This window comes from Stegodyphus dumicola, chromosome 7 (assembly GCF_044657685.1).
Source record: "Stegodyphus dumicola isolate Sdum_Otavi_A_Nest chromosome 7, ASM4465768v1".
Lineage (NCBI taxonomy): Eukaryota > Metazoa > Arthropoda > Arachnida > Araneae > Eresidae > Stegodyphus > Stegodyphus dumicola.
The window spans coordinates 158,061,385-158,133,473 of record NC_140774.1 but is presented as its reverse complement, the minus strand read 5'-3'; the positions used below and the strand labels follow the sequence as shown (position 1 = coordinate 158,133,473).

The 72,089-nt window shown below is 33.0% G+C and overlaps 3 protein-coding genes across 3 annotated transcripts in view; all 3 read left to right on the top strand.

Moving 5' to 3' along the window:
* Positions 1-372, top strand: part of LOC118186432 (uncharacterized) — a 12,271-nt gene extending 11,899 nt beyond the window's left edge. The window contains exon 1 of the mRNA XM_085820973.1: positions 1-372. This exon is cut by the window's left edge and continues 11,899 nt beyond it. Within this exon, the coding sequence (XP_085677099.1) occupies positions 1-222 (222 nt within the window). The 3' untranslated portion in view covers positions 223-372.
* Positions 373-11,815: 11,443 nt separating this feature from the next.
* On the top strand, positions 11,816-30,309 carry LOC118186425 (protein D3-like). Its single transcript, XM_035356512.2, has 4 exons — positions 11,816-11,999; positions 20,509-20,635; positions 22,900-23,034; positions 29,787-30,309. The coding sequence occupies exons 1-4, from the start codon at positions 11,826-11,828 to the stop codon at positions 30,044-30,046; spliced, it is 696 nt and encodes a 231-aa protein (XP_035212403.1). The 5' UTR covers positions 11,816-11,825; the 3' UTR covers positions 30,047-30,309.
* A 17,854-nt stretch (positions 30,310-48,163) lies between these two features.
* Positions 48,164-58,892, top strand: LOC118186426 (protein D3-like). The gene is made up of 4 exons (XM_035356513.2): positions 48,164-48,427; positions 51,375-51,501; positions 56,290-56,424; positions 58,423-58,892. The coding sequence occupies exons 1-4, from the start codon at positions 48,284-48,286 to the stop codon at positions 58,674-58,676; spliced, it is 660 nt and encodes a 219-aa protein (XP_035212404.1). The 5' UTR covers positions 48,164-48,283; the 3' UTR covers positions 58,677-58,892.
* The last annotated feature ends 13,197 nt before the right edge of the window (positions 58,893-72,089 follow it).

Sequence of the window (72,089 nt, the reverse complement as noted above, 5' to 3'; positions counted from 1 at the left end):
GGCGTTGATATGAATGCGTTTGGTTCAAGACTTGTTGCTAACATTTCAAATATGCTTAATAGTGGAGCGTCGTCTTCGGAAGCTGTGGTGGAAACCCTGATTGAGACTATTGCTGCCCTTTTGCAAGTTGCCAGCTCTGCTCAAATTCGCTCGGTAAATACCTCTTCGACTTCCTTTGTTGTAGGGAATTTAGCTAGAGCTTTGTCTTCCGTATCTGGTTGAAACGCTTCCGCATTTCTGTATGCTTTATAATGAGATATTTAGCCTATTTTTTCCTTTAAATTGTATTTAAAGTAAAATTTAATCCTGTAATCCTTAAATTTCCTGTAATCCGTAATTGTTGTGAACTAAATAAAATTTTTCTTGCATCTATTTCAGAATTTTTTGTTTAATCAAAAAATGTTTCATTGCTGCATTTATTCGTGTAATTTCATTAAATTTATATTTTAAATTTCTAGCTTTGCCCAAAATATAACCGAAATGAAAGATATCGTAATCAAAGTTTAACAGATATATACACCAATACTTTCGATAACTTACCAATTTAAAAATATATTTTCTGGGAACGTACGGCAGACACATACAACCTTTCTGATGGACAATTATTTAAATAAAATTACACTCCATATATAATATTATTTAATTATTATTATGCATTTTAGGTAAATAATTTACATTTCTATGTAGCTGGGAGGTCATGATAGTAACTGCATCATCCACTTATTTAAAAATTATTCTAAAGAAAAATGTTAATGTTTAAGAGATCTATGAGTCACTTGGATTCTTATTTATTGTTTATACATTAAATGCCTTTATTAAACATCATTACAGATTATAACTCCACCGCAATCTTCCTTTCCCTTGGTGTTAACCGTGCGAGTATGATTATTAATCCAACAGATGTAATCTGCATCCTATATTACAGGATAAAAATAAGAAATTTGTATGGCGAATTGAAAGAGAAAAACGAAACAGAAAAAAGTAACTTAAAAGTAATAAGTTCGAGCGCAAACTTTGCTCACATACTTGATAATGTGACAACAATTAGTTGAGAAATGCAGGAAAATATAGTGTATACACGATACACATAAGCACACATACAGTGTCCATAAAATAATATGAAAGATTGAAGATATATATATGTCATATATAACCAAGTAAAGCATACGAGTTTGAAATACAAAACACTACGATACTAATAAAAAATGTTACATAATTAACTAATCAGGAAGTTTGATAACAATGTATGCTGAAAATGGTTACAGGTTATGTTAACATCAAAAGGCAAAATATGCAAGTTGCGATAATTCAAGTAATTAAAATACAACAAGCATGGCACATGGTTTAAATTTGTATGGATGGAATTATAAGATACAATTTTATGGTAAATATACTATAAAGTGCGGAAAGAATATTGTAAGGTATTTCTCTCTCGCCTTCCTAGCGTGCCTTAGTGGTGTAGTGGGTCTGCACGCTGGGCCGGTACCCAGAGGTTTGTGATTCGATTCCCGGCGAAGGTGTTTGCTAATTTTTCATCTTACCTTCTTCTAAAAAATAATGTCTCTACAGTGACGCCCGAACTAACAGGGGGGTGGGTGATGATTCTCCTCACTCAGGATTTGGCGATTGGGTCCCCTAAAAACCCCAGTCGCTCTTTAAAAGGGGGAGTATATAAGATATTTCTCTCGCCTTTCCGTGCTCGGCTTCGCACGCTCGGCGGGTTTCCAGAGGTCCGTGGTTCGATTTCCGGCAATGGTGTTGCTCATTTTTCATTTCTCCTGCTTCCAAAAAAGTGCCTAATGGCTCTAAAATACGCAGGTACTTGTATTTTTATGATGCATCATAAAAATAGAGACATAATTTAAAGGTTTATTAAGTTATAAAATGTGCAACAACAGATCACAGGTGACAGCAGGTCCGGACACCCGGGCGTCTTTAATAGACTCATTGGGAAACGTGCGAATCCCGCAACTATCTGAAGCGACACTCCGAAAACAATACAAGGGCAAAGTATTAGATTTTTCTCTATGCGAAATTAAACATTCTGCTAGTTACATCGCATGTTAACACACTGCTGCACATACTCGTTACACTCTGCATTTTATAATAGGTATTGCATTTATCATTGCACTGTACTTAAGACACATTTACAAAATTCATTGCCACACTTAATACATTAAATATTCTATGCTACATATTATGCTGAACATTACTCTTGCCAATTCAACATAGATTCTTAATAATGTAATTGATTATATAACTTGATTATATGGTTCATAACTTGGTTATATACGACATAGTTTTTGATGCAACAGGCTTAAATAAAGAGTAAAGTTACACATTACAATCAAATTACACAATGCAGAAATACACGTTGGTTACTTTATGCTGCACTTTTACGATACAAAATACAGATAACAGATTTAAGGACACAGTACAGCCCACATTACTCTTGATTAAATAAAATTATGTAGAAAGTTCACTGTGGCAGAAATTTTGCTGTATTCTTTAAACATACCAAAAATAACTTTGTAATTAAACATTCTACTGGCAACAACAGCATGCATGCCATGTATGTGATATAATACAAAACTATCGGATATGTATACCACCCATACAAACAATAAGTATGCGAACATCAACGACGCATATACTAAACATATATGTGGGTGGGGAGTTGAAGATGATATCCTTAAGAATATAACACTTCCACACGTCCGCACCACAAAATATTTAATGAATAATAATCGAAAAGCTATAGATTTGAATTAAATAACAGTACCGTTGCGCGTTGTCGCGCTCGATAAGATACAAATACAGTTCTGCATGACTTTAAGTATTTAAATAGCTACACAGCGTCTACTCGCGCTTGCTATTTTAACAGAGTTCGTTTGTTACCACCTTCGCGTGGAATCAACATCTGTCTATCTTTCACCTCGCTCTCGCTGTCGGTGCATAGGTGATCCCTCTGGTGGCTGTAATGAACTAACTGATACCACAGCTATATGCATAATATGTAGGACGTATAGTATTGTTGCGTGCGTACGGGTTCGTTATGAAATGAATGCACAAGTCCGATGAAAAATGAACAAAAATTTATTATTATCACAACAAAAATGCTTAAATTTTCTCAAATTATCATGCAGTATTACAATAGCTCACAGTAGTTATCTTTTAACTACTCAAATGTACAATAGAACGTAATTCAAAACAGCTAAAGAACGCTAATCCGCGAATTCGCTACTATCAACAAGAGCAGTTTTCTAAACAACAACAAACTAAGCAACTACTACAAACTGAGATGTTTTCCTCCTTTTATAAGATTTTAAAATCACGCGCTAGAATTTTTCAGTACTTTCTCGAAATCAAAAAGAGATATTTATTTATTTAATGCACGCGCTCTTGTATTTTTAATTTTTCCGGCTTAGCTTTCTTTTAATATTCGTCACGCGCTGCACTGCGCGAGAAATAAAACCATTTAATTTATAATTGAACTAACATTAGCTTTTTAAATACCAAATTCGTAACAGTATGTTACCAAAAGGAGATGTTGAACTGATGTCCCCCAAAAAACAAGTGCAACTCAATTTCTCACTAGCCATGGGCCTTTTCAAATATATTTTCACAGGTTTGGCCTCAGAAACACAAAAATGTGTGAATGTGGTAGTGAAACGAATTCTGTCCTCCACTAAACCTGGAACATAAAAAAGCAAGCATATTTTCTTGGCCGTTATAGGGTATCGAATACGTTCAGGGCATTTCTTAACTGCACTTCTATGATCTCAAGAAATTTGAACCCAACACAATTCAATAGTATTTAATTTATGCACTGTAGACAATACTGTGCACAATACAAAGGTGTGCCAATATTGTTGAAAGGGAAAAATATGCAACTTTCAACTTCTCCGCATATTGGTATTATTCCATAGACATATAGTACATTTTCATATTTAAAGATGACCGTCTGGAACTGAAAATTGAATTCATATGCATATAAACACTAAATTGTAGTGCATTTCAAGTATGTAGGACAATAGTTTTATTCTTATTTATATTCATGCTGGTTGTTATTAGATTAAAGCGGGTTTTTTTTTCCTTAGTCCAAAGGGGCTTTGTTCCTGAGGGACTATTGTTTTCGTTTTGCGATTTTGCGTCGAATCATTTTGAATGCCCGTTTCACTTTTCAAAGTGTTGCCACCAAATATCATTGCCCTGAATTATATTTAAAGAAATTAAATAATGAAGAATCTGCATAAATGTGTGTATGTTTCTCCCACTCTGATAAAACAACAGTACCTAGAGCCATCCAATTTTTAATGGCGTAATTCTGCTGCGAATGGCGTAATTCTGCATCCAATTTTGAATGGCGTAATTCTGGCATATGGATGCCCAAATTTGAAATTTGGAATTTGTTTTATTATTGATTTCATATTTTGTAAAACGTTAACATATTTTTGATTAACAAACTCAAGGATTTCAAAGCGAGCAATGGCAACGCTGTACAGAAAAACCATTTTTATCTCCAGCGCGCGAGACTTTGCATCGGAAATTCTAAAGATATGCTCAATTGAAAATTATTTTGAGATATTGCTCTTGAACTGAATTTTATCGTTTAAGTGCGAAGACATGATATTTAGTAAATAAAGGTAACACACAAAATGTTTTAAAAAAACGCCCCTTTGGGCGTAATTTAAAATCTGAAACCTTTCAGATTTTCTTTTTTTAATATATTTTTTTTAATTCTCTTGTATTCCCAGGAATTGTGGTAATATGTTCTTCAGTATTTAATTTAGATGCATAAATATGGTTTGAACTGCCAATCCACCTCTTCTTAAAGTTTGGCCTTTAGCAAATACACTCCGTACAGATAGCTAAAAATCTTGTGCTCAGAAAGTATCGCCATGGCGCACTACTACTAATACTTTATACACACACAATATATATATCTATATCTATACATATGTGTATATTTAAATAAATTTTGATATATATATATATATATATACATATATGTAAGATATAACAAATTACGATGGCTGTTTTAGGAAATAATTGGCGACCTCAAAATTAACGATTCTAGATTTTATGCTCTTTTCCTAAATTCATCTGTTCTCATAAATTCGAGATCGTTCCAAGTTAGATACCAACCTAAAATTAACCAATCACAGCTTAGCAATATACCTAGTGTAAATAGCTAATAACTGAGTCTCATTCTCTTTCGCCTCTTCGCCTGCCTGCTGACAACATGTCGCTCAGCCTCTGTTAGCTATTCGCCATTAATTAAAATGTAATTGCATATCTAAAATTATGGGGCGCGTTTAGCACAACTAGTCTATTAACAGTTATGTGTTAAGAAATTCGCCATTCAAGAATAAATGATGTTTAACTATCAAGCTGGTCGTGTTTCTTCTATAATTCCATCCGATCATCCACTACACCATAATGCCCAGTTATCTAAGCAGCAGTTCTTTCGGCCATGACTAAACGTGAATTGTTTTTTTTATCTCCCGCCAAAAGTACAACATATATATATATATATAATTGAAATTGAAAAGCTAATAAGTATTGTTCTGTAAGACCTATTTGGTCTTAAAAATGTTTTTCGCAATATGCTGCAAAAATTATGAAATAATAGGAAGAAATATTGTAGTGAGCTCGCCAATAAGTTACCAGGAGCTGTGGCTCCAAGAAATAGTTCAACGCAGTATTTTTTTAAAATAATAACATTGAAGGGTGAAAAATTAGCCTACACGCGAAATAAAATGCAGAATATAAAAACTGTTAAAATCAATCGTTGGAAACATGGGAATGACAAAAAATACAGTAAAAACCTATCGATGTGATAAGTGAAAAGTTAACACATATAAAAAACTGATCGACGGAACAAGTTAAAACAAAATTAAAACATATGAAAAACATAAAATTACAAAAATTATAAAAATTACAAAGCGGAAAATGGTAAATTAGCTTAATTAGACCTCCAACCTGGCTTTTCAAGGGAAATTTCAGTTTGGACGTCGAATCAAGCTAACACCATTACGCGTTTCGCCGAAACAGACAATTGAAGCTCTTGTGTGACGAAAAATGTTTTAAATAATATGAATTAACTTATTGGCGAGCTCACTACAATATTTCTTCCTATTATATATATATATATATATAGTATGTTCTTCAGTCTAAGGAACTTTTTTTTAATCTGTGCAATCAAGAATGTCATATGTATCCAAGATATTTTTTTGCATTCCTTATCTAGATGTAACTCTATAACCTTTTTTAATTTAGACTCAATAAATGCCGTTATGGCTTCCGCAGAGCGGACATCATACTGCAAGGGCTTGTTCCAGGCCGGTAGTTCTCCTTAGCAGTATATATATATATCTGTTCGTCAGTATTTATATATGATTATGGATATATATATATAGAGAGAGAGAGAGAGAGTCATATATCCATATTCATATTATTTAGTCATAAATAATTTATAAAAATGCAAAACATGATTATGTACATTAAAAATGTCTTTACAAATTATGATGACCAATAAATACGGGCTGTATACAATAACAGCATAAGCTATATATGATGATGTATAGCGTTGATACATTAGTCTGGCTACCTGGAGACTTTTCTAGTATGCTATTTATAAAAAAAAAATGATCGAAGGTGTTGATAATGAAAAACAGTTGCAATTTACACAATAAATATTCCTAAAGTTTTAGCCAATTTGAATCAACTTCGATTAGCAGAAACAAATTCTTATTCACCTTAAGCTTTCTTATATCGACAGGCATCAATGCACTGAACAGAAAATTATTTCTGCCCTTACTAGTGAAATTGATATCTAAGGAGTGGCTGTTTTTTAAACAGTTAAAATAATGTGGAAAAGAAGAACAGAGATTTTATATTTTGAACTGAATGTAAAAGAATTTTTTCTTTGGACAAATATTTTTCTAACTTAATTCTACGAATATTTTTATACATAAGTAAATGAAATGAAGGATGTGACACTTTCTTATAATAAGTGAGAAATTCTTTTATGTTTAAATATGTGCGAAAAAGCAAAGCAACAACAAGCAAGAATTTAATTCGTTTGTGCTATTATATTACACATTTTCAAAACAGGACAAATTTTATTATTCTAAAGAAAATTATTTGTGAGAAAAATACAGTTTTGTATCAAAAGCTATTGAAATGCACATTTTCTCCCGTATGCCAGGGTCATTTTTATAAAAGAATAACCACCAAATTTCTTCAATAAGATTTTCACACCAATTATTTTCTACAGGATGTTTAAATAATCTCGAAAAACATAGTTTCCCAAACGTTTTGAGCTCGCCACTCCTTTCTTGAAGAATTCGACCTCCTCAGCAATTCCTTCGATATTCTTGCAGTCATAAAAAATTCAATGTTTTGCAATGATTTATTGATTAAAACTCACCCCGCAATACAGAAAGAGAATGAAAATATGGAAAACTCTCCAAAGCGTAATAAGGAATTGGCATGCACAATTTCTTGCCACAACATGCGCTGTGGTGTATATTGCTACATGCTTTTAAAATTTTAAACTGACAGTCCATAACTAACAATTTGCATAGTCCATTACAAATGAAAGAGACTTCGTCACATTTTGGATTAGTCTAAACGTATGAAGAGTTGATGCATATCAAGGGATGACTGATGTGACTTAGTAGAATTCCGGTAAAGCTGCGTGACTGTAATGTGTCAAGTAAATATTTTAAGATTTTTTTCAGAATGGTTAGGTAGCCAAATTTTCCAAGCCACTTGTTAACATCACCTAACTGCTCCTTGGGCCAGTAATGTTTCACCAGATCTCTGCAGAACTCACTAATGAGCTGTAATGTTCCTTTAGGAAAACTATGGTTTCGGACAGATATTTACAACTCTTTTCCTGCATCAACTTCTTTAAAAAGAACCGTTTTCTTTATCGACCCTTCTTACGTTTCACTGTATAATACAAATAATTCTAATACAAATAACTGCACATAAATAACTTAAAAGATAGCAATTAGACTAAGAATATGAAACAAATTTTGAAAAAAAAGTGGTTTATCACACTTATGTTTTATTATTTTTTGTGTTATCATCGTTTTTAGTTTTACAAATATAGAAGAGTTTTCAGAAACAAAACAAAATCACAGATTCTACCTGCACAAAAGTTCGATATTAGTTTATGGGATAACTGCGTTCGATTTATTGATGCAATTTTTTTTAATATTTGGCATAAAATTGCTTAACTTAATTCTTAAATCCTCTCGTTCAAAAACAGTCAACCTGTTTCTTGCTTTCCGTAGTAAATTATTGACTTGCATTTTAATGCGTATTGCACTTATTGCATAAAATATTTATATATTTTTAAAAAATATATAAGATATTTCTCGCGCCTTCTTAGCATACCTTCGTGGTGTAGTGGTCAGCACACTCGGCGCGTATTCGACAGGTCCATTGTTCCAGTCCTGCCGAGAGCATTGCTCATTTTTCACGTCTTCCTGCTTCAGAATAACTTAATGAAACTAGTGTTGCCCGGCGACTGGGTAGTTTCATAGTAGGCGACTTCCCTGCATGTAAATAACTATGTACATAGATTATTTTAAAGTACCCCTGTGTGGTGCAGTTAAGTGAAGATTTAATGCAACCAGTGCCTTCATTTTTTGATATTTATGCTACGCCTTTTTAATGTAGATATAGTATTTTAGACATTAATTTTCATGTAGCGTGTATGTAATGTATGTGTAATGTATCTAAGATGTTTTCATGTAATGTATGTGTAATGTATCTATGATATCTGTGTTTGTATCTTATAATTCAGCATGTCTCCACATATGATTGTCTTATGCATTATTATCTAACTGTTTTCTATGCCTTACTTACCCCTGCACATATATAACCTTGTACCATAGAATACTTTAATATGTGGCTGTGTAGCGCAATAAGTGAAGCTTAATGCACAGCGTCTGAGTCTGTGATATCCATGCAATGTCTGTCCAATGTAAACATAGTATCCAAGTCATTAATGTTTACGTAACAAAAGTTTAATGTATTTAGGATATTGGGTGTTAATAATTGTTAAGTAACTTTTTCCATGTTTTACCCCTGCATGTAAATAACTATGTACCATAGAATATTTTAACGCGCCCCTGTGTGGAGTAGTAAGTGAAATTTTAATGCAACTAGTGCCTCAGTCCTTGATATTTAGGTAATGTTTGATTAATGTAGGTATAATAGTATGTTAGTTATTGATTTTTATGTAACATATGTTTAATGTATCTATGATATCTGTGTTGGTATGTTATATTTCAGCATATCTCCACATATAATTGTTTTATGTATTATCATCTTACTGTTTCCATATCCTACCCCTGCATGCATATAACCTTGTACAGTAGAACATTTTATCTTACGCCAGTCAGGCGCAATAAGTGAAATCTAATGCACCTAGCGTCCGAGTCCTTGATATTTATATTGACACTGGTGGACGTGGCAATACACCAATTAACCATATGGTAAAGGTGTGGTGCCCACGTTCTCCGTCGCATGTCGCATAGTAGGCGACTGGGTCCCCTAATCCTCAGTAGCTCCTTAAAAGGGGGAATATATACTTCTTCCGATTTCTTAGCACGCTTTCGTGGTGTAGAGTTCGGCACACTCGGCGTGTATTCGAGAGGTCCATGGTTCGAGTCCCGGCGAGGGCATTGCTCATTTTTCACGTATTCCTGCTTCAAAATAGCCTAATGACTCTACAAATGTTATTGATTTTTAAAATATATTAAATAATTTTTGTGTATTTTCTTCCTTATACATATTTTATTTCTTCCTTACTACATAATTTAGCTTTATATCAAGAAATAATTATAAATTTCATTAATGAATTTTTTTGTAATTTATCTATTATTTTTCTTATTTGATCTTGATTATCCCGATCAAGATTGTGCACATTCCGGCTATCGAGCCTAGTCGGGCTATTGATCCCTAATCGAACTTTTGATCAGCATTAACCCCTTTACGTCTTCATCAACCCTTAGGGGTCAGTATCAAATCCGTTGGGAGCCCCTGCTTTGGAATAATCTTCTATCAAATATTCCTCATGAAGCTATGCAATAATTAGCGGGATATATTCTTCGTTGATTTTATAGTTCACCCTGTTTAGCAACGTTTGTTTTCAAAATATAAATCGAACCTATTAAAAATTCCTCAGAAATAGAAAAATTTAAATTGATAGAAAAATTTATCTTCATAAGAAGTGTGAGGTTAAATCATCATTATTCTCAGACACATTGTAGAAGCATACAAATTTGAGAACTAAGATGATAATATCCTACTTCATTTTCTGAGGTTTTACCACTGACTAAATGATAAGACAGCTGAACACTGGTATTTTGAGCCGGGTTCATATCCGACGTGAAGAATAGTTGCATGATAGTTTTCTATGCGTAAATATGAATATGAGTATGTTTTTCTTATAAAGTCTTCATAAAAGCGTCTTTCTTCTTAAGCAAACAGCCCTACTGTGCTCTTCCATACTCCAATATATTGGTATTACAGGTACTACCATTATAGGTAACCAAATATAAAATATCTAGTTTTCAGTTAACCTTACGTACGCTTGTCTCGCGTTTTGCTCTGAAGTGTTGTGAGGATCTTATTATTACCGAGATAAATTTGCATAGGCTAGAATTCAATAAGTTTAATGCCCGAAATCCGTAGTAGAGTCACAGATGCTAACCCATGTTTTTTCGCTCTCAAAAAATACTTGAAGTCTAACTTCATTAGCAGAAAAACGAAGGTTTTAATTTACAAAAGCTTTAATCAGACACATTCTTACATACTCTGCTGATACCTGGGCAGTGACAGGAAAAGCTAAAAGTATTATTTCTGTCTTTGAAAGAAAACTTTTGAGAAGTATTTTTGGTGGCATAAAATGTAACAATATCTGGAGAAGAAGAACTAACTCTGAACTCTATAAATCCTTTAAAGAAATAGATATAGTAATATATATAAGGATTCAGAGAATTAAATGGGCAGGACACCTGTGCAGAATGAATGAAAATCGAATAACTAAAATCATCTTCTCGGCCAGAACACGAAAAAGAGGAATACCTAAACTTAGGTGACTCGACTGTTTGGAAAAAGACATAAGAATATTAAAAATAACCAACTGGATGTCTATTGCCAGGGATAGAAGAGCTTGGAATTCGATTCTGAGGAAAGCAAGGGCCCATCCTGGGCTGTCTGGCCATTGAAGAAGAAGAATTCAATAAGTTTCAGAATTTACTACTGAAAATATAACGTAAGAAACCGAAAACCAATATATAACTTTTTTCACTTAAAGTAACAATAAATTACATCCAACCTTTACGTTCATATGTTTATATTGCTGCAGGTTATTTGTTCCACATACTACGCTGTTTGTATTATTTACGTTATTACGTCCACATATTAATTATAAAATAGCTTCTTGTTTGACAAATTTAAACAGCACTTGCAGCCCATTTGTGACTTCATTGAATCAGTTTATAATACCTGAATTCGATCAATAAATTACCAATGAACAGCTGTGTAGACATAACTGCAAAAAGTAAACAATATAACAAAATTTGAATTCCAGTAGTGTACTGTTATTGTAAAAACCAGCTGCTACTTGGTAAGCCATCTGCTGCTTCTTTCATTGTTACAATATTTTTTTAAATCTTCTTTACTTATGAACTTTCTAGTACGTCTTATTTTCTGTCTCATATCAATGTGAGTAAATAAATAAATACATTCTTAATATTCAAGTATTCCTATATAAAGAATCTCGTTAATCCATTCCCATGAGACAATCGAGATTTCGCAAAATATCTAAAATGCATTTCATAGTAGGAAACTGCTTCTTCGGATTAATTTTTTTATCTGGAGCGCTTGGAAGTCCAAAATGTGAGACGGAGCTCAAGAAGATGGCTATTATTCCAGATTTAGCAAAGAAAGTTGCTTCAACTGACCTCCAGGTGAGATGTTTATTCACATCATAGTTTTACAAAGTTGGCATTACCGCCCACTACTAAAGCAGAGATGATCTAGGGAAGACGTTATTCCTCTGCGGGGCAGTAAAGTAAGTGGGATATAAAAATACGTTGAGAAAATTTGGTTGCTGAATACTTTGGTTGCCGAAACTTTGGTTGCTGAAACAAGCATTTTCATCCCTTTGATTATACAAATGTTACATTCACGCATCACAAGAATAGTACCAAATTATTTCAGTCGATCTTTCACACCTGTTATTTCAGGTTTCACGTAGATTCAGTTTCCTAAAGGAACAAAGTTAAAGATCATAAGCCTATTACTTTAAAATATGCCTATAAGTTCATACTTGCGCGCTTAAGTAGCATGTTCTTTCACTTTTATGCCAATGCACATGCCATGGCAAAAATATGTGATTCTTCTTTTTGATTCATTGTTACAAATGGTTTAATAATTCTTTAACGGTTACCACTGTGTTTCCGTGTTGCGAGATGAATTTTAGTTAATAATTTGCTGAAATGCAAATGCAACAAGTAGCCAAAAATTTTAAGCACTTTCAATGACTGCCTACAGAATACATTCAATATATGTTTGACAGTTCATTTTTACAAGAGCAGAAGACACAAACAAACTCTCAGGAACCTCGGAAAGAGGCGGGAAGCCCCCCCAAAAAAGAAAAATTGAGAAAATATGATTTACAGGAATATCTGCAAAACTTGTTTTGTGGATAGCTACGAAATCACATGATTAAACTAGGACAATTTTTGACAATCTTCTCTCTTTCTGTATATATATATGTAAGATAAAAATATATGAATCAAAATTATAGATTAAACTATAAACATTAATTCTTCCTCTCTATTCTAAAATCGTAATAACTTCTTTGCATTGCGTCATTTCTAGATCACTCTATGATCGGCGCAGCTCTGATGACGTTACCATTGGGAACTGAAACTGTCCTTGTAAACCAAAACTTTTCTCTTCGCGTGCTTCCATCTTGCATAACTACGCACTTCAGCTTTTGCTCTCTGCTGTGCTAAGATGTAATTTCGCTGGCTTGCTTTCTATCTCAACAATATCAAAAATGTAAATCTTCTGTGGAAAGGCACGACTAGAGTGCCAAGTGATTGTGGCCACAAATATCAATTGGAAATAAAAAAGGAATTAAAGCTGCCTCGACTGCCAAGTTCTTTAAATACTACGCAATCTAAATTCTTCTTCAATATGGATCTAAGCACGCATCTACAGTGTTCCGTTTTTTTCCCTTTGCTCTTATTATGACAATTAAATAAAATTATGCTAAAATTAGAGCCCCATTAACTAATTTACTTAAGAAAGATATGATATTCATTTTAAACCTAGTAATTTTAAAATTGGTGATTTAGTAATGTATGAAGAATTTCATTACCCTAATACACGTAAATTATCTCCTCCATTCTCAGGACCTTATAAAATTTTAAAACAATATTCTGAAGTTACTTATGAAATAGATAAACCTAATCCTTTAACTAAAAAGAAATCAGAAATTGTTCATTCAACTAGATTAAGACCTTTTAATCCAGCAAGTGAGTTTAAGTTAACTGTCCGAAATAGTAGAATTCCTATCTCTGTTCAAAATTAAAATTATTTTTTTTTTAAATTCTCTTTTAAACATTTTCCTGATTATGACCTTTAATACCTGATATAGACTTAAACCCTAACTATGACAAGTTATTTTCCCGACTATGACAAATTATTCTCCCGATCTTGACCTTTTATATCTTTCACATAATTTGAATTATTTTGTAGCAAAAATTTTCTTCTAATTGTAGGATAATATTTGTTTCTAATTTACAACATTATAAAAAAGACTTTAACTTGATTATACAAGTTATCCGTATTATAATTTTGATTTTATATGATCTTTTATTTTTCTAACACCACTTTGAGGTAATGTACAATGCCAAAAACCAGTTACCTTCTATTAGGCAACGGAGGTTTTTCGATATTTGTACCTAGCACCCCCCAACCATCAGCAAGTAATCACGCTGATCTGTTGGCGAGGACATGCCATAGTTTTAAAGTCAAAGTGTTCATGTTCTAATAATTGTATTATTTATATTGAATTGTTTTTTGAATAAGTATAATATTTTGTATTGAAGTGTAAAACATGTCAATCTTTACGATGAGAGGAAAAAATGCATCATATTTGTGAACTATCAACATACATCATATTTGTGGACTATCTGGCATTTAGAGATTTTACCAGATATTTTCATTCTATTCTAACTCTTTTTATGAAAAGGACTTTCAAAAAAAAAAAAAAAAAAAAAAAAAAAAAGGACATTTTTAACAAAATTGAGGACTTTTGTAATTATAACTTATTTATTTATCAGTATTCCGTATTTATTATGTTATAGTCTTAAAATTAGTCATATATTGTATATTTATTTATAACTCATTGTTTTAATGTTCAAAATTTCATATGCTATAAAGTCAAAATTTTATATGAGAAAGTCATGAACTATGATAGGCCATAGTTAAAGCTTGTACGCTATGTTCTGGATGTTTTCATGTCTTTTCTCATCCTTTTGCTTCACTCCTGTACTAATGCTTTTCTCACCCCGGCCTCTCTTTTTGACGGGGGGGGGGGAGATGTAAAAAAAAAAAATACGATGGCTTTGCTCTTTGCGAACCAGCAACCTTTAATTAATTTTCTGCAATTCAGGATCGTCCCCTAACCCAGTACCTGCTAGAACATTCACGCCTATTACATAACCTCCTCATATAAATGCTGCGTCATAAGTTTTCTACATTTTTCTAGAAGCTACTCTGTTACATAACCATTCATATAAATGCTGAGTCATAAGTTCTCCTAGACAGATACTTATTGCTTAAAACAAATTTTCCAAATTCAGGTCCCTAAAAAGATTTTAAGTGATAGGAACGCTGCTTTTACATCTTCAAAATTTAAGCACTTTTTAAGGAATCATAATGTAAAACAATTGCTAACTACTGCAAGTAGACCCCAAACTAATGGTAAAACTGAACGTGTTAATCAAACTATTTTAACTAGATTAAAATATAAAATAAATTCTTATCACGGTAATATAGCATGGACAAAATTATCACCCCAAGTAACTGAAGAGTATAATAATACCCCTCATTCTGTAACAAAATTCCTTCCATCATATTTAATGTATGGAAAATTACCTTATGATTCCTTAATTCAAAATCAAGAATTGTATCCGTCAATAGAAGAAGCCAGAAAAATAGCTCAAAAGAGATCTGATGATTATCATAATGTAAATAAAGAAAGAAGTTATTACGATTTTAGAATAGAGAGGAAGAATTAATGTTTATAGTTTAATCTATAATTTTGATTCATATATTTTTATCTTACATATATATATATATATATATATATATATATATATATATATATATGTCATAATAAGAGCAAAGGAAAAACCGAACACTGTAGATGCGTGATTAGACCCATACTGAAGAAGATTTTGATTGGTAGGTTGCTAACTTGGTAACATCTAAAGAACTTGGCAGTCGAGGCAGTTTTAATTCCACTTTTATTTGCAATTGATATTTGTGGCCACAATCACTTTGCACGTTAGTCGTGCCTTTCCACAGAAGATTTACATTTTTGATATTGCTGGGATAGAAAGCAAGCCAGCGAAATTACATCTTAGCACAGTAGAGAGCAAAAGCTGAAGTGCGTAGTTATGCAAGATGGAGGCACGCGAAGAGAAAAGTTTTGGTTTACAAGGACAGTTTCAGTTCCCAATGATTACGTCATCAGAGCTGCGCCGATCATAGAGTGATCTAGAAATGACGCAATGCAAAGAAGTTATTACGATTTTAGAATAGAGAGGAAGAATTAATGTTTAATTATAGTTTAATCTATAATTTTGATTCATATATTTTTATCTTACATATATATATATATAATGTTGTATGATCTTAAATTCATTTAGTGCGAAATTAAGTTATGCTACTTGTTAGCATAAATTTAGGTATTTTGCATAATGAAACTCGAAAGGCATACGAAACGAACGTGCGCCAAGGTATATATTGGCGAGAGAAAGTAAAGCTCGTGTGCAATGCAGAATATTTGATTTTCACCCTAGCTACTTGTACCTGGCCAAAGGTCTAATCCAGTAGTATTTTCTTCTCTTTCAGGTACGATGGCAAAGTATATTCCTGTTTATTTTTCTTATTGCATAATATAGGTAAGCCTGGTGATATTTAGTACTGATGATGATTCTCTGTAAGTTATTCTTTTGAATACTTCAATTTTAATGTCTGTGAAGATTATTACTTTATTGTTATGCTTAAGTTAAGTAGAATTATCCTATTTTATTAAAATAAAGATTTCGTAGTTAATCTTTTGACTTATGATTCTTTAATTCTGTGCTTGAGGAAATGTACTCATTACGCCTTCAGTGCTAATGCACAACCAACACTACTACTTGCGCAATTGCTGCAAAGTAAGTTAATAATAATTTATTCACTAAATAATATTGATTATATTATCTCCTAAGATTAATTATAGTAGTAACAAATAAGAGCTCCACAGCATACGTCCCTCAAAAATTCCTAGTCCTTCCCTCACCATAAATTACTTCACACAAGTCTTACCGACTGATATAATTCAAAGCCCCAGCTGCCGCTAAAGAATTTTCTGAAAACAACCCTTCTGAGTCAGACGCGAAGAAAACACTTTGCCCACTCCCAACTAGAAGAACGTAAGTTAATTAATGCTTTTTCTGGCCTTTATATCTTAATGTACATTCCCTTTTCTTATTATATACATTTTTATCTTTTATTTGTTTTTACAAAGATTGCATTATTTTCTTATATTTTGTAATTTTCTACTGTTTATTTAAACTATGAATTATATTTCATAATGACAATTTCCAATGTTTAATTTTTACAAATAATATCGAACTCAAATGCATAAACACGAGGGTGTCGGGGAATGCTTACTCGAGCGATATCACATTTACTGCAGAAATTGCTTTTCACTCAAAATTGAATTAGCTAAAATACTTAATCGGAATGAGTTCTTTGGATCTCTACATTGGTTCTTAATCCCTTCTATTCAAGGAAATGTTTGGCCTGACTTGAATTGCCGGTTTGGCATCATCTTTATTGCTCAAGTAAAGGACGAAACACCTTCGTATTTATTTCTTAATTATTGTTTATTGAACGGGAGTTGGTTTGTTCCCCTTGAAAAGTCAACTAATTTCCGATCAATGACAGTGATTACTTGCATTTAATTTAATTCTTGCTTTTAATTTATTCCTTTTACAATTGTTATTCCTGATTTAATTACAGTCCCCGTTAAACATTTTTAACAATTTCCGTTCAAGTTATTTAAAAACATCTTTCGAAATATAACTTGCTAAGTATAGATTTACTCTATTCAGATCATACTACTATAATTAATCTTAGGAGATAATACAATCAATATTTTAGTAAATAAATTATATATATATATATGTATATATATATATATATATATATATATATATATATATATACATATATATATATATATATATATATATATATGTATATATATATATATATATATATATAATGTTGTATGATCTTAAATTCATTTAGTGCAAAATTAAGCTATTTTCTACTATTTGCGGAATTGCTGCAAAGTAAGTTAATAATAATTTATTTACTAAATAATATTGATTATATTATCTCCTAAGAATAATTATAGTAGAATTATATTATCTCCTAAGATTAATTATAATGAATCCACACTTAGTAAGTTCTATTTCGAAAGATGTTTTTAAGTAACTTGAATGTAAATTGTTAAAAATGTTTAACGGGGACTGGAATAAAATTATGAATAAGAATTGTAAAGGGAATAAATTAAAAGCAAGAATTAAATTAAAGGCAAGTAATCACTGTCATTGATCGGAAATTAGTTGACTTTTCAAGGAGAACAAACCAACTCCCGTTCAATGAACAATAATTAAGAAATAAATACGAAGGTGTTTCGTCCTTTACTCGATCAATAAGGCGATGCCAAACCGGCAATTGAAGTCAGGCCAAACGTTTCCGTGAATAGGAACAATGCAGAGATCCAAAGAACTCATTCAACTCATTCATGCAAATTAAACTAAGAACAGTCAATAAATTGAAACGCTGAGCAGCAATCTATGACTACACAATTAATTACTAAGTTAGAAGCTGGCTCAATAAAATTACCAGGGTGTTAGATTTAAAGTATCAGAGAGTATGTAAAGTACCAGCAGAAGACCTCAGAGCCGAGTAATTACAACTGTTAGAGATGACTAGGGCGTGATACTAACCACGTAATGCGAAATGCCAGAAACTTTCTCTAGATCCAAAAACATCAGGTTAAATACTCATATAAATAATTTGCATTCTGGTGAGAAGTACGAAAAGCAGAAATTATAGTACAGACCGAAATCATAGTAACTGATCAATTAACATAAGATACTCAACAACTGCATTCGCGTCACTGGACCCAAAATATTGCATATTGTCATCGAAAACTGCATTCATCGAATTCGTTTGTGTCCACTAAGTTGAGCTGGTCACATAAATGATGTTTTATTCAAAATATGATGCCACAAATTGTATTTCGAAATAATCTAAAATATTTGATTGTATTTGAAATAAAATCAATTTTATTTCATTTTAAAATCATGTCATTCTTATTGAAAGCCACTTTATATAATGGGTAAAGATAAAATTTTATCAAAAAAAAAAAAAAAAAAGACTTCTTGGAGCTAAAACATTTTTTTTACGTCTGTACCCATAACTCTCTATAGGGGATGATGATTTTTTTTTTTAATATTTTAGAGCACAGTTTCCGAAACCTCTTTTAATTCTTTTAATTCCGCATTCTTAAGTTTTTCTGCTCTGCATCCTCTTCGAAGTACCCCATCCTTTCAAAAATGATTTTTAGGTTTGCTCTAAATGTGATCTGCACACATTGATTAATTCAGTATTCAAATTTTCAAACGTTTGTTACACTGGTACACTGCATCGTATCGTTAATTAAAGCATTTTCATGCAATTCGGAAATATAAATTAATTACTAAGGAAATATAAATTACTTACTTAAATTAATAAATTAACATTATAATAATTAATAACATTATAATTATAATTATTTAACAAAACATCCACAGGTTCCTGCCTCAGCACAGGCATTAGCAAATATCGAAACAGTGTCATACTTGCGTAGTGGACATCACACACGAACATAAATTTGAAACTCATGGTCATGCTTTTAGTATTTTAGATTGATAGTTTGAATGCTTTTTTCGTATAAATAATGAATCTTACATTCACATAATTTGCACCAACATGTATGAAAAGTGATGATTTGATGTATAATTTTTGCAAAAATTTGAGACTGTAATGATTATATAATACATTCAATTTCTAAATGTTAGTTGAAAAATATTTAAGCATGTTATTACCCGATTTACTACTAAACATATTCTTACTGAACTCCAGATCAACAATGTCTCCTAGATCACTTCTGATACCACTAGTAGACATAGCGTTGAGATTGAGAAACTTTATCCTAGAGCTGTGATCTCAAACTCCATATGCATGCGGGCCGCATGCGCGACCTGAAAGCAGGTGGCTGGCCGTATGTAAGATCTGAAAGCAGTTGACGGTCAGGTTTTTCTTAAAAAAATCTCAAACTAAATTTCAGATAACTTGCAAGATATTTCTCCCGCTTTATTAGCATGCCTTCGTAGTGTAGTGGTCAGCACGCTCGACGAGTTTTCGAGAAGTTCGTGGTTTGAGTTCCGGCGAAGGCGTTGCTCATTTTTCAAAAGTAATAACTAATGTTATATCTGTTTTTCAATAATAAGGTTGAAAAGATAAACAACCAAAAAAGGTTGCCGGTGCAACGAAACAGAATAACATGACTGACCTGTAGTGCCCACTGAGAGGTGAAGCAGACGGAATAATAATAAATAATAATCACTACTGCTTCCAAAATGCCTAATGTCTCTACAAACTAACTAAATTTTAACAAAATTTCACACTTCACGTGCTAAATATTTATCAAAACAAGCATCAATAACTAATAATATTGACGCAAAGGAAAAAAGTCAAATTTGTCGTGCTTATTTTATACCTGTAAGAAATTTCTGATGCTTACATTTCGTAGTTCAAATATACTAGCAGCTAAATATTAAATTTTTGGATTAATATGTTGAATTAGCCACTAAATTAACTTATTTTTAACATAAAATAAACAAATTAGGAAAATTATGTCTCCTAGATCACCTCTGATACCACTAGTAGGCTATAGCGTTGAGATTGAAAAACTTTATCCTAGAGCTGTGACCTCAAACACCATCTGCAATAATAAGGTTTTGATTAAATTTTGATAATACGAAACTTGATATATGTAAAACATTATTTCGATTTATTTAATAATTTTAGCATTAAAATATGTGAAACATTGCTGTTTCGGTTTTGCAGGTAGTTTTTGACAAGCATGAAAAAGTGGAATGCGGTAATAAAATCGCTTTGGAATCTGCACTTTCTCCGCCAGTCGTTACATTTGATGTCCAAGGAGAATGTCCATATGTTACTTTACTTTTATTCGGTAAAATGTTTCTTTTAGTTTTACACATTTAAGTACTTTAACATTAAGTACTTTAACATTAAGTACTTTAACATTTAAGTACATTACATTCAAGTTTCTTTTAGTTTTACACATTTATTTTTATGTTTAGTTTAAACATCATAGTTTTACAGTATTAGAGTAATTCGATAATCATCTGTAATATCGAATTACTCTTACTTATTTAATACTGGTTGCGATCACAATTACATTATCAGAATTGTTGTTCAAGGCCAGTCTTATTTAGTACTTGTTAGGAAATTTCATATGTGAGCTTCGATTTAAGAGTATTTTTTTAAAACTGAGCAGCTAAATCAAAACTGAATTAATCGCTCGTGATCCATTATTAAAATAATAAAAAAATCTTCCATACGTCGGTAAATAAACGGATGTACTATAATTATCGCTAGATATCAAATAAATTATCTGAAACATACCGTACAATAAAAATATAACTCGGGCAAAAATAAAATAACAGAGTTTTTTAAATGAGCTTACATTGCATTTACAATAAAATTATAAAATCAAACTGTCATTAAAAATCAAATCTGTGTAATCTCGTCAGCGTAAAATCATTAAATTCTAAACTGCCCAAATTAATTACTGAACAAAAACGAAGATAATCATCTCCGTGCCGCCCAAACGGTATAGTAGTTAGGAAAGCCTGACTGCGATACCTAAGGGCTCGGTGACCGCCTATTAGGTGCCTCCGCAATAAAATGGCCACTACTTCTGGCCTTAGCCGTTATAGGCAAGTGTCCGTCATTGAAAAAAAATAATAATCGTTTCAGTTAATTATAATATGTAATACCTAACCTGCATTTGGTGAGTTCATACCTAAATAATATTTTAAGATAAATCTTTTTGGAGCGCGTAAAAGTAAAACTTCTACCACATAAAAATTAGATTTTTTTAGTTTTTAATTACCATTTAACAAAGAGCTGCAACTATCACGAATTCGTTTGGGAACTTTTCTGTACATTGACCAGGCCATTTTATACTGATAGTTTGAACAACAGAAAACTGACTTTTTTTTATTTTACAGTCACGTAAATATACACATGCCTCATCGATTGTTACCACAAATTTTCATTTATCAGCAACTAGCTGTTTTCATATAATTTTATACAATTCGTTTTTCTTTCCTCTATAATTTGGTAAAAAAAAAAAAGATTTAAATATCTTTTTTAACTTTAAATCTTTATGATTGATTTTAATCATAGGACCATAAGAGATTCCTAGTTCCGATGCAATGGATCTTTGAATCGGTGGATTTTCTGTCAGGATCAGAGACATTTTTTGTATTTATTCGCATTTGAGCAGTCTCGTGATGTGGTTTTACGGACATTTGTTTTATTTATATTTTCAGCTAGACGCCTTTTAAGTTTAATATATTAACAAATGCAACCAAGACTAAACAAAAAAATCTGAAATGTTTCAGATTTTAAATTACGCCCAAAGGAGCATTTTTTAACGTTTTGTGTATTACCTTTATTTATTAAATATCATGTTCTTTGCACGTAAACCATAAAATTGAGTTCAACAGCAATGTAGTAAAATAATTTTAAAATGAGCATATCTTTAGAATTTCCGATACACAGTTCCGTGTGCTAGAGATAAAAAGCCCCCCCCCCAGTAGAGTGATGCTGTTTCTTGCTTTTAAATCGTTGAGTTTGTTAATCAAAAATTCGTTAAAGTTTTAAAAAATATGAAATCGATAATAAAACAAATTTCGAATTTGGGCTTTCAGATGACCATATTCGCAGTAGGAATATGTCATTCAAAATTGGATGGCTCTAGGTTATCACAATGCGAGAAACATACATACATTTGTGCAGATTCTCCCTTATTTAATTTCTTCAAATATAATACAGGCCGATAGTATTTGGTGGCAACGATTTGAAAAGTGATACGCCATTTATAAGATTCCGACGCAAAAAAGCAAAACGAAAACAATATTCCTTCAAGGACAAAGCCCATTTGCACTAAAAATATCTTTCTCTGAAATGCAATAACCTCAATTTTTACACGGCTTTACAATTTGTTCATAACGAATACTCTCTCCCGTATTGTGTAGTTACTTATATAACCTTCGAGCTATCTACCAGTTTAGAAGCCAAATCTCTTATTCTGGATTACAATCAAAACGAAAACAGTACAGATGATCATATTGAAAATGCCAAACATTTATCTCAATACAGTAACTAGAAAATGTAAATTCTCTTATGTTTCTTCATTTATTGCAGATCCCGATTCCTGGCTAAATCCGACATTTGCACACTGGCTTATTCACAACATTCCTGCAAGAATAATGGCTAACGGTTACTACGGACAAGCTGGAACTGTGGGTGCAAGTTATTACTTACCCACCATACCACATCGTAAGTTTTTCTTCCCTTAAAAAGACCTAGAAAGTTGAATGTTTAAAAACCGTTTTCTTTAAATAAAAATGCTATATTGTGGAATTAATAATGGGATAAGTAAAGACATTGAAACTTTCAGGTTTTTCTGTCTTTGATTATTTCCAAAATTAATACGAAATTGCTGACAAAACGAGTCGAAAAATGCATTAGACCAGCGCTTCTCAACCTTTTGACTTACGCGTATCCTCTAAACAAAAATTGGAAATCTTTAGTACCACCATTACAAAAGACTACTATCACCACCACTCTTGAACAAAGTTCGAGTGCTAGAGAAAAAACTCAATCAGTATGTTGGGGGTTTTAATTTTTGAATTTAATAGTTAAAAACACTTTGCTTAACTCTTAACACTTTGCTTCTTTGCGTACCACCTGTTTTCCTTTCGCGGACCATCAGTGGTACGCGTACCACCGGTTGAGAACCCCTGCATTAGACAATTTTTATTTAGAAGTATTCTACTTTATATCGTGTACTTCTAAACACATGTGCTAGTACATAAACATAATAAAGAAAATCAGTGGAAATGTAATACAGTGGAACTTCAATTAACCATCGAATCTCAGAACTGTCATTATGATAGATAACAGAGAATTCTTACGCTATCACCACCACCACTATACTCTGCTACTTTACAAGTGAAACTTGAAGGTCGTATGAACCCTCACCTTGTATAATCTTGTTCTTTGTATAAAATGTAGATCTTACTGAAGACGTGACAGCGAATTCTAGCTATGTCTTGAAAAATAGATGGCTGCCTACGAAGGTAATAACAATTTTTTTTTAATTTTAAATAAACTGAACAAAACATGCTCATAAACTAACCACCACTTGTGGCTGAATAACTTAAACAGAAAATAATATTTACAATCAGAATGAAGCAAATTTTAACTGCATGCCTAGCTCCTACTTTAATCTAAATCAGATCTAGTTCAATATCAATATAATCTAAAACAAGTGGCTAACAGAAATATTCAGCTACAGAACTACTTGCAAACACGCGGCATAAATCTCGCTCATGGCATAACTCGTTCTCGACGTAACCCGCTCTACACGTAACAAACTCCTCTTCTACCAACTTTTCAGTTCTGCTACTTAACACGTTGAACCCGGCGACGAATTTGCTGTCCTTTCCGTTCAGCCGGTAAACAACTGCCGGCTGGTTTCGGTTAAGCCGGTTATCCTGGTAACAAAATCGGCTTAATCCAGATTGGTATCAAAATGTTACCAAAAATTTACGTAATGTAATATGTGTAAAGCTATCATTTCATTCACATTTCATTGAGACTACATTTATTTTTTAGCTTTAATACAGTCGGTCCCGCGAACCGCCGCCAGCCAAACGAAAATTCCAGTGCTGACCCCCAGAAACCGACGCTGGCCACACGGAAAGTTCACTGCCGGTCCCCAGCAACCGACGCCGGCCGCACGGGAAGTTCACTGCCGGTCCACAGGAACCGACGCCGGGCTCAACGTGTTAAATAGTATTTCCGAACTCATTGAGATTTAGCATATACGTCATTTAAATTTGAATTTTGGTAAGAAATTGAAATCAGAAGGGAAAGGAAAATTTCTAAAATAAAAATATTTGATTAGTGCAAAATAAGATCCTTACAACCTTATGATCGTGATATTAGTCGTCTTCAGTGCACAGAGGGGATAACGGAATTAGCAGAAAGAGCATAAAATATACTTTCTGCCACGAAAACCCAGTGTTTATATTTAAATGACATATTTTCACATTTCTGAGCAAGCTCATTCATAAGATTAAGGTAAAACTAGGAACAATTATTCGGGATGAGTTACAATTGTCATTTTGTCTATGAATACAAATATGAGCGTTACTCAGCGATTCGTGGGATGAAGATACAAACGAAATTCAATGTTAATTAAGTGATACTCGTTATTCTAGAATATATCCATTTAAAAATCATTACGAATCGTTCTTGTAGCGCGTTCATTTTTACCATGTATTTATATGTACAAGCAGAAGGTCAAAGCAATTTACACAGCCTGGATTCGTTAAAAGTTCTTTGTTATTTTCACTGTCTTAAATTGTAGATTTTGCAAACAATATACAATGGAAACTCGACTACCTTTAGCGACTGCTGACGAAGATTGTCGAATCTTCTAATTTTCTAAGAAAAATCCTCTAATCCCTTCTGTGCGGTGATTGGCGATAAACATTACGATCCAGAGTCGTAGCTAGGGATTTCAGCGCCCAGGGACAACTGAAAATTTCGCACCCCTTACTGCTTGCCAAGAATGGAAAACATTTAATTCTAAAATGTCGTAACATCAGTTTGGCGCCCCTTGGATTCTGCGCCCGGGGACAGATGCCCCCTTTCTCCCCTCTAGCTACGCCCCTGTTACGATCACAAATAAGAAGAGGGTTCATATGACCTTGAAGTAACTTTTTTAAAATAACAGTGTATAGTGGTGGTGGCAGTGTAAGGGATTTCTATTATCTGTCAAGATGGTAGCATCGAGACTGACATCACTATTAATTACCGGGGTTTGACATCATGACTGACATCGCGATCCATCAAGATAGTAGTACTAAGATTGGCAGGTAATTTCAGTTTTATTGTATTGCATTTCCAATGGTTTCCTTCATTCTTTGGTTTACAAATATGTTTATTCAAAGATAAAGTGCGACCGCGGTTGGTTTCTAAACGTGTAATGCCAGTCCAAATCAAAGGAATGAAAATCTGTATGAAGTGAATGCTAACTGAAAGTAGTGTTGTATTATCTGTGAAGAAATACGTTAATCTTCATTTGTTTCACAGACATGTTAAGCTACTAATTAAGTGAACACTTTTTAGATGTAGTAGATTAGACGTCAAAAGACATCTTCCACTAATTTATGAAAATACATTAAAATTCAAGCAGTAATGATAATTATTTTGTTTTAATTTGAATTTTATAATTATTGTTTTAAAAATTTGTGTCCCAGTCGGAAGTTTTCTTTCATGTCATAATTTCTGATCTTATCATCTATCAGCGGTATTAAAATTCACCTCATACGCATAATCTTCATAAAATGAAATAAAAAACTTGATAAAATAATGAAGCACTCAAAATCTTTCAATACATAAGCAAAAACTTTGTGCATAAAAAATTATAATCTAAATGCATGAATGTCGAGTATAAATGTTGCATTCTTTCATCGATACGTATGCAGCAAACTGAATCATATAATCCACCACTTTTAAGGGGACTCGTACACCTTAAACCCCTTATGATCTTCGAATATGTGACTGTTGCAAGAATTGTGATATTTTATTTATTTTAAAGGCAATTACTTCCAACTTTTTACAGCTGACTACATAATATAGCTGCTTTGGAAAATAGTAACCAGAAAGTTTGTGTTGCCACAAATATTTTTGTAATTTAATCCTCTTTGTGACAAAATATTTTGCCATGTTTCCATCTTGCGCGCATGATATTTTAAAAATGGCTAATGGCACATACTTGAAATTGGATGGAATTCTTTATATGGGCACTATTTTCTAACTGAACTAACAATCTGATGAATATTTTAATATTAAAAATTTTATCAACGAAAAAATTAAAAATTTTGTTAATAAAATACATTTTATAAATTTAACTCAAAATAAAATAAAAATTTAACATGAAATTTTTAGAATTTCAGGTTCACAGTAGTTTCCAAATGTTATAAAAGCTATATATTAAATATGGAATTAAATTATGAAACAGAATGTTTTAAACTGTGCGTGCAAGTTGGAAATATGACGAAAAATGTTGTCACAAAGCGGATTAAATTATAAAAATATTTGTGGCAACACAAACTTTCTGATTACTATTTCAGAAAGCAGCTATATTATGTAGTCGGCTGTAAAATGTTGGTAGTAATTGCTTTTAAAATAAATAAGTTATCCCAATTCTTGCAACAGTCACCTATTCGAACATCTTATGGGTTTTAAAGTGTAAGTAATTTTTTTAATTCATAATACATAGGCGGATAAGGAGTCATGGAACAGCTTAGCTTCCTATAATAACTTCTAGAATCATTAGATTATTTTAAAGCAGGAGAAGTGAAAAATGTGCAGTGCCCTAGCCGGGACTCACTCGAACCTTCGACAACTTGAAAACTCATCAAATGTGTTTTCAGTTATTCCACGAAGGCATGCGAAAGGAGGAAGAAAATACCTTATATACTCCCTCTTTTAAAAGGCGACTGGGGATAAGGGTACCCCAAATCTTAGTGGAGACGAAGTATCGTCCACCACCTTTTTAGTTCTAGCGCCATTGTGGATTGATCAAGGTTTTTGATGCTGGAGACGTGAAAAATGTGCATTGCTCTGGCCGGGACTCGAACGCTGGACTTCTCGAATACGTTTCGAGTATGCTTATAATTACACCACGAAGGCATGCGGAAAGAAGGGAGAAAATATCTTACCTTATTGTACTTTATAAACTTTTATTTTATTACCCTTTATGCTGTTTCCTGGTGTGCGTAGTTTGCACATCCAGCCAGAAATGAAAGATGTATGGTTCAAATCCCAGTGAAGACAAAATTGAGGTTTTTTTTTTTTTTTTTTTTTTTTTTTTTTTTTTTTTTTTTTTTTTTTTTTTTTTTTTTTTTTCTTGGGGGGGAAGGGGGTTAAAAAGATTAATGGTCTCTAGAGTAGCGCTGAAATTAAAGTGTCATCTGGATCTGTAAGAGAGTGTCTTGCGTGTTTCTCTCCCCCTCTCGCCCCTTAAGTGGGGGAGAATATAAAGGAATTACAAAGTTTCTCCAGTATTTGCTGTCATAGTGTAAGTGGTTATCACGTTCATCTAGCAAATGGAAAATCAGTGATTACAGCGTTTGCAATATTTCGTTTTCCATATCCTGCATCAGAAAATTCTGATATCCTTTAAAACCTTCTCAAGGAAAACAGTCCAAGAATTCTGTGAGGTATAGATTGTAGGATGGATAACAAATATGTTTTCAGTGTGTCCCACAAATCTTCATATTACTCGTATTAAGGAACTTCAGAAGCTAATTATGATTTTTTAGAGCCATTATACTCTTTTTCGATCCATTTCTTCGCGATCAGTGTTTGGTGACACATCACACTTTGTTGTTGAAATACTATTTTGTCAGGATGCTTGAAAATCATGAAGTGATGCAGATGATTTTTAGGCCAGTAAAGTAACAGGAGAAGAGAATTTTAGTTCATTGCTCAAAAATGATAACGAGTGTGATGTAAGTGAAGATGAAGTGCCCGATGATTAAAATATGCATGTGAATTATTCATCTAGCTTGATGACCTAAAACTTTCATGAAAAAACAATGATCTTGCTCTTATATGCAATACAAAAACAACGGGATTTGTTCTTCCAAAGACGAGAAAAAGACAATATTTAAACAACATGGCGTCCAAAGTGTAAAGATAGACTTTGTTTGAATTATCTTCCCAAAATATATACATACTAAGAAATTATGAAAATAACCATTATTTCATATTTTATTTGAAAAAGATTTCAATTTGTTGGTTCCACCTACCGAAGAGTCCAAAAATCGACTGATTCATCTGCAAGTGATTCCACATCTCCGAAACTGAGATTTAAAACCTCAATTTCAGTCTTTCTCTTGCTCATGCTGAAAAATACCACCGTGATCTGTATATGTGTTTGTATAACGAGTTCCCAAGATCCACTAGAATACACGTGTCCCATAGGTTCATAATAGCTTTTTTATTTATTCTTATTAGTAATTTATTTATTATTAATAGTAATTATTAGTAATACTAAGTATTTTTATTTGTTACAATAATATTTTTTGTTCATTTCAGTTGACAAAACGGTCGTAGTAATAAATAAAAATATTTACAAAAATATGAGGAGTAATCTTCTTTTTCTTCTAAAGTGCAATAATTGGAGAACTACGCACACATAACAGCGAAAGTATAGGTAATAAGATGCAATAATGACAATAAAATTAGTCGAAATAGCAATGTAATATAATTATGTAAAATAGAAATATAACATGGAACTTATTTAATCCACTGAAATAAGAGAAGTTATGCCTGGGGCGTATATGACCCTTTGAGAACGAAAGACATAAATTAATTACTTCCATGCCCTCTTAATTTGAGAATTATAGATAACATTAATTTTCCAAAATATATAATCTTCCTTCTTTTTACGTCTTGCGAGATAAAACTTGTTTAAAAATCATTCCTTAAAAGAACCCATTTAGTCAAACTGTGCCCTGATATTTACAGTGATCACGCCTGTCAAAGACAGCTAAGTAAAAGTGGAAACTAAATATTTTCTTCTCCTGCAACCGCAACCCTTTATTTATCGTTAAGCCATTCTCTTCTCCAGTACTTGGTATGCTTCCCATAACTTCCCATAACTTTGAAAAGTATTGAAACACATTAGTTTATTTGCCTCTTCACCAAAGATAGTCCTGGTACCTGTAATCCAAGACATTCTGAAAATAATTAAATTGATTGTCTCACCGGGGCTTCATGACCAATAGGCTAACAACCCTAGTGAATCAGCTGCCCCGTTGTCAGTGGTAGGGTAAGATCCATAAAGTCTTGAAGAATAATAAGTAACCATTGATCGCAATAACTATTGACTTTAATCTAAGAAATATATTAAATTGCTCGTTTCGTTGCAATTTAATTTTTCTACTGATGAATAACTTTACGACAAAAATTCCTCATCTAATTGTTGTTCTTTATTTTCTCCGCAGACGATCACAGATACACTTTCTTCTTGTATTGTCAACAGGATTTAATTAAGGTGAAAAAAGAAATGGATCCTTCTCAGAGACTACGATTTAATACGAAGAAATTCGCAAAGAAATATGGTCTTGGAAACCCAGTAGCAGCCAATTTTTTCGCTCTAAGTACTGAAGCTCCTGAACTTGCAGGTGAAACATCAGAATCTTCGAACGAGTCAGAATCGAACGATTCACGACCTGGTGGTTTATTTGCATTTATTCCTAATTAAAACAACAATTAGATGTTGTTCATTTACGAAGGTGTCCTTGAAGGCGTTTTCAAACTCGCCAGTTTTTTTGCCATATTCAGTTATTTTATACCTTCTGTTAAACTTCTAAATGTTATGTTTCTCATGAGCATGCTGTTGATGTTCAGGAAATTATTTTAACCTAGATAAAGATGTATTTTGGGTTTTAAATTACACGTCTGTAACTTTTTAAAATCGGTTATGTAAAAGTTTCAGTAGCCAATAAAAATGTCTTTTTATTTCTATTGCACTGTTCAGTATTTTTTTTATTTTATTTAACTAGAAATAATGGGGCGATAAATCGATAACGAAGAAACATGAAATCCTCATTGAAATTATAATGTGAAAATTGTATATTTCAAATTACAAGTTTTTTTATAAACTTCTCATTTTACTTTCAAACAATTATAGCACTCTCTCATAAGAACGCGCAAAATTATATGTATTTATACGAACTTCTAATGATTCTTAAAATCAACTGCCTACCAATATGCATCATGAGAAATAGCGCTCTAGATTTATATAGGCAAGCATATCTGTGCAAAACTTTTAACAAGTATAAACAAACTTCATATTAGCCAGAACAATTTTAATGGAAAGAATTTTTCTTCAAGCCAGGTTAAACCTTTTCTAGTTTAACATTCATAACGCTTCCACTGCCATTGTCGTTAACAGAACTTGCTAATGTTTTACAGGAAGAATATTACACGATTCCCTTGAAAAGCATACGTGACCTCTGTTTATCCAATCCGAAAAGACTGCAAGCTGTTTTGAATGCCAACGGTTGTCTTACACCGTATTAGCTGAAGCAGCAAATTTTCATTTAGGCGTTTCCATATTTTTGCCCAACCATTTCATAAGTTACAGTTCTAAAACGAACAGTATCACGTATAAGCTGTACAAGCTATAGCTTAGAGCCTCCACTATCTCAGGGGCTCCCCAAAAATGAAAATATTGTATTAAAATATAGTATAACAGACTTATAAACGGCCCCATATCTCAGATAGCTTAGGGCCTTATAGAGTCTAAATCCGACTCTTCTATTCTACAAAAAGGCAGAAAAATCTTCCAGCTCAGTTCGCAATGCAGATGCAATTATTTAAATGACCCGTCCTTCAAATTCATTTCTGTTCTACATGCTTTGGCATTCACAGGACATAAAAATTTAACATGTTTGATCGTTGTTTGATCGTTGTAGAACCTATCATAATCCCAGAGAGTGTAACATTATAAGTTAAACGAAAGTTTATAATCAAAACATAATGTAAAGTAAAATAAAAGGAGATCAGCAATACAGTGCGAGCCAATACAGAAGCCAGTAGTAGCTTATAGGACAACAGAACAGCCACTGTGACATCGCCATTTCTAACGCCGATAATAAGTCCTTTCAATAATCTTGTAGTTCCTTGCTGTGACAGATGAAAGCACAGTTCCTATACGACATTCAAAATTGTTGTATTGGTTTGAGATCAATGAGTGTTTTAAAATGTAATAATTCTCTTTTTTCGTTACAATGGCTACAGATACTTGGTGTTTCTAAGAAACTTGCTGTTGAAATTCAGGTTATTATCAATACTATGCAAGAGCTTAATATTGACAATCATCACTCCTATCCTTAATAACTGCATTCTTGAAATCTAAACAGGAGGATTAATCGTTCACCAAACATTAAAACAAGGAATGAACAGTCCTGGACATAACTTTACAATTCGTCCTAACTGCAGTAGCTAGGAAAATGTTTCCCTTTAACAGAGTGATATCACAAACCTCAAACCTCTTCTTGCTTCAGAGACTATCAGAGCAAGGTCTTGGCGAAGGATATAATCATACTTGGGATCACTTGTAATAGTTTATCTTACAGTGAGAAGGGGTTAATCCACCTGAAACTGATACCTCAAAGTAAAGGAAGAGGCCTAGAATTCCCATGCACTTTTTCCCGAATGGTAAAATAACCACCTCTTGAAGTGCAAGTATTATCTCTCCTTTAATTCTTTCAAGAAGAAACTTTACATATTTAATTATACTTTTCTCCATACCATTGAAGGATGGAGAGGAAAGAAAAATCGTATGCCAGTAAACAGAAAAAAAACCCATAAAAAATCTATCGAATTATCATTTAATTCCTTCAAAGCTATTTTCTCTTCACTCTGATATAGTTGCATTATCATTGAAAATGTATCTGAGTGCTCCTCGATTCACGATAATTATTTTACAAATGCATTATGATGGAGAGACAGAAAGATTTAATTCTAGGTAATTTTGAGGTATAGAGTATGCAGAAACCAGCTTGCTGAGAAACCTTCCTATGTTGAAGATTACCTGACGCAAAAATTGTGATGTGGTATATGATTCCTAACAGCAACTATGATCTCCATGGACTGAAAATTCTCGAACAGTCACTGGATCACTTGATATGAATTCCTTTTTCTTACATGAGATATAACCCTACCTCTAACCTTCGTCGTTTGCTTTCAAACTTGGGTTTGGTTTTTCATTTGCTTCTTCCGTATATTACCAGGGGTTCTCAACCAGGAGGAAATTTCCTCTTGGGGGAGAATTTCATAATTTCAAGAAAAATCTATTACTCAGCTTTTCAGTCTTTAGTTTTAGTTTATGAATATAAAAATTGCTTATATTTAAATTTTAGTATTTAAAACATTTTCTATGCATTTCGATATTCTGTTCATAAAACACACTAAAAAATAATCTAAATCTGAATAAACATATATGTATTTTTAAGTTTTGGAAAAGAAGGAGGAATGAACTTCTAACAGTGGTCAAAGGGATGCATGACGCCCCCCCCCCAAAAAAAAATAAATAAATAAGAATGGAAAAAAACTTGAGAGTATAGTATACAACTTTCTACGATTTATTAATTGATACATTTAAGTGCTGCAAATGATCTTGATGGCTTCCAGGAATGGCAGATGACTCAATGTCAATTTATTTTTGAATAGTCTTGGCTGATTTTAAATTACACCCCTAAACTGATCCTATTTTTAATATCTTCGCAAGCTTTATAACATATCCCATCTTCGGATCAAATTACTCTTCCAAATTTCGAATTGCCTTTTTTCAACAATAAAACACGTCTTCGAATCTGAAAAATACGGCATTTATTCAAGATCATTAACTAAGTTTGTAGTTATTTATAAAAACAGAAATTTAGTTAGAAGTCTGGAGCATAGTTTCCCAACCCTTTTTTGGACCATCGTCTTCTTCTCAAAGTATAGGTTTTTGTTCCCTTACCTCTGCAACAATGATATACCATATGATCTTCTGAATGTGAACTGTGGATGCTGATTAAAAATGCATGAACCTTTTAGACCTTTGTACTTCATTAAAAACATTGCATTTTATTAAAAACTCGTCACGAGATACGGAAGCAGAATGGCAACGATTTAAGGCTTCTCAAAGCCTTTATAATCTTGGAAAAATTTTATATATATACTTGCCTCAGCACGGGAAATGTGTGAATGCGTTACCTGCAATGCATTACCAGCAATGTATGAAAGCTGACACGTTACGCATGGGGAAAACCAAGAAAGCGCCCATGCAGCTATCCTGTTCGCCTGGAATCAAGCCCAGGTCGGAAATAGTGTTAAGAGATTTTATCGCTTGGCCATTGGTAGGCCTCATACATTTCCAAATAACGGAAATTCATGAAATCATACATTATACATTTTATACATTTCCAAATGACAAACCAACAAAGCATAAAATACGTCTCTGATTTGTTTCGAATATTTATATATATTTATATATTTCATATATTTATACATAATCCATATATTCTATACAATTATACATAATTCTACACATTTTTATACATTGCTTTCTTTAAGGGGACTCATACACCTTAAACCACTCATGATCTTCGAATATATGACTGTTGCAAGAATTGGGACATTTTATTTATTTTAAAAGCAATTACTTCCAACTTTTTACAGCTGACTGCATAATATAGCTGCTTTGGAAACTAGTAAACAGAAAGTTTGTGTTGCCACAAATATTTTTGTAGTTTAATCCTCTTTGTGACAAAACATTTCGCCGTGTTTACACCTTGCGCGCATGATATTTTAAAAATGGCTAGTGGTACATACTTGAAATTTGATGGAATTCTGTATATGGGCACTATTTTCTAACTGAACCAACAATCTGATGAATATTTTAATATTGAAAAATTTTATGGGCGAAAACATTAAAAATATTTTTAATAAAATACATTTTATAAACTCAACTCAAAATAAAATAAAAATTTAACATGAAATTTTTAGAATTTCAGGTTCACAGTAGTTTCCAAATGTTATAAAAGCTATATATTAAATATGGAATTAAATTATGAAACAGAATGTTTTAAACTGTGCGCGAAAGTTGGAAACATGACGAAAATTGTTGTCACAAAGCGGATTAAATTATAAAAATATTTGTGGCAACACAAACTTTCTGATTACTATTTCAGAAAGCAGCTATATTATGTAGTCAGCTGTAAAATGTTGGCAGTAATTGCTTGTAAAATAAATAAGTTATCCCAATTCTTGCAACAGTCACCTATTCGAACATCTTATGGGTTTTAAAGTGTATGAGTCCCCTTAATAAGAAAGATAAAAAATTTGCTTTTTGTACACTTGCAGAGACATTAGGTAGTTTCGAAGCAGGAGAGATAAAAAAATGAGCAACGCCTTCTTCGGGAATTGAACCACGGACCTCTCGAATACGAACCACTGTACCACGAAGGCACGCTAAGAAGGCGAGAGAAGTGATAGTCTTATTATGATCTAATCATCATAATTAGCCTTATCATGAGCTTTTTTCATACTTTGCCTAAATAGTATTTGTCATTCTATAGCTTAGGTATTATATACAGTACCTAGGGAAAATATATAATAATTCTCATATTTCGCACTTTGTCTAAAAACGCCAGGCGTTCTATAAAATGCCTAGGTATTCATTAGAATGCTGATGTTTCAGACTTGCCGATAACATATGTATTGAAGAAACATGACACTGGGTATCGAATTTGTGAACACGTATGTTTTTAAAATATTAATCTGATAATTCTAAATTACATTTCTGTGGAATAGATAAATGAACCTATATATACACAATTTGAATCAACATAAGTGATTCAAATTGTGTTGTGTATATATAGGTCGACTGATATGACTTTGTATGATTCATTCAATATTTGTATAACCAAGTGAATGTTTAAATGTTTGGTTTAAAAAAAGTTTCAAGCAATCAAATTTTTTAAACGTATTCTTACTACCCACTTGCTATCTTTATTGTCCTTCCTACCTCTAAGCCTCCTAAGCACTCATCGGCGAACGATACCGCTTACGTTGGAAAAAACTCTCTAATTAATAGAAATAAAATTATGAAATAAATTAAATTAGCTTACCGTAGACACTTTTTGGATATTAATTTCATGCAATAGGTATGATTAAATCCTGAACTACTCACAGATAAAACAGCAATCAAGGGCACTTCCCATTCTGATTACTTGACCTAACATTCTACTAAAGTTATTTTACTGCCTGAGGAGTTGAGTGCTCGCTTTTCTTTTAAAGTCCTTTTATTAGTCGTTATTTTCATAGCTATGGAGCAGACATGCTGGAAAAGAAAAAAAAAAGCAATAGAAAGACAGACTGGTTAGCAAATTAAAAATGTTATTTATGGGAGAATAGAGTACCTCCTTATAATAATACTAATTAATACCTTAATTCTGGAGTCATTAGTTCTACTTTGTAACGGAGAAACTCTGAAATACACTCCACTAGTCGAGAAGGAACGTCCAGGCTAGTGTTTTGTTGCTGTTTGATTTCCAGAGTCTGTTTAGGTGACAGTTTATTTTTCTTTTTTTTTTTTTTGTCAACTCTCTTGTTATCTTGTTTTTAAACAATCGTTGTTTAATCGTCATTATTGTTCAAAAAATATCTTTAGCCCGGCTATACGTTTACTGAGGATTCGTACTCTAACAAACATAAATAAAACAAATATTAATCGTCGAAAGAATACTGCCACTTGCGGTACGAATACCGTTTAACCCACCGCTTGGTGACGACATTTTATGTTATAAGCACGCCAATGTTGGCAACTTCTATTCAATAGAGAAAAATTTTATATTCTTCTGAATTTCGAGAGAAAGAAAGTAAATGAACCTAATTAAACGTTAATCCTTTATTTGGCCCAATAAAAGGGAGATATACGTCAGAATACTAATTAAACAAAAAAAGAGTTCTGACGTATTACAGAGCAAAAGCGTTTTAGATACGCAAAAATAAGGATTTAGGCCAACAGTAGCGTAGCTCGATTTCATTTTTATAACCTCTGCACTCGGGATAACGCCAGATACAGCAAGCAGCCCAAGATAGGGTAGTAACCGGTCTTGCCCATTATGGTGTGTGTATGTGTTTTTTTAAATAACACATACAGACAAAATTTAAAACACAAACACAAAATGATGGTGTGTATCCAAAAAAAGAACGATTGCCAATCCTAGATAAAGAGTACACATACACTATATCCAGGGTTGCCAACCGTTCTTTTTTGGAAAGGATATCCTTAAATTAGCTTTCCTGTCCTTACCCATTCTATCCGATTAGCCTCCTTCCCTGCCTACGGAAGGTTTTTGAACGAATTATTCACAGGAGACTGACGAAGACCATGAAATCAAAGACACTATTAATGATAACCAGTTCGGATTGAGGCTAGGACATAACACCATCATGCAAACTTTGAATGTCGTAGAAACCGTAGCTGACGCATTCATTAAGAAACAATGCATAGCTGCCTGCTTCTTTGCGATGGAAAAGACACTCAACTGTAATTCGCAAGAAGGTCTTCTCTACAAACTTGTGAAAATCAATTTACCTAATGCAACGGTCAAACTATTCAAATCATTCCTGAGATGTCTAACTTTTCAAATAAAAGCAGAGGATACTCTGTGAAGTAAAAGGATTATTCGCGCAGAAGTCTCACAAGCTTGTAAGGATCTTAAGTTTTACTAACGTTTATTTTATTTTATAACTTTACTATCGCTTCTCATTTTCCGCTTCCGGCCAAAACTAAATGTGTTAATTTGTTTATGCAAATTGTACTTACTAACTCCCAAGTATTTAAGTTGTGGCTTTTTGCCAAGAGAGAGAGGGGGGAAAGTGAGCCGCCTTGCCACTGTATTGCACGCAAGTTTTCAATCAGCTGCTGGTAGCCCACCAGCGGCCGAGCGGTAAAGACGCTGAACACTGGTAGTTCGGTCTGACGTTCGAATCCCGCGAACGGGCTGGCTGCATCGGCGTTTTCGTGGTTTTCCCCATGTGTAACGTGTATACGAGCCAGTTTCCCTTAGAAAGTCCTCCACGAAAGGCATTCCTCTCTTTAGGCAGATAGCCCTCGTGTGCTTTGCCATAATTAAATACACCACACCATCAATCAGCTGCTGTTTGCCTTTAAGGCCAGAGGGTTTAGTCCTCTCGAATTTTTTAAACGTATCGTAGTTTCGGCAGTTTGCGTACTACATGCGTAATAATTTAAAAGGCCAGTCTTAGTGTTAAGCACTTGTGTAAACTAATTCTACGTTAGCTCTTATTTTTAGTTAGTAGCTTTATATTTTTACGTTCAGACCACAAGTAGTTGGTCTCTGTATCCCGAAAGTGCGGAAGCACCTGTATTATTGTGAGAATAAAGGGTAAGTTCAACCCTTCCCACTTGTATCGTCTATTACACACGCATTTGAACATAGCTTGAGTAAGCTCCTTGTTCCTATACAGGATGCATCATATTTCCAAAGCAAATCAAAAGACATACAAGTCCTGATAAGCTTCGGTCCTAACGCCATGCCTTTTTGATATTTATATAAATGATTCACGGAACCGCTCCATAGCAAAGCTGTTAAATATGCATATAATACGGCTGTTATAAAGAAAGCAATCAGACCTAGCCATGCAATTGATAATTTACATTTCTGTCTGAACATGCTTGCACACTGGTGTCACAGAAATTTTAACTTAATGCAGATAAATGCAGCGTCGTCCTGTTTAGATATTACAAGAAAAACCAACAGGTGGATCCAAACCTCAAAACTGATAATCAGATTCCTCCGGTTGTATATTCTATAAAATATTTAGGAATTGTTTTAGACGAATAATTAAATTTCAAACAGCACGTAATATATGCCTTAAACAAAGCTAAAGCTGCTGACATGGCGATTTGTTGTCTCATAGGAAGAACATCAAACTTGGATTTACGCATGAAAAGAAACTTATATATCACTCTGATACGTCCTATTTCATTCTACGTTGCCCCGTGTAGGCAACAGCGCTCAAGAGCGCAATCACCTACGCACCGTGGTTTGTGCGAAATCAGCTACTCCCAACATCTTGAAATTTCCGCATGCACAATATTACACTATTCTTGCAAGTTCTTATAACTTCTTCAGGAAAATTGCAAACTCTGATTATGCCCATATTGCTAGTTAGCCGATAACGATCTTAATATAGAACCTACATAGGCACAATTCATCACAACGCTGCATATTAATTTGCATTTGAATTGCAGCTGTACATTTTTGTCTTAAGGTGCCTTGTGTTCTTTGTAAACATAAACTAACGAGAGCAAGCAGACTGTGTAAGGAATTATCCTCATGTCTTGAGTACGACGAATTCCAGAGAGGGGTGTAAAGAAAACTTTGTTAACTCAATATAAATTTCACAGATGGTGCCGACTCGTGCTTACAGAAGTCAACACATTTGGCTTAACTCAAAGGGTAATAATTAACGTAAAACAAAAAAGAATTAAATTATCCTAAAGGCCTTCCACGTGTTTCTTAACGCGCAAGTAGGCTCTGAATTGTAAAAGTCGGCCTAAATAAGCTTAATGGCTAGAAGCGCTCGAAGCCACAGACATCTAAGCGCTTGTAATTCAAAAATAACAACCTGGCAGATAGAACACGCTCTGAAATCACCTTCCAAAACCTTTTTTTAAATACTATTTCTTTCTACCTCATTTGAATATAAGCGCGTGAACTCATTAACATTCTGGCAAGAAATCGTTGTTTGAAAACGAGAATAATAGGATACTTGCTTCAAAATAAAATTAACTGTTAAATACTGTTGTGCCGTCTATTTTTGCAACATCAGCATCCTATGAAAGAATTTTTAGTGCTATTTCCACAAAATGGTGAGATGAAAGGAACAGGTGTTCTCTTGAACTTCCAAATAATGAATTATTTATCTCTTTTTTAATTTGAAAGAAATTTGTGCAGAATTTGCAAAAAAAAAAAAAAAATAATAATAAAGAATGATGTATATTTTCTAAAGTTTGACAAAAATCAAAACAATATATAATTTTTTAATTTACATGTTGCTTTAGTTTTAAAAGTTTCAAATATTTTTAAAGTTTTTCTATATTTCTGAATTAGAATGGTCTTAATGGAATTCAAATAGTTGTTCTAATAATGCATCTTTTGTGTTCAATTAATCAATATATCATTACCTAAATTACTAAAGAAACGCATTTTTCGATTGTCTGCCACTTGACAGAGTTGGCAACCCTGTCTAACACGACGTTGAAACATATTCAATGTGATTGATGCAATGACGTAGATAACGCAGAATTTTAGTTCATAATAGTTGGATGGTAATGCCGACACGAAAACAATATCTTTAACATACCTCCACCAAATAAAAATACCACAGAATAATATTTGTCGAACTTAGGCCAGGTGAGTAATACATTGCCGCTTCCTCCTTGGAACTACAGACTACAAGCACGTCGTGTGACAAAAGAATCTCACATACAGCATCTGCAATGACTGACAAGGAACACAGAAAGTTGTAATTTAAGTTACTCATATAGTTTAAGCTTTAATTTGCTATGTCAGAGGTAAATAAGCACCAATTAAATTGTTTGCTGTAACCATTTGTAACAGGATTCTTTTTGAGTCACTTTCTGTCTCATGTAGGAATATCACAATATATCCCTCCTTTGGTGTGCGATTTCCTACTTCTGAGACAGGAATCCGTTCATTAATATTATTCTTAATATAACAACTAAAGAGGCTATCACTTCTAGGGACGCGCGCGCTTACCCGGGACAATTCCGAGAAACGAGATTCTAGTAGGACTGCTTTAAGCGGAAGGCTTCCAAGAAATGTTTCGTCTAGCTAGGAGGACCATGTCCCGGCTACGAGCAACATTTTAAAACTTTCCCGAAAATGTTCCGGCTGGAGACGTGTTCCTCGAACGTTTAACCAATAAAACCCTTATCACATACGATATTTGTTGCCGGAACAAAACGTTTGCAGCAACAGTTCTGAGAAACGCCCTTTGGCGAAATAGGGTTACCATCTTCACTTGGTAAACAGGCTGAAAGCCAAACAAGAATCAGTTATCGCTCAGATTGGCGAAAGTGACGTTTCCTTTCAAGTGACGTTCGCTTCTTCGTGTTGTTTTGTATCGCTCACACGCTTTTCGTATTAAACTTTATTGTTAGTAATGGAAGATAATAGAAAGGTAATTGCTATCAAGTTAATCACTTTGATCTGCACTCTGGCACTTCAAGTAACAGATAAACACACTTCTAGTTATAGCAATCAATTACATCAGTAATAGCCAAATTCTGTATACACTAAGAATAGTTTAAAAACGTGTGCTCAGACATTATTTATATGTATTTTCTGTTGTCTGCATTGCCATGAAAATTTCATGGCTCACTGGAAAATTTGTGACCTGGTAACCACCTTCTGTCCTTGACTAACTTTATGGCTCCATATGAATACATGAGCAATCAAACGTGTGCGAGTTGTTTACTGTCCCATAGAACACTCGGTAATACACCTAAAACACATTAATTCATTAATTATACCAACTCTAGAAATTAGGTGGTGCACATCATGACTTTGTTTTATGTGATTACGGCAAAGCCTCGAGGGATATCTGCCTAACAGGAGGATCAATTTGTTGAAGATTTCTTAAAACTGGTTCGTATACCAGTTACAAATGGGGCAAACCAAGGAAACGTCATGTAGCCAGCCCGTTCGCGGCATTCTAACCTGAGACAGAACTACCAGTGTTCAACGACGCTTCGGCCACTAGTAAGCCCGTGCACTTAATTGGAAAGTGCAATTCATTATGTAAACAGACATGAAGGTGATAATCAGTTGTGCACTGTTTTAAGTCATCAAATGTTATAAATGCACAGCTGTTACATTTCTTATTATTTATTAGTCATGTTTTTATTACGTAGATCATACGCATGATATAATTATGAATTAACCCAATAACAAAATGTGTACACTCTTTAGTACTCAAATACTCATCAATTATTTTTCAACTGATTATTACATACGCATAATAATTTGCAAAGAACTGATAACCATAGTTGCTGCCAATTACATAATCGTTATCTGAATTAAAAGCAACTTCAAATAAACTTCTTGGCAAGGTACATTTTTGTATTCATACATACATATATATATACATATCTAATAAGTCATATATTTACATACAGATAGAGAGATGCGATGGTTTAGAAGTTGTTAATATATATTTATTAGTATTAATGTAATGAATAAGATTTATATTAATGAATGTATATACAAATGTTTTTCATCATGCATAATAATAAATCCATAAATTTCCAATGTTTCAATATGTAGCATTTACAATAAAAGTATAGTTTCTAATGTATTTATAATCCGAAAAGTATTTCATTAATAACATGAAAATAATAGACAAATTTAATGAGTATTCTCATTATTACATAAGCTATGCTTTTCTTTTTTTATGCATCTTTTATGCTGTTTAAAATGTGTCACTGCTTATGCAATTAACAATTTAAAAGATAAGTAATTAGGAGAAAAGCCGCGCATATACAAACGGATTTTAAAAAATTATTGAACTTAAATTTAAGAAATAAAATTCTATTATATAACAGTGATAATACACGATCAGCACGAAATACGACAAATTTGGCGAACTTTTGGCGACGAACAATTTGTAAACAAATCCTAACTGCAAGAACGTCGTAAAATACTGTCAACTCTGAAATTTTCACGATTATATATTTAATGAATTTATACACATTTAAAAAATGACTCAGGCAGTTGTATTACAACAAAACAGCAATAATTAAATTGGCCTCTATTTCCACCGTCCATCACTTCACAGTGAGAGCCATCGCCATATTGAAAGTTACCCGTGATCCTTCAGAAGCAGAACTTTCCTCCGATTGGTTGAACGTTCGAGGAACACGTCTCCAGCCGGAACATTTTCGGATAAATTTTAAAATGTTGCTCGTAGCTGGGACAGGTTCCTCCTAGCTAGACGAAACATTTCTCGGAAGGCAGCCGCATAAAGCCGTGCTTCTAGAATCTCGTTTCTCGGAATTGTCCCGGGTAAGCGCGCGCGTCCATAGAAGTGATAGGGCCATTAGACGAAAGTTCTGCTTCTGAAGGATCACGGGTAACTTTCAATATGGCGATGGCTCTCACTGTGAAGTCATGGGCGGTGGAAATAGAGGCCGATTTAATTATTGCTGTTTTTTTGTAATAATATAACTGCTTGAATCATTTTTAAAATGTTTATATATTCATTAAATATATAATCTTGGAAATTTCAGAGTTGACAGTATTTTACGACGTTCTTGCAGTTCGGATTTGTTTACAAATAGTTTATCCCCAAATGTTCGCCAAATTTGTCGTATTGCGTGCTGATCGTGTATTATCACTGTTATATAATAGAATTTTATTTCTTAAATTTAAGTTGAATATTTTTTTTAAATCCGTTTGTATATGCGCGGCTTTTCTCCTAATTACTTATCTTTTAAATTGTTAATTGCATAATCAGTGAAATATTTTAAACAGCATAAAAGATGCATAAAAAAAAGAAAAGCATAGCTTATGTAATAATGAGAATACTCATTAAATTTGTCTATTATTTTCATGTTATTAATGAGATACTTTTTGAATTATAAATACATTAGAAACTATACTTTTATTGGAAATGCTACATATTGAAACATTGGAAATTTATGGATAAATTATTATTCATGATGAAAAACATTTATATATACATTCATTAATATAAATCTTATTCATTACATTAATACTAATAAATATATATTAATAACTTCTAAACCATCGCATCTCTCTATGTGTATGTAAATATATGACTTATTAGATGTGTATATACACTGACTACCAATAAGTATTTGGACACCGATGCAAATGACGATATCTGCGGTCCTAAGGTACGTCACGGACTCCGCCGGTATATATCGTGTAGGAAACAGCATCGGCTTTTTAGTCGCATGCAAGATGCCTCGCAGTTCGGAGCTCTCTGATTTCGAGAAAGGTATAATTATCGGGTATCACAAATGTGGCCGATCCTTAAGGGCATATCTAGCGATCTGAAGTACCCAAAATCGACAGTGGCCTATGTGATTAAGAAGTGGAAGGTGAGCGGTGATTGTCGGAATGTACCCCGAGTCGGCAGATCAACGAAACTGGGAGATAGAGACCAACGAGTGCTGTCCAGAGAAATTCGGAAGAACCGCACCCAACCGATGGCCCTCATCTGCGAGGAGTTTCAACAGGCATCCGGGAGTATTGTTTCAAAGAATACCATCCGTAAGGAAGCACATCTGCTTGGTTTTCATGGTCGTGCTGCTGCCCATAAGCCTTTGATCACAATGTCCAGCCGCGCTGCTCGGTTAATGTGGTGCAAAGCACATCGAAATTGGACTGTAGATCAGTGGAAACGGGTTCTTTGGAGTGACGAATCAAGGTTCACCCTTTACCGTTCGGATGGCAGGGTCTGGGTCTGGCATCTACCTGGAGAACGTCTCCTGCTAGAATGCATTGTGCCAACAGTCAAGTTCGGCGGAGGTGGAATTATGGTCTGGGGGTGTTTCTCCTGGTATCGGCTGGGACCCTTGGTCCCCATTTCATGGTAAGCTCAACTACGATGCCTACTGCACTATTTTGGATGGCAATGGGCGTACTACGTTGTGGCAGTTTTACGGTTGCTTTCAGGACGACAATGCCAGTTGTCATGTTTCGACGTTAACCAAGGCTTGGTATGGTGCCAATGGAGTTCATCGAATGGACTGGCCTGCCTAGAGGTCCAGACCTGAACCCTATCGAGAACCTCTGGGACGAGTTGCATCGCCGAATTCAGGGTTGCACTATCCGTGCGAAATCGGTGAAGGAACTTCTATGTCTTCTCCAAGCCAAGGGAAAGAAAATACCACTAGCTGTCATATAAAGACTTGTGGAAAGTATGCCCCGGAGGGTCCACGCTGTAATTACCTCTCGTGGAGACTCTACCAACTATTGATTTTGAATAAAGTTAGTTTTTCTTTTCTATCACAGGTGTCCAAATACTTATTGGTAGTCAGTGTATATGTAGGTATGAATACAAAAATGAACATTGCCAAAAAGTTTATTTGAAGTTACTTTTAATTCATATAACGATCATGTAATTGGCAGCAACTGTAGTCATCAGTTCTTTGCAAATTATTATGGATATGTAATAATCAGTTGAAAAATAATTGACGAGTATTTGAGTACTAAAGAGTGTACACATTTTGTTATTGGGTTAATTCATAATTATATCATATGTATGATCTACGTAATATAACCATGACTAATAAATAATAAGAAATGTAACAGCTATGCATTTATAACATTTGATTATTTAAAACAGTGCACAACTGATTATCACCTTCATATCTGTTTACGTAATGAATTGTACTTTCCAATTAAGTGCACGGGCATAGTAATGAATGAAGCGTCGTTGAACACTGGTAGTTCTGTCTCAGATTAGAATGCCGCGAATGGGGTGGCTACATGGGAGTTTTCTTGGTTTTCCCTTTTGTAACTGGTATACGAGCCAGTTTAAAAAAATCTTCTACAAAGGGATCCCTCCTGTTAGGCAGATATCCCTCGAGGCTTTGCCGTAATCACATAAAACAAACTCATGATGTGCACACCTAATTTCTAGAGTTGGTATAATTAATGTGTTTTAGGTATATTACCGAGTGTTCTATGGGACAGTAAACAACTCGCACATGTTTGATTGCTCATGTATTCATATGCTTTATTTGATCTTCATTTTGCCAAATAGTATCTGCTGGCTGTGAGAATGTAAATATCAGCCATATAGATTTTTGTCATATAAAAGTTTTTTTTTTTTTTTTTTTTTTTTTTTTTGAATGGACAAAACAGTAATTATGAGCCATAAAGTTAGTCAAAAAAATGCTTTCATCAGGTCACAAAGTCACAAATTTTCCAGTGAGCCATGAAATTTTCATTCAAATGCAGACAACAGAAAATACACATAAATGATGTCTGATAAATAGACTTATCCAGCACACGTTTTTAAACTATCCTTAGTGTATACAGAATTTGGCTATTACTGATGTAATTGATTGCTATAACCAGAAGTGTGTTTATCTGTTACTAGAAGAGCCAGAGTGGAGATCAAAGTGATTAACTTGATAGCAATCACCTTTCTATTATCTTCCATTACTAACAATAAAGTTTAAAACGAAAAGAGTGTGAGCGATACAAAACAACACGAAGAAGCAAACGTCACTTGAAAGGAAATGTCACTTTCGCCAATCTGACCGGTAACTGATTCTTGTTTGGCTTTCAGCCTGTTTACCAAGTGAAAATGGTAACCCTATTTCGCCAAAGAGCGTTTCTCAGAACTGTTCCACCAAACCTTTTGTTCCGGCAACAAATATCGTATGTAATAAGGGTTTAAAACTTAGCCAAAATTTTCAGAATACAAGTGTAGAATCATTAGGATATCTTTTGAAGCAGGAGGCGTCAAAAATGTGTAGTTGCCTTAGGCGGGGCTCGAACCTGAACCTCTCGAATACGCACCGAGTGTGCTATCGTTGTGCAGGCAAGCCTCCACATTTATTCAATATCAAGTCTGTTCACTGCGACCGCTCAATGACAGAGCGAGATTGACCACTACAACCGGTTTTCTCTCTCTTCTGCTGCTAGACTCCGAAGGCAAAGAAAATCTCTGTAAAGAAGGAGAGGCTCCATAGATGTAATGTAAACCAGTTTGTCTTCTACGCCGCTAGAAAGAAGAGGGACAATTCGCCAAGGGATTTGGCGACGGAACCTGTTGGCGAGAATTTTTCCCTTTGTGATGTACCTGGCCGAGATTTTCCACCTCCGCCACGTGTACAGGAAATTGAGGAACACTGGTTAAGATGAATCGTTCTTTGACTTTTCGCGATAATTTAAACTCAAATTTTCGTGCTTTTTTTGCTTTACTAGTTGAACTTGTATTATCTATATAGCAGTTTGATGTCTGATTTTATATCTGTCAATATGTAGGAAAAAAAATTGGAGTCACACAGCTTTAAACTCTTGATAAACGTGACCGTCGAACCTGTTCGAACTTCGACATCAGCTTCGAGCTTTGGCGCTTTTTGGCGACAGATATTTCACGCATGCGCAGTTGTGTCCCTTTTCGTTCGGAGGGAGCCACTCCTGCTGTTGAGAAGCTTTCCTTCTTAACAATACATATTCTTTGCCGAAGGTGTAGGACGGGCTTCTGTCTGTCCTCACCGCGGATTATGCATGTCTGCAATTTTGTTCTTTTTCGTGCCTTTCTGACGACCATCTCCATATAGTTTGAAGAGAATACATTTTGCCTAAAAAATAAAATGGGTATTGAAGATTCAACTAAATTTATCTAGATGCTGACTTCTACAGTAAATTAATGATGTTTTAAGACTTGAGATACCCTCGAAAGGAATTCATGTGCACGTGTTGCATCTTGTTGCGAGAATTTGCCTTGTGTTTCTACAAAAATATATTTGAATAACCAGTCAACTCAATTTCCTTCGTTATAATAATTGAATTTTGTTATCATGTAACTTTGTGTAACGAAGATGAACTGAGATTTACTTAGATTGGAATATCACGCATTTCCTGCACGAAAGGTTAGGACTCAAAATGTTAGGACTGATACTTACTGCTGCAGTAGTTCGCGATCTATCATCTTCTGTCTGGCGATGTTTTTTTTATTTATTTATTTATTTATTTATACTAGTATTAATTTGAAATTTCACGATGTCAAGATATAATAAATTTCTCGTAATTCACATTATTTGAAGTGTCATCCTTTGGGAGGTAAGTTACTTTAATTCCATATTTTTTTTTCCAGATCACACCTTTCATCCTGCACGTTATCCAGTATTTCTGGGTTATTCCGCATACCACCCATCATTATTATTACAATCGTTACACCACGAAGGCATGCAGAAAGGAGGGAGAAAATACCTTCTGTACTCCTCTTTTTAAAGGGCGACTGGGTATTAGGGGACCTAGTCACCAAATCCAGGTGGTGAAGAATCATCATCTACCAGTATTTATTTCGGGCACCACTATAGAGCCATTACGTTTTCGTATGTTGGAGACATGAAAAGTGAGCAATGCCTTCTCTGGGACTCGAAAATGGACCTCTCGAATATACGCTGAGTGTGCTACCATTACACCACGACGGCATGCAGAAAGCAGGAAGAAAATACCTTATATACTACCCCTTTTTAAAGGAAGACTGCGGATTAGGAGACCCTATCACCAGATCGTGGTGGTGAAGAATCATCACCCACTACCTTTTTCGTTGGGGCGCCGCTGTAGAGTCATTAGTTTTTTATGCTAGAGACGTGAAAAATAAGCAATGCCCTCGCCGGGATTCGGCTATGGACCTCTCGAATACGCTACGAGTGTGTTGCCGTTACACCATGAAGGCAGTCTGGAAGGAGAGAGAAAATACCAAGGGAAATTAAATCCATAACAGAAGTTTTCTTTGATTTAGCCCAATAAAATGACGAAGCATAGAAGCTTGAATTTCCTCATAACAATTTGACAGTCTGTTTTTCGAGCTGTGCTATCAAATATAATTTTAGAAAATAAACATGGCATTAGAATCTGCAATCCACGAATATATAACAACGGATTTATATTAGAAAACCATCTGTTACACAGCTAAAATCAACTCAGCCATCTGCTATTTATTTTCATATACATCAATTCGATATATAAAACCATTTTCATTTAGGAAGTTTCCAGCACACCTTGTTTCTGGCGTTGTATGTAATGGAAAAATAAATTCTACTTTAATATATATATATATATATGGAAATTTTAATATCGGTTTAAAACAGGCAGTTATATTTTCCATAAAATCTATGATGTACATCCTAATTATAAAGTGCCTGTTTGGATTCATTTTCGTAACCGGAGCTTTTGGAGATCGACGATGTAAAGAGAACTTCAAGAAGATGTCTATTATTCCGAGCTTCGCCAAAGATATTGAATCAACTGATCTGCAGGTGATTTATTTTTTTACACGAATACCTACAAACTCTTCAAATAGTTTTTAACTGTACCGAGAAATTACGCAATTGAATTTTTTTAGTTTTCAACAAAATCTTTTTTCTACAAAATGAGACAAAAATGCGTGTTGAAATTTTGTGTAGCAAGAATTCTTTTTTTTTTTCCTTCAAATAACTGTGCATTGTTAAAATAAGAGTCTAAAATTATTTGATTAAAGTTAAATTCTATTAAAATTATTAAAAACTTTCATCATGCAACTTATTAACAGAAAAAAATTTTAATTATCGTCTGGTACTGATTTCAGCAATCTGTTATACAAAATTGCTTTGCGGATTAAGAGTACCGTTTCAGAAAACATCCTGCCACACTTAAGTTTTAATTAGCCATACTCTTTCAGAACTTGCTGTGTATAAATTCCAATATATGTAAAATAATATTTACAGAATCGTTGTCTCTCATGACAGTGGTTTCGGTTCTTATCATAACATAAGTTAAAAGGGGAAAATATATTACTTTTCGATTATACTTGTGGAAAAGCACTCAACCGTTATCCAAGGCGGGATTTCTCCCAAGTGTAATAACGACAGTCGAAAAACTTTTCCATCTTAAATATATATTTTATAAATATATGAAGACATATTTTTTTGGTTACAGTTAACTCGTCGTTAACTAAGACTGCTGTTAACCGCATTGTATTAGTGTGTTCTAAATCGCTCAAGAATGGAATCATTTGTATTTTTTCCTCGTTTCAGTTTGTATGTGTTTCAGTTTGTATGTTCAGTTTGTATGTATGAAAAATGTGCATTCTTTCGCCGAGACTCGAACCCTGAACCTCTCGAATACGCATCAAGTGTGCTTCCAGTTACACTACGAAGGCATACGGAAAGGAGAGAGAAAACACCTTATAAGTTACTACTTTGAAAAATACGATATTTTCCCGGACTTCGTTTCAGTGACAGAATAAGTTGTTTTTCTTGTTTTTCTTTGTGTTTTTCCGGTAAACAGATTGTCTTTTACTGTATGTAAAGAAGTAAGATACTTCATCCGAGTTTAGGATAAGAAATCTTACTTTTGCTAATGAGGAATTTCTGAATATTTTAAGCACAGGCCTTGAAAATCAATGATTACTATAAGTTTTTATATTAATAAACGAGATAAGCAACTTGAGTGTTTCCGACTGTAAAACCACATTTCTATTTTCAGCAGTTGATAATACATAATAAGAGCATAGTTTAATTCTTAAAAATGAACAAACACTCAATTCATTCTTTACGTCATTAATCTGATGTTAATTTTAAAAGTCTCCAAACTGATAAATAGTGATTAAATTATCAAAAGCATTAACATCTTTGATGTATTAACCAGTTAAGTAAACCTAAACATAGGTGGAAATTTGAGCAATAGTTCTGTTTCTTCAGTTATTTCTGAATTGCGAATACAATTTATTAAATCGTTCTGCAATGACCAAATAATTTTGATTCCATGGCGATATAAAATTATTTGTGTATTACAGAATAATTCAGTTATGCAAATCAACTGATAGATTTCAAAATGTAACTCTCATTCAAAAGTTTCTTAAATTAATATTTAAATTAGTAATGAATTACACGTTTCTGTTTTCTTCTCCTTTTTCTTTCTCAGTATTTTAACTTTCATTTTATTGCTTTCCTGCCCCTATCTTGAATTTGTTGAATTCCAAGTCACTGTGCGATATACTTTTTTTTTAATTCTGATATACAGTAATCCATAGTAACTTATAAGGTATTTCTCACTACCTTCTTGGCATGCCTTCTTAGTGTGGTGGTCTGCACGCTGGGCGAATGTTCCAGAGGTCCGCGGTAAAAATACCTAATATCTCTACAAACTTTCAAAATTTCTAGGAAAGTAATTTTATCGAAAAAATTAATGTAATAGAATGTTTTTATTAAAGAATTAATTTTAATAGTATGGGTTATCAACCAGTTAAGACAAAACTCGTAAGAGCCTTCTTTCTAAGGAGATGGATGCTATCATAAATGGTTTTCGGAGGGAAATTGGCTCATATTCGTGTTACAAGAGGAGAAAACCATGAAAACTTCATACAGTCAGCTCTATCGTCGGCAGGTTCGACCTACCAGCTTTAATACACCTAAATAGAATTTGCATAAAATGTCGATCATGTCACCGAATGCATTTATCATAATTTTTCTAATCAATATTTCTTCAGCAGTTATTTCTAATCATTTTTCTATAGCAGAAACGATTATCTCGATTTAATATTGAATTAAATCTTAGTAGCCAGAAATCTAATTTAGATTCACCCATTTTTTCCAAAATTTCCTGGAATGAATTTTGTGCTAAAACTGTCCAAAAGTTTCTCTACGTTAGTACTGAATTTATTGAATGAGAGTGGCAACACTGCTTTTGACCTATGCAAGCAAACAGGATTTTACATAAATACATAAATAAGGAAATAAAAGCCCCAACTATATCCAGATGCATTTCTTAAAAATTCAGAATTAAATAGTATATTGCATATCTTTCCTTTAAAATACATGAAGAACTTAATATTTGCGGAATACAGAACCCTTTGTATGTTTTTATATACGTTTTATATATGCTTTTTCAATTTTCTGTGCATTTGTTACTGATGATCAAGAATGTACAGTATAATAATATTTCTCCAAAACTATGTTAGCGACAATATGCAGAACATGTTCATCTTGTACGCAGACATTAGAACCATAATACTACATTGTGTTTAACCATAGGCTATTAAATTAATTAACATTAGAGTAAAACCTTAGTTAAAAGTCAGTAAAATACAGAATCCATGTGATAAAGTTTGATAATTTTATCTTAAGTAATTTGAAAGTGTTGGCATAGTCAAAATGTTGCTTCTATTTTTTAAAGCAATTTAATGGCAAAATTATTAATATCCTTTTGCTGTTTCATGTCTTTCAGGTACTTTATGGGAAAAACGAATGGGTGAAATGTGGTGAAAAAATAGCTCTGAAACACGTCAGCGCAAAGCCAGTTGTAACTTTCGATGTTAAAGGAGAATGCCCATATGTCACTTTACTATTATTTGGTAATAGTTTCTTCTCTCATTTAAATGTATCTTTATATTCTAATAACATATAAATTAATTTTTTTCAGTGTTAAACTACAAAATAATATAGTGGAATAAATATAATCGAAATGCTCAAATATTTAGCACTGCCTGTGAACACATAGTCAGGCAAGAGATGTGGAAAAATAACTTAATTTCATTTTAAAAATAATCTAAATGTACTGCATTTCTTTTGGAGATTTTTCATGTTTTTAAAAACTGTCCACAGACTGTGTTTGGTATTAATAAGCATCTTGAATAATTTTGTTGGAATTATTCATCAACAGAAAACGTAGGTATTTCTTTGAGAGGTATTTTACTCTATTTTATTCGAAAAAAGAAAAGGTAGAAAATAAAAAAGAGATTGGGAGGGAAGAAAAAAAGCAATGAATCTGTGAACCAAACGAATAATTTGCTTTGGTAACTGTAAAACACTAAACTGAAATTCACACCACTATTCAATAAGAATATGACAGGTGCAAAATTTCTGACCTAAACACAGAATTATCTTTTCACGTTCTGCTTGGCATAGGTTTTTGCTATGCTTCAATGTGTTAATCATATTAGTGTCACAAATATTTCCTTCATTCAACAGTTTCAGAATGCACTGGTGTAACAAACAATTCACTGCCGAAGTTCTTGTATTCTTATCCGTTGTAATGTTCCTCTCTTTTATTCTAAATAACTAAATGTAGAGGAACCTAGGGAACTACTAAGCGAATAATCTCTTAAGTCCATCAACAGAAACGTAAACTCAAGAAGGGATAATGATCCTGTATTTGCTGCAAATAAAGATGAACAGTTAGTCCCTTTCTCATGGCGTACAATAAAGCCTCCACTTGGGCTTTATTGTACGCCATGAGAAAGGGACTAATAGCTCTTGGCTGCCAGAAGAAATGCTTCAGCAACAACGAAACAAAGCAATTAATTGACGATATAATGTATGCGCATGTGCAGCTTCACGGGAAAGCAATAAGCACCGCTAATAGCATGAAGCAGGCCAGAGAACACTCATATGTAGTGTAAGGGATTTAATACTTACTTATTTAGTCTAAATAATAGGTGTCCCTACACGTTTACATAAAATAACACACACAGCATAACATAATATATTCGCTAAGGGCAGGACAGGAATAAGCGTACGGGACACCAGCACTTTACCATATGGTAATACAAGTACTCTACTAGGATGCTACTGATCCAGCGAATCATCCTACAGGAATTTCGTGCTATCTTCCCAAGCCATATTCATACATTATTTTTTGAAGTATATGCACACTAAGATAAAGATTTGTTTCTTAACACTCTCATAACTATCTTGGCTTTATTCCAAATTAATAAACATGCAATAGCATGTTCTTTTGTAGTTGGGATAAAGAATTTGCAGTATACCAGGAATAGGATTTTGGTTTTAAAGGCTTTTAGCTTTCATAGCAGATATAATGATGGTATTATGGAGATCACAATCGGTAAGGCCAGCATATACTTTGTATCTTTGGTGTAATACCTCTAGAGTGAAAAAAATAACATACAACAGAAAAGTCACAGCCCATAGTACTGATGCGTATTGACACATTCATCTATGAAGAACAGTAGTAATGATCTGGTAACATAAATTCAGATAGCACCTTCTGAACACAAATGAAACCGAGTATATTATAGTTCATCTTTTCCCTGCAAGTGGTACATGAGATATTTTTGCCATGCAAGAAATTTGTAAGAAAGCAAAATCTGCTCCTCTTTTTTTAAACAAAGTAATAAACTGTAGCACTAAATTTACTAACGCTGCTTGCAATTCGGTGGTGTTCCACGTTAGACAGAAATTATTCAAAGAATTGCCACAGGAATTTTGTATAAGAGCAAACCGTAGACGTTCGTACCTCTTATTTCCCAATTAATTACATATATATAAGGAAATGTAAATCAGAAAATGACATTATATGGTTTTTTAGTTAACGCAAAATAGATATTGAATATAATATATATTATATATTGTGTCATACATTGAATATTTTCTATCCTTCTTTTAACATTATGATGTCCTAGAGGAAGAGTTGCGGGAAAATTCAAATCATGAATTTAGTCAAAGTGGTTTGTTCGTTTTCAAATGAGTATAACTTTGTTCCTCTGAAATGTGTGATAATTTGATATACGTCAAATACGAGATGAAATTTTTCAGTTTGGGTGTCATAAACAATCATCACATCCCAAGAATTTAATGAAGTTAGATTAAACGAACGTGGAAGTATCTGCTACGTAAGAATGTTTTCTTGTGGAAGACTATTTCTGAAAAATAGCCTTTTATTCTCTTTGGGAGAAGGTAAACTTACATTTGAAAAACGAAAACAATCCTTCCCTCCTTTAGAAAATCGAAACGGATGACGAAATTGCCAAAAGCCAATATTTTTTGGCTTAAAATTCTCATTGCACTTCCGAAAATAGTTGGTTAGGCACTGCAGTATGTACATTCAGCTCCAAGTTTTGGATAATAATATAGTAAATAAAAAATTTCTCTAACTATATCTTTGCTTAAATACGGCTCAGTAAATTACTTACTTTTTAGGTAATTTTGGTACGCATTTGCAATTTAAGTTAAAAAATCTGCTATAAATATTAGAAATAAAGTACTCCGGTGAAAAACATATATTAGTCAGGATTACTTTGCTTTCAATGTCCCTGTAAGGAAATAGTTTTACAACAAATGCTATCGACTGCTTAGTGTTTTGAGAAAGAATGGTAACGTATGAGTAATATCATAATTCCCTCTCATTTGGTATTCTGACATTCGAAGTTCGTCTTAAAGCTTTTAAAAGAGGTCTTAATTCGGTTTTGTAATTTTTATGTTATTTCTTTATATTTTTCATTAAATTTTCGCAAGTTCTATACTCCAACAGTTATGATCAGAACACGTTTATGGTCTTTCAACCATTTAATAAATTACTTTTTAGTCTCAAATGGCATTTGGCTTTGAATCATTATAAACGGCGTATCACTTTTCAAATTGTTGCCACCAAATATTAGAGCCCTGTATTATATCTAAAGAAATTAAATAATGAAGAATCCGCATGAACGCATGCATGTTTTTCACACTGTGAAAAAACCAACATCAGCCATCAAATTTTGAATAACGTAGTTCTTCACCCGAATATGGGTACCTGGAGCCGGAATTTTGAATTTCGATATTGTTTTACTTTTTATTAGCTTTTTTTTATTAGCTATTTCTATATTCTATATTATTAGCTATTATTAGCTATCTATATTTCTATATTCTATATTTCTATATTATTAGATATCTTTTTATTAGCTATTTTTATTAGCTACTTTTTTTTATTAGCTATTTCATGTTTTGCAAAATTTTAGATTAACAAAGTCAACAATTTGAAAGCAAGCAATGGGAACACTACGGGGGGGGGAATTAAGCGTTTCAGATTTTAAATTACGTACAAAGGGGCGTTTTTTTTTTTTTTTTTTTTTTTTTTTTTTTTTTTTTTTACATTTTGTGTGTTACCCTTTATTTATTTAAAGGTTATAGTTCTTTACAAACCATAAAATTTAGTTCAATAGCAATGTCGCAAAATAATTTTAAAATGAGCCTGTCTTTAGAATTTCCGATACACAGTTCCGCTCCCGCTAGAGATAAAAAGGTCCCCCTCCCCGTAGAGTGTTGTCATTGCTCGCTTTTAAATCGTTGAGTTTGTTACTCAAAAATTCGTTAAAGTTTTACAAAATATGAAATCGATATAAAACAAATTCCAAATTTCAAATTCGGGATTTCAGATTCCCATATTCGCAGTAGGATTACGTCATTCAAAATTGGATGGCTCTAGATACCTTTGCTTTATCACAATGCTAGAAATATACATACATTTATGCAGATTTTTCATTATTTAATTTCTTCAAATATAATGCAGGGCTCTAACATTTTGTGGCAACAGCTTGAAAAGTGAACCGACATTTATAAGAGTCCGACGCAAAATGGCAAAACGAAAGTAATAATCCTTCGGGGACTCAAATCCCTTTGGACTAAAAATTTTTATCTCCTGTGCGCGAGACTCTCTATCGGAAATCTAAAGATATGCTGTTTTTAAACTTTTTGTGATTTTGCTGTTGAATCGAATTCTATGCGGCGTCACCAAGAACGTGATATTTAATAAGTAAAGTTAACACACAAAACGTTAGCACAAAAAGACAGAAAAGGTTTAGAAATGCCATCTTAAGTAAGAAAACTGAACATCGACATGATAAACTGAGAAAAGACTGAAAAAAAATTGTATACCAACACTTACTGCTGCATCGGAAATTCTAAACGTATACCTTACAGTGCTATGCTGCTATTAAAATCTTTGTAATTTTACTATTGAATTGTATATGGCGTAAGAGCAAATAAAATGATGCTTAATAATATAATAATCAGGTCCCTGTAAGGACCTTTTAAAACCTTTTAAGGACCTTGCTTTCAAAGTCCTTGTAAGGAAATATTTTTAGAACAAATGCTATTGGCTGCTAAAAAGGCAAAACAGTGGGTCAGTAGGAATGAGTGTAACAGTAGATTAGTGGACTACGAACTCAGCGAGAGAGTGAAAAACCTTAACAAACCTTTTTGGGCGACAATTAAAACTGAAACCTTTCAGACTTCGTTTTCCATCTTTTTTTTATTATTATTTATTTTTTACTCTATTAATTTTTTAGCTTGTAATCCTCAAGCGGAACAAATTTTCATGTGAAACTAATATTTTTTATATGTTTACCCTTTTTTATTTATTGCAGATCCAGATTCTTGGCTAAATCCCACATTTATACACTGGCTTGTTCACAACATTCCTGCAGAAACGATGGCTAAAGGCTTCTATGGAGAAGATGGAACTGTCGCTGCAGATTATTTCGTGCCCATCATACCAAACCGTTAGTTAGTTTTTTCTTCTCAAATAATCTGATTAATGTCTGGTTTATTTTTCTTAAAAGCAAAGTAACAGTAAAATGCAAAATTAGAAGTACATAAAGCCAGTGAAACTTTCAATTTTCTGTTTCGAAGTGATGTCACAGAAATTTTGCGAAAGCGCGCAAGAGAATTCAATAAGCACTAAATTAGTTAATTAAAATGTTTGTTTTGAAATGTACTATGCTAATGGAACATTTATAATATGTTTTATAACATTACTAATAGAGCATTAATAATATGTTTTATAACACATAACTGGCACCCAACGTAAGGCCTCATCCCTGTTGTAGAGCCTATGTCTTTTTTGGGCGCATTCGCAGTAGGCCCTTCGTAGAAGACTGCGCAGAGAATTCTCGCTATGTCTTTGAAATACTGCAGAAGAAGGTTTTAAATAACCATTTTATTTGAATTAATTTTAAGAAGATGCATTCACTGGGTGCTCACATTCACCAGCACTTGTGGCTAAATAAAATTGAACCGAAAATAAAAATATAAAATCACAACAAATGGGGATGGCTAAACGATTCATTTATCTAAACCGCTAAATCGGCTGCACACAGCAAATCCGAGCCTAGAAAATCAATATAATCTGATGAGAGCAGCTAACACCGAATACAGAGCTATTTCAATCAATGCAGCATGAAATAGGAACTAACTCTGCTACTGTTGCTCACGAACTCTTGAAACACATCTTAAATACTGCTTCTGAACGCACTTAAATTTTGCATACTGCGTCATTAAATTTTATATTCCGGCAGGAAACTGAAAGCAGGAGGGAAAGGAAAGTCAAACTAAAAATATTTGGTTAGAATAAAATAAGGTCTTTACAGGTTATGAAAAGCATAGTAACTGATCCTGATGAAAAACTACAATTCTTCAAAATATCTCCCTTTCTATTTTCTTTCCTTTAAAACTTTCTTATTATTTAAAACTGGTTTTATTAACATTTTTTAGCCATATAGAGTAGTTTTCCACGAGGAGAAAATGAAAACGTTTACGTTTGCTCACTTATGCAAATACATGCTCATCTATATGATATGCATTTAATATAATGCTTAAAAATTAGCATGGTTAGCATGGTTAAAAATAGCTTTCCTTACTGATATTAGAGTAGCAATAAGATCGAACAGAATCGTGTTGGTCAGCTGCGAATGTGAAAAATCAGATAAAAAGAACACAGATTTAAGAATTTTTTGGCTAAATAATGGAAAATAAAACCTCTAATGCCATGTACTAGCATAAAGAACTGAAAGCAATTAAGAGTCAAGTTCTTAATAGACTATCGGTAAATAAGAGTTAGAATTTGAATCTTTAACTAAAACACGCAAACATTTACTGCAGGTAATCCAGCTGACCAAAATAAGGATATCTAACTCTGGCTGCAGAAAATGTAAGAAATTTTAAGGCTTGCATGAAAGTTACTATGAGAAACTCAGTAATTCGCTTTTGATCAAACGTCTTTATTCAAGCTAAAAAATAATTGGGGAGGGGGGGACTGTGTAAAATAAAGGAGCTCTATTTTTAGTATATATTATTTATAATATTAATAGTCAAATAACGTATGAGAACAAGTTGACTAAATAATATCGAAATGCATAATTTTGAAATTTTAATTGCAGTATCTTTTCACCTGCTTGAAAGACAACAAATGTTTATTGGTGACAATATTCGTGAAGTAAACACAGAATGCCTGAAATCAAAGTCTATTTTGACCTAGGCCTACAAAGCCTGGGCCTATGTTTAGGAAGCCTTAAAACTATTCTATAATTTCTCGGAATATTGTATTTCTTTTCTGAAACAAGGAATGTGAGTATCTAGTGCTCATAAAAAAAAGGCTTAAGCCCAGAGTCCTAAACTCACTTAATTGAGCTTTGGATGGAATTCGTTTACATCAATTTTTTATAAAATTGAGTAATTTATGAATATTAAATTCCTCATTCCTTTCTTTGAATTTTTTACAGATGATCACAGGTATACTTTCTTCTTGTACTGTCAACGTAAACCAATCAAAGTGAAAAAAGAAATGACACCGATTCAAAGATTAAGCTTCAATACGAAGAAATTCGCAAGAAGGAAGAAGTTGGGAAATCCTGTTGCAGCCAATTTTTTTGCGCTTACTACTTCAGGGATTGAATTGCCAGACAAATCAGAAGACAATTCTAAATCAAGTGGTGGTTTTGGTTTGTTTTCATTTATACCCACCAAGCGCAAATAAATCTCAGTATTGCGATAGAAGTTAAGATTACAAAGATTTCTTTTCAAAGTACCTTAAAAAATGCCATCGAAACAATTCTTCACTGTGTCCCACCCATTTTTATCCAGTGTAATATGCTTAGCTCAATCGTACTGAAATATTAAGTAAACTTCTTTATTAAAATAGTGAAAAATACTTTTGTGTCCGGAATAAAAACATGTCTTGAAACTTTCAAAATTGCTTTTCTGAAATAATTTTAAATAACATATAAATATTTTTATTCCTGTTCTTGTCAACAGTTCCAATATTATGGCCACGATTTGTGTTACAGAACGTTCTGTTAGAATCATCGTTTCTTATCAAGGTAAGTACACTGAAGACGATCACTGAGGTCTTGAATTTGGACATTTCCACCTAGATATTATTTTTTCACTTTTGTTATTTGAGAGCACTGTAATACGTATCTTTAGTTTTTATTTAACACAGAACCATTACCTGTTATGCTCGTATTCTGCTAACTTGTTCCTCTGCTCAAACACCTACTTCAATAGTACACTCAGTTATGTATTATCCTGTGTGGCTTAAAGGGACTCATACACCTTAAACCCCTTATGATCTTCGAATATGTGACTGTTGCAAGAATTGGGATATTTTATTTATTTTAAAAGCAATTACTTCCAGATTTTTACAGCTGACTACATAATATAGCGGCTTTGGAAACAAGTAACCGAAAAGTTTTTGTTGCCACAAATAGTTTTGTAATTTAAACTGCTTTTTGACAAAATTTTTTGTCATGTTTCCACCTTGAGCGCATGATATTTGAAAAATGGCTAATGGTATATACTTGAAACTCGATGGAATTCTTTATATGGGCACTATTTTCTAACGGAACCAAAAATATGATGAATATTTTAATATTAAAAAATTTTATGCACGAAAACATTGCAGATTTTTTTTAATAAAATACATTTTATAAACTCAACTCCAAATAAAATAAAAACTGATCACGAAATTTTTAGAATTTTTGGTTCAAGTAGTTTCCAAATGTTATAAAAGCTATATATTAAATATGGAATTAAATTATGCAACAGAATGTTTTAAACTGTGCGAGCAAGGTGGAAACATGACGAAAAATTGTGTCGCAAAGCGGATTAAATTATAAAAATATTTGTGGCAACACAAACTTTCTGATTAGTATTTCAGAAAGCAGCTATATTATGTAATCAGCCATAAAAAGTTGGAAGTAATTGCTTTTAAAACAAATAAATTATCCCAATTCTTACAACAGTCACATATTCGAACATCTTATGGGTTTTAAGGTGTATGTGTTCCCTTAATGACTCTCGTCTGTTAGTTTCAGAAAGGGTCTTTGCTTGATTTGGAAGGGAAGCTGGAATTCTTCGTTGTCTTGAAATCACTTCTTTTCAACAATGTAGATGATAGTCTGTATGTGTATACCACTATTACAGCGCTCGGTTTTCTCGCTTCTAAGCTTGTTTTAGAAGCTATGATTTGGTCCTGCAACTGAGCAGTATAAAGTTCTAACTCCAAACAAACATCTCCAAATAAAAGTTTTGTTTGGTTAGAGCTGTAATTGTTCTTAATGTTGTTACACTAAAGTAATATTGTGAAGGACAAGACTGTCTCACAGACCCTAATCAACCTCTGCCATCCAGACGGGAAAGTGTTTAGTGACTCTGCCTAGCGTACCGAAGATGAGGGTTCGAATCCCGGTGAAGGCATGGTTTTCAATTGTCTGCCCCTTCATAGGAAGCAATGGTGACTCTCCTAACAGGTGTCTCTATAATATAGTAAGCACCTCTTCCAGCCTTAAAAGTGGCCAATGCCTATAATGACTAGTGCCCGGCATTGGGGTAAAAAATCCAATCTCTTCATTCATTTGAACGAAAGAAGAGCTAAGAAATATTCTTTAGCCATAGTCGGAAGCTCTTAAACACTTTCAGTAAAATCTGTACTAAGTGTTGGTAAACATTTAGTAGTCATTAATAAATGATGATAACTATAATACTACATTAGTCTTTGCTTCAGAAATTGGAAAGACGGAGACGATAAGTGCCTGTAATGTTTGTTTCTTCATATGCACTCTGAAACTGCAAAAAAGAAACGTTTGCAGGTATGCTAATCTTAGAAGGAATTTAAAATGTGTGAAAGAGGAGGAGTTTAACATATGGCGCCAAACATGTGGGAAAGCAGATCTACAGAAGTTCTTGTAAACAGTTGTGTTAAAATACAGTTTAACCCTGGAGGAAATTATTTTTTAACTCTAAACAACGGTTTTTATACATTCGTTGAATACTAGCAGAAATACTTATATTATATGTTGATTTCTAAATAAAGACGTTTGCAAGAGGGTAAGAAGGTACTGAGACGATTCAGTACTTAAACCAAGTCACTATTGTAGAAGGAGTGCCGATGTAATGAATTCTGAAAATTTAAGCATTAATACAATTCTGAACAGGTCTTATGTAGCAGTAAATTGGTACTGAAGTGAGAAGGGGTTTAAGACTAAGAAGGCGCTCTAAAAGTAAACTTCGAATTTGGGTGCAAGAGGAGAAGGAAATACGAACTAAAATTAATTATATCTTGCCTTGACTATGATGAATAATGTAAGAATCAACTTCTCTTCCTCGAATCACCATAAACTACTCATTCGTAGTTAGATCCTCTGAATCAGGGAGTCGCTTACCAGTCACACTACTGAACGTTTACCAGACTGCATAACTAAGAGAAAACCGGTATTGAATGTGCAAATGGGGAGAGTTATACGATTAACCAAACAGTCACCCCTTACACACTAAATTAATTCAAGCCCTGTCATTTATTCAAAAATTGCTTTTAAACCTAAATTAACATGTAAAGCGAACATTCTTCAACTTTTTAAGTTTTTCTCATATTTTTTCTGCACATATGCCGACTTTCAAAATTACATTTACTCTTTATAACGCCAAGAGATAATTTTATTAAAAATCATAGAGCACTGCTGAGAAAGATACAGATGAGACAAATCAAAACCTAAATGCCTTATGACCTTATCTAGGCCTTATTACAATAGTTCCAGAGTCCTGAAATTGAAAATAATTGTCCTGAAATTGAAAGAATACAGACTGTATATCTCGAAATATTTACACATTCTACTGCATCTATGATTATGATTGTCTTCTCTTCGGCCGCACTTCTCTGCATATGTTTAGCAAAAGCTCTCCGATTGCTGTGAGAGAGCAGGAGATCTTAGAGCCCTATGCTCGACTTTTCAGGGGCTCCTGTTAATGAAAGACAATGCTCGTTCTCTTACGACTCAGTTGGTCAACAATTACCTGGAAACTGAGAAAATTCTCCGCATGAATTGTCCAGCCAGATCTCCTGATATTAACCCTACAGAGCATGTCTGAGACACTTTTGGGAGGGCACTTTCCTCTCATATCTTCCTCCGAGAACCATCCCTACGTTTAAAATTATCTTGCTGCGGAAGTGGGATCGGCTGCCACAGACTCAACTGCCTCGCTCCAGTACTCCGTCACTCTGCGCAACCTGTCTGGCTGTGAGAGAGGACTATACCCATATTAGAGTCATTTCAAATTCCATATAACAACGTGGATTTTGAACATCCCTGCATTATGAGCTTTACTGATAATCATGACTGCATAAGACGACTTTGGAATGGTACAGCTCTTTCTTTGCTATAAATGTAAATGCATACCAAATTTCATTAAAATCTGTCCATTAGTTTTTCAGAAAATAAACATAATCTATATCAACAAATATATATATAATTTTGAATCGTGATATTGCAGGGGTTATGAAATAATTTAAATTGGTAAGTTATTTCAAGGAGATAAAGATTATTTCAATCAAGATTGCCAGGTTGAAACCCAATTTTCAATACGTATGCAAAAAATACTTCGCAAGCAAAAAAACATTCGCAAAATATATTACATATTCAAGAACGCTACATACGTTACGTATGCAAAAAAATACTTCACTTCCATTTTCCCTGTATTTAAAGCAGCAAATTAAAAAATAATAATAATAATTAATCACATAATTAATAATTAATTAAAAAATAATAATCGTGCCGGTAATGAAAGATTTTCAACTTTAATTCTAAAGTAATAGTAATAAAAATAATAATAATAATAAATAATACTGAAAGATTTTCAGCGTCAATTCTAAATAATAGTAACTATATTTTTATTTGAATGTTTTGAGGGGGAACAAATTTCCACTTGTCCACAGTTTCCACATATCCACTAGAAGTTACTATTTAGGACAGAAACTGACAGATCCAGATTCCTATTCTTGTCACTCAAGATCAAGTACGATCATTTTGATACATTAATATCTCACACTAGCGAATACTATGAATGAAATTTCGGCTTCCATCACTGCTTGTCTTCGGTGTGTAAATAGTAGCATATCCGGCTAGCAATCATAAAATCCCTGCGACGGCAGGGCTAATTTGTCTTATGTTTTCTGCCCCAACAATTATATACATATACAACACGCTCAACAAGTGACGTCAGAACTAAACTGTGATAGAGAATAAGTCATCATAACTTGAATTTGCTGACTGGATCTCCTCCGTCCCAAGGCCATCTTCTAAGGAAGGGTAAATGCAAGGAATTTCCGACTTCTTCATTGCATGGCTTCGTGGCGTAAATAATAGAAGATCCGGCTTGCAGTCGGAGAATTTGGAGTTCGAATCTCTCTTGAGACATAGTTGTTTTTATATGTTTTCCTCAAGAAACATACAAAATAGATATGAAAAATCCAATAAAGATCACACAAAATAAAAGCATACAAAAATTAAAATATAAAAAGAAAAATATACAAAATTCCAACAACATACAAAATTCTGATAAAGACTATGCAAGACAAAAAACATGCAAAATATGCAATATAAAAATAAAAAACATACAAAATTCTAATTAATACCACACAAAATTCCGATAACATGCAAACTTCCGGAAGCATGCAAAATTCTGATAAAGACCAAACAGGAAACATACAAAATTCCGATAAATACCTAATAGACTCTATAACTATAGAGATTTCAGAAAACTGGGATACAATTTCAGTATCTGGTAAATAATGAGAAATAGTTTTCGAATGTCTATTATATAACAAGGAAACTATTTCTTTTTATAAAAATGTTTGAGTTTTAATGATGACAATATAAAAAAACAAGGTATTTTTCATTAAAAGCAATTTAAAATGCCGAAATAAATTTCGCTTTTGAATTAATAACTCCCAAAACTTAATTTTTGAATGTTACTCATTAGTTGAAGCCTTTTGTAATTTTATACAGGTTTAGCAAACGCATGGACAGAAAGTTTTAATCTGACTATTTAAAAATAATAGTTAAGTAAAAATATCAATATTAAGTGAAATTATTAAATTTTATCTTAATAGAGATTCTCACTTACCAATTTCTATTTATCTATTCTAAGTCACTTTAAAAGACTCAATAAATTTCAAAACAAAGGTATATTAGTTTGCAATAGCTAAACTGTATCGTCAAATAATCATCTACAAATTATCCAAATATTTTAGAGCGTCCGGTATTGCAGCAACCGTGAGCAAAAACCGTGATTTCAAAGACTATGTTTTTACCCTTCTCGAGTTGTAGACCAGATAAGACCGGAACCTTCTGGAATTAACTTTGCTTAAAGATTTAATTGCCAAGCACCTGCATAAATAATATTCATGATATCTCTCGAATTGAACTTTTATCCTTCAAACAAATGCAGCATGCATAATGAATACGAGTTTTTTTATTTTAAAATTTCATAGTAGCGTCTAAGGTTATCCTAGCTTAAGATTTCGAAAATCTGGTGTGTAACACAGCTGTGATAATAACTCATGAGATCCACATGTCTTTCTTATTCTTAATAAATATCAGGTCTATGAACAACTGTTATACTTTGCTCCTTAAAGTTCTGTTGGTTTATGGTCATGGAGACAAGTGTCGCCAAAGACTGGAAAATCCATTGAACCAAAGTACGTTCTCGACATTGGCTCTACTAATTAAAGGTAAGTTATATTTGAAAGGGTATTACCGTTTATAAAATGAAACAGGAATACTTTTCATGTGCATAATTTGTTAAACATTTTGCCAAGCGATCCTAGTTGACGCTAGTAGCAAAGTAACGATCAGTGGTCCGTGATCATTATCATAATCATAATCTCGATCCGTGATCATTATCTCGATGTAAAAGACGTTTAGAAAAATATTCGTCATGAAAAAAGGTTAGAGAAAACTATTTATAAAATACGCTTAATGCGTATAGCTTGTGAATGTCAAATTTCTTGTCCTAACTAATAGTCAGAGGATAGTGTTCATAAATTCATCAGAAAAAAAAACAGATCCTGAATGAATTTTAGACTACGTTAGACAATTTTTCGTCTTCCCTGTAAATATATATGAATAATATAAGCCGCGTCCATTCACAAACTAATCTAAATTGTTTAACGATGAGCAAATTTTGGCAGGATTAATTTTAGAATTACTCTAATTTGAAACAGGGAGCGATTTTACGAATATCTTTCTAAATTTCAAAATTCATTATCTTTGTTAATAAATAATGAAGCAGCTGTATGTATTGTTGCGTGCGTACGGGTTCGTAATGGACTGAAAACACAAGTCAATAAAAAGTTAATAAAATTTATTCTTATCCTGAGAAATAAAGCAAAATGCTGAAATTTCTCAAAGATATTCGTACAATATCACAATATCTCACAGTAGTTATATTTTAAACTACTAAAACGTTTACAGAACACAATTCAAAGCAGAGAAAGCTAATCCGATCTCACAGCGAATTCACTACAATCAATAACAGCACTAAGCAAACAACTGAACTGAGATGTTTTAATCCGGCTTTTGTAAGCTTTTTAATCAAGCACGAGAACATTCTGATATTTTCTCGACTTTTCTGGAGAGCAAAAAGAGTACAATTCCAAGATATTTATTTATTAAATTCGCGTGCTCCTGTAGTTTTACTTTTTCGGCGTAGCTTTCTCTTCAAACTCGTCACGCGCTGCATTGCACAGGGAAATGAAATAATTTTAATTAAAATTCTATTAAAAATAGCAAACTAAATACAAAAACCGTAACACTATGTATAGTATGTTCTTCGCATAGTGGAAAAACGGTTGCACATAGAGCCGCTAAACTTTCAACTCACATAGCCCGAAGTCCGAAATCTGAATTTTTAATTTGCTTTTTATTTAATTCCTATTTTGTGCAAAATTAACATTTTAATTGAAAAACTAAACAATTTAAAAGCAATATTCTACCACCGGGCAATTCATAATATACTTAGTTTCAAATATAATCATAAAACCTCAGAGGTTTAACAGAAAAATGGGCCATGCCAATGTGTTGCCATACGGCAAAAGGTATAATATTTCATTTTTATTTGAAACTTATTAAAATGCAATTAAGATTTATCTGTCAGTTACTTGTTAACAAGGTAAGCGATTTAAAAGCAATAAATGGAGTTCAACATCTCTATTTTTATTACAATTACAAATTGAACCTGTGAAATTAATACTAGCCGGACTCAAAGCACATATGTCATTTTAGTTATTATTTTTTATAATAACAAATTTAGGCGGTTGATGACGCAAGCGACTAGTATTTCAAAATTTCTAAAATCAGATGTGTAGAATAATATAAATACCAACGGTACTCACACAAAGTTTGAATGTTTTAGTTCAAAATTTTAGCTTTAAATATATTAATGCATGAAATATGTGCATTAAAATATAAAATATGTTTAGAGTTATGTCTACATAGTGTTTAAAGGTTTAAAATTAAATTTTGTTTCAAAATTTCAACCAGTCACTGCCATGTCATAAACGTTCATTTGATTCTGGAAAACGAAATAATGTTTTCAAACCCCTTTTTGTATAAATAATGATAAACTATTCTAGGTCTTTTCCTTTCTAACATAACGCGATTGTATCATGAATTGCTTCAATTAGTAAACTTTTTCCTTCCCTATTTACAAAGATTATATCCGCAAGTGCTGCTCAGATAAAGATCTGAGGTGTAAAATTGTGAATGAAGAAAATATATTGGCTCTGACTCCAAATTAATCTTTATTTTTACAACTCTGTTTCATCAAATAACGTCAATCCAAGTTTTAAATCAAAATAATCTTTGTTTTAGGTTTTATCAAAATGTAAACAACTCTTTAGAACAATATCATTAGTAATCTTTTGTTGCCATTCCAAGAAAAACAAAAATTGAATAATCTTTTTGTTGCCATTCTCAAAACAACAAAAATTGAATAATAATTTTGTTGCCATTCTGAAAACAACAAAAAACAAATAAAACGATATTAATCAGTATTTAAAGTTTCTGTATAAGTTCAAGCCACAACAAATACACACAAGAAAATTAACTTACGAACGTACTAATTTATATTTCGAAGAACTGAGCTTTACGTCAACTTTCCCGAGTTTCTGTAGCACTTTTCTAACTCTATTTCGTGGCCCCTTCTCTCTGTCACGAATGGTAAACGTTTCATTTTAAAATTTCGTAACATAAGTTTGGCGCCCCTGGATGTTGCGCCCGAAGACAGATGTCCCAGGGCTACGCAACTGTCTATTTTGTTCATGGTCGATATTATTTCCTCATAGCCAAACTGCTTTTCCCGCATTTTTGAAGTACCGTATCTTGTTAAAGAAACATCTCGGTATACTCATTTCTGAATACCCATTTTTAAAATAAAATGTCAGTGCGCAGCTGAAGTTAAAATTTTTCTCTTATTTTTAAATCGCGTAATAAACAAAATAAATTAAAATAAATTAAATTTATTAAATTATAAATAAAATAAATTAAAACTAAATAAACTTAAATTCTTTTACTAAGAGAAACAATTAAGCAAACAGAAAATTCAAAATATTATGGAAAATGCTGCTTATGATTCGCTTAGTTTGACATATAAAGATCTTAATAATACTTTCGTTAAATGACATCGAGTGAATATTTACCTCTTCTCTAAGACAAACACCTCTAAAATTATCATTATTTTTTAGAGCAAATGTATTTATATCAGCATGAACTTGGTTTATCTAAGTTTAACTCATCCCACTGACCACTAAAATTATATGGAACCATAAATGATCGGCATCAAGAGGATTATCTGTATTTCTGTCTAATTTTGACATCATTTATAGTTAGATGCAGACTTTGTGCCCATAACTGAAGGATTTTTTTTAGGAACTGAAGGAACTCAACTTACTTTGTTTAGGACAAATCAAAGTTCTGATTTAGGTTTCAGAATAGATTAATTTCCACTTTGTTAGCTGTGTAAATTTCAATAAAAGGTAGCTCTTATTTAAGTATTAAAAATAATATAACAATTATAATAAAAGTTTAGAATATAAGAAAAGAACAAAGCGAGGCCTTGAAAAGAATATATTGAATCTGTTTCTTGACACTAGATGGCAGCACATGCCTTCCATTCAACAGGGAAATTCCGCAGTTTTATAGCACTATTTCTGATTCAAGTTGTTTCAGCATATGTTCATAAATTTTACATACTTTTCTTTAAATTATAAAGTATGCTTTATAGAGGAGATAATTTTTAGGCTACCCTATTAGATGAATAATGAGACGAAAACCATGGAAGTGTAGTGGCTCATAGCGCGAGTAACAATTACATTTATTTTCAAGTATTTTAAATTTTTACTCACGTTTAATTATTTTGTGAAATTAACTTAAACATTTTATTAATATTGATATTCATACTTCTTTCGTTTGGATTGCAACAAGTAATTGTTTTTGATTTTTAGCTTAGATTCTATTGTTTATGTCCTTTCAAGTCGCAGCTCATATTGTAGTAGTTAAAAATAAAAGAAATAAACTTAGTTATTCAATTGTGATTCTTGCTGTTTCTCCCACAACTATGATAAAAGTCTAAATACCAGTATTTACCCATTTTTGTTTTTGAAATGACAGCAAGCGAGTTTACTGAAGCTGCTGCAAACGAATCAATGCAGTCGCCGGAAATGTTGAGTGTAAAATTACCATCTTTGGGGTTTGGTATAACCGGAAATATAGTTTTCTCAAGTTAAAGCCCAGTTCAAAAAGAGTAATACTGTTTCAAAAGAAAAGAAGTTTAATTACTTAGTTTCACAAATTAAACCTAAGAAATTGCAAAAATAAAGATCAATTGACACTATGGATCTGTCTGAAAATCTAATCTAATCGAGACATTGTGGTTTGAGAAACTGCCAGACTCAATAAAAAATGTACTATTAGTTAGTGACGATGATATGACAAAATTAGTTTCTGTGGCAGATAAAATTAGTGATAGGAATCAGAAACCAGAAGCATTTACTGCACATTCCATTTCCGTGAATAATTTGTTGCTTCTATTTCGGTAAACTACCTCTTTTGAATAAAAATTGGTCAAATTGCGGTTCAATCAAGACACAGGGATTCGGCTTCTGGAAATTTCCGTTTATGATCCCGAAGAAGATTTCGTAAACAGTATGATCCAAATGGAAAATTTAGTTTCTATTACTTTGCGATATGGAGCAGAATGAGTTTGAGTAAATTGACCATTCCCAAAACCAAGAAAACTCGAATCTGCTATAGGTTCAGCGACAAGCTCTTCTGCAGAAAATGTGAAGAATTATCTCAAATTTCTTCTGTTCGTGTGTGACCGAAGATCAAATTTGTACTTTCTTGTGGGCAGCAGGGCTGATGTGAACACAATTCTAGCTAATTCTCGGAAAAAATACTATAAAACAGAATACAAACTGTATGCAGCTAATAGCACATATATATAACATATGGTGTAAGAATTCCAACTCCTTTGATTTTAGATTACGCAGTGATTTCTCAGTTTGCATTCATAATTGCTAATGGTACAAAAGGTATTATGAAAATTTACAATAGGTTTCCAGTTGATATTTTTGGCGACTTTAAGATGCCAAGAATGGCACCTAAAAACAATGTTTCCAAAATGGCTGTCACCCAAAACAACATCGAAAATATATGTTACAAAATAACAAAAGTACTCACATCATGTGTTCTTGGCTACGTCTGATCGTCATCGTCGGATGACTGATGCACCTATATAAGGCAAATTATATTAATCCCGGAGTTAATCGTCCTCCTCCTGATTCCCGTATTAGTGACGCCACATCCCAAGTAGCACAAGACGTTGCAACTTGGTCCGAGAGGTTGCAAAGTGGTCGTGGTAACTTTTGCGACGTCTTTACTACGTTGCGAAGACGCAAAATATTTGCCGTTGTATCTTGGCAATTTGTCGACGTCGCTGAAACTTCATGATTAGACGTGGTCGTTTTAGCACTTTTATCGTAGTTCATCAGCGTTACTTTTAGAATGAAAATAGACTAAATCTGGCCTTTCAGGAATCTGAAGTCCGCATAAGATTTATTTTGCAATGTTTCATTACTTTATTTCATCTAAAGATATTAATCTAAGGTAAATTCATGTAATGAAATATAAATTTAATATAAATACTTTTGATTTATTAAATTTAATTAGTACTAAAAATACGTGCTAAATTATTGTTTAAAATTTTGTTAAAATAATTAATACTTAAAATATTTTTTATAAATATTATAGCAAAATATTTAAAAATGAAACTAATCTATAAAGTAAGTTATGCATTTTATATATTTAAATAAATCATATTTCCTAAATTTATGCAAATCACATATTAACAATTATTTCACTGCTGAAATATGACTTCACTTTTTATTTTTGAAGTAAGCACGAATTTATTTAAATTAATATGCTGGCATAATATGAAACATTTTCGCACACAGAGCAAAAAGTACAATTTTCGCGAAGATATGATTGTGAGTGAAGATGTATTCACGGATAAAAATGGAGCGATTTTAAGAATTCCGAGAAAACGATGCATATTTAACGGCTGTCCAATATATATGACGGAAAACTCACCGACAGTCAGGAGAAGCAGAACGGAAAAATTAATGAAAAAGGAGAAAAAAATACTAACACTTTTAATGGAAAACGACAAAATTAATGGCTTTAATAAATTACTAATAAATGTTAACATCAAAATTAGAGAAACTGTGAACAAAAATACGAAATTCATTACCTATAAAAATTCTGATGAACTGTTTGTTATGTTTTTACGCATTCAAAAATACTTGGTTTAATCCTACTATACGGTACACTCGGAATTTGGGCGATATTGACATTACAAATGTTTTAGCGAGTCCAATAAATATTTTTTTGTAAATATAATCTTGTGAACATTGTTCCTAATTCTATTCAGTTGAAATAATTCCTCTAGGCCATTTAAAAAAAATTCTATTAAATTATCAGAAGAACCGTCGAAAGATTTAATGCAATCGAATAAATCGCTGAAAGGTTACATTGAATTCTGTTCGACCGATTGACATTCCATGTATATTATTTACTGGATGATTATATAAACGAACATCTAAGCTCGAGGCTTGCGCGCTTTGGCTAGATGCCAAATTCGTCAAGCAGCTGCGTAATTAATGGAGATTTCAGCAGTTTTTTAAGTACTTCGGTAAAGATGCCATCTGTAAGAGGCATTTGAAAAGACTCACTTCATGTTTGAAATTGAATCATTCAATGACTGATATAAATAATGTTGCTTATATTAAAAGTAAATGTAATGAACTGTTAGTCAAAGAACGCACTGTGAATCTTATCATTGTTATGTCCCTATCTACTTTTACTTCAACTGCCTTCAGTGAGTGAATTTGCATTGCTGTGAGCTCCTGTTTGGAAGCCTCTGAATTGAGGATAAATCTTAGTAGAAATGCCGAATTTGTGCTTATTTTGTTTGTGAATATCTTCTCTACAAGAAGACACCAAAAGTTTGGATAAATCATGTAGAAAATATCAAAAGCAACGTGCTACAATGCTAATCGTGAATACGTATAGTGTTCATGTAATAGTGTTCTGTTTTGGTGTTTTATGTGTTTCCGTATTTGGTGTTCTCCAGTCTTCATTGTTTCCAGCGTTGCAATATTTGGATATATGGCTTAGCGATTTGGTTATAACGTCCTAAGTGCTATATAGTATATCATTCATACTAAACGATTATTGTGCTGGTGCTTAGAATTAATTCATGTAAAACCAAAAATAACATACAACGGTAAGGCATTTTCTGGTTTTGCTGAAAATGTAATCAATGCAGAAGCAACAGCAATTCAAGCTGTTATGGTATGTTCATTTGTTTCAAAATACAAAAAAAATATTGTACTGGTACCAGTACTTAATAAGACTGTTGAAGGTGAATTAGATACATGTAATAATAAAAGCCATTAAAATTAATAATGCACATTCTATAGTATGCAGAAAAGGTTAATGATTTTAAAGTGTATGAAATGTATGATCGAAAAAATAGTGTTAAGGAAACATTAGCA

Excerpts from the sequence above, each read along its gene's own strand:
- LOC118186425 (XM_035356512.2), top strand. The coding sequence starts at position 11,826 with ATGAGACAATCGAGATTTCGCAAAATATCTAAAATGCATTTCATAGTA. Across the intron at positions 12,000-20,508 it reads TTGCTTCAACTGACCTCCAG|GTAGTTTTTGACAAGCATGA; the intron begins GTGAGATGTTTA and ends TCGGTTTTGCAG. Across the intron at positions 23,035-29,786 it reads CTTACCCACCATACCACATC|ACGATCACAGATACACTTTC; the intron begins GTAAGTTTTTCT and ends TTTTCTCCGCAG.
- LOC118186426 (XM_035356513.2), top strand. The coding sequence starts at position 48,284 with ATGATGTACATCCTAATTATAAAGTGCCTGTTTGGATTCATTTTCGTA. Across the intron at positions 48,428-51,374 it reads TTGAATCAACTGATCTGCAG|GTACTTTATGGGAAAAACGA; the intron begins GTGATTTATTTT and ends CATGTCTTTCAG. Across the intron at positions 51,502-56,289 it reads TGTCACTTTACTATTATTTG|ATCCAGATTCTTGGCTAAAT; the intron begins GTAATAGTTTCT and ends TATTTATTGCAG.